At 34.5% G+C, this 71866-nt stretch overlaps 3 protein-coding genes and 1 long non-coding RNA gene across 12 annotated transcripts; 2 read left to right on the forward strand and 2 right to left on the reverse strand.

The window, feature by feature from the left end:
• Positions 1 to 5272: 5272 nt before the first annotated feature.
• Positions 5273 to 28815, reverse strand: LOC108193722 (uncharacterized). 9 transcript variants are annotated; one of them, XM_064081594.1, is made up of 10 exons: positions 28238 to 28815; positions 27273 to 27411; positions 26591 to 26724; positions 26338 to 26393; positions 26127 to 26188; positions 25822 to 25914; positions 23505 to 25707; positions 20586 to 22621; positions 16885 to 20496; positions 5273 to 5486 (listed from the first exon to the last, which is right to left on the reverse strand). In XM_064081594.1, exons 8-9 carry the CDS (start codon positions 22365 to 22367, stop codon positions 20029 to 20031), a joined length of 2250 nt encoding a protein of 749 aa, XP_063937664.1. In that variant the 5' UTR covers positions 22368 to 22621; positions 23505 to 25707; positions 25822 to 25914; positions 26127 to 26188; positions 26338 to 26393; positions 26591 to 26724; positions 27273 to 27411; positions 28238 to 28815; the 3' UTR covers positions 5273 to 5486; positions 16885 to 20028. The 9 variants fall into 9 exon arrangements, with proteins under 9 accessions (XP_063937664.1, XP_063937662.1, XP_063937665.1 ...); XM_064081592.1 differs by lacking the exon at positions 26591 to 26724; XM_064081595.1 differs by lacking the exon at positions 26127 to 26188.
• Positions 16857 to 17996, reverse strand: LOC108194571 (F-box/kelch-repeat protein At3g23880). Its single transcript, XM_017361530.1, has one exon. It carries the CDS (start codon positions 17994 to 17996, stop codon positions 16857 to 16859), a length of 1140 nt encoding a protein of 379 aa, XP_017217019.1.
• LOC135147834 (uncharacterized) lies at positions 23033 to 25987 on the forward strand. The gene is made up of 2 exons (XR_010285687.1): positions 23033 to 23605; positions 25806 to 25987. It is a non-coding gene; the product is annotated as an uncharacterized LOC135147834 (long non-coding RNA).
• Positions 28816 to 30895: 2080 nt separating the features above from the next.
• Positions 30896 to 32467, forward strand: LOC108194074 (uncharacterized). The gene is made up of 2 exons (XM_017360976.2): positions 30896 to 31891; positions 32042 to 32467. The coding sequence occupies exons 1-2, from the start codon at positions 31096 to 31098 to the stop codon at positions 32332 to 32334; spliced, it is 1089 nt and encodes a 362-aa protein (XP_017216465.1). The 5' UTR covers positions 30896 to 31095; the 3' UTR covers positions 32335 to 32467.
• Positions 32468 to 71866: the final 39399 nt, after the last annotated feature.

The raw sequence follows: 71866 nt of genomic DNA on the forward strand, positions 1-71866 counted from the left end.
ATCTTTACCAAGCTCTTGCATATCAACATCAAAATTTTCATCAAACCTATGGTGATCAAACACAATATTGCTACAAGCATCTGTAAACAATAAAAGAATGAAACATAATGGTCTAATCTCGTAGACAAGAATTCAGAAGAAAGTAATATATTATTAAGATACATAGTTCAAAACTTTCGCGAAAAAGAAATCAAACCAGAATTCGAATGCACTTCAGTGTTCCTGCTGGTGTTCTCCATCGCATAGAGCTCCCGTTCGAGGGCAAGCAAAAAGACAACTGTATCGACGAAAAAAGGAAACAGATTAATTAGAGATAAGAATCAATCAAGGAAAGTGTTATTTGGTAAGTTTGTAATGAATCTTAAATCGATGCAAACAAATATACGTATAAAGATTTTTTTGTTTTAAAATATTCCGTATACTGCCCTTAATCATTTTTTAATTGTATTTATACTGTACGTATAATATTTGCTTAGATTACAAGATCAAGACTGATCCAACGGTTAGCATCCACGTCTCTCACGTCTCTCGCTTATGCCCCGTCTCTTTTGAACCTCCCCCTATATATATATATATATATATATATATATATATATATATGTGTGTGTGTGTGTGTGTGTGTGTGTGTGTGTGTATAAGGATTATAGTACATTTAATCCGATTTTAGTACACGTAGATTTAAAAATAAAAAAAATAAAAAAAATAAAAAAATTCAAATCTTTTTCAAACATAGCTGATCGTGTAATACCTTGGAAGGATTCATTAATTTAATCAATCGAATTGTAATTACAGTTAAAAAGAGTTATATGAAGGTTCTTGTTAAAAGAAGATATTCAAAATTGTATATTTATAATTTTATATATAACACCATTATAATTTTTTTAATGAAATATTATATGATAATGGATTGTTAGGAGTGTCTTTAGTATTTGAAACTGTTTAACAATATAATACTACAATATAATACTAATAGACTCCACATTTGTAGACTTATACACCAAAAGGAGAGTACAAAATCAAAAAATATAATTAAAACATTGGATTACAAATTATACCCATCTTGATTTATTATTAAAGTATGGTATAGATATTAAGAGCACGTGGAGACATTGAGAATGAGAAAATAAGTTCATAAATTTATAGAGATTTTTTTCGAACAATACTTAAACCAATACTTTTCTATTTAAGAGCCCGTAGCGAGAGTGTGTCATAGATGAATTTTTTTTTTTTTTGATAATTCGAGATTATATTCCATACTAAAAGATTAGCCTTCTCACTTATGAGAGGACTAAAAGTACAACCCAGAACTGACATACCAACTAGTACTAGACAAAACTAAGAGCTACTAAAACTAAACCAGATACTAACAACATAGCATAGAACCATAGATAATATAAAGACATGACAAAGTAGTGAACTACTATAGTCTCTATTTCAGCTTCCAACCAGCAGACTTAGGGGCCGTTTGGCTAAATTTAAAAAAAAATGACTTCTTGCTTAAAATAAAAAAGTGGAGTAGAAGTGAAAAGTAGAAGTAAAATTTTTAAGTTTTTAAGTGTTTGGTTACTTTTGAAATAGAACTTCTAGCTTCTCAACTTCCACTTATCAAGTCCAAAATAAGCCATATGCTTTTTTCCCCAAACATAGGTGTAACTTCTTAATCTCACTTCTGCTAAAAAGAAGCTCCTGCTTCTTGCTCCCAAACACCCCCTTAATCCATGTCGCCGAGTGGAGGCTCAAAAGCCCAGAGGGGGTCTTTAGGGTCATAACTCGCGACAAGATGAAATATCTTTGATTCATCATTAATGAGGCCAATCTCAAACTAATGTATCGTCAAATTAATCTATTAATATTTAAATTAATTAATATATTAATAATTAATTTAATAATTTTGTTAATGCAGCAACACAAACACAGGCCATACATATAAACATGCATGTATATACATATACAATCCTTACGTGACTTGAAATTTTAGTCAATTACTGGGGATAGAAACCAAAGAACCCTAATTTTCCCTCACTCCAATTGCTTACTATTATAAAAACTATTTTTTTGATTTTATTTTTTATTTTTAAATCTATTTATATTTACTAAAACTACACCCCCAATTTTTTTAAAGAAAATTATTTCAACAATTGAGGGGCCCAAAAATATTTCTCTAATTAAAAAAATAATTCTAAAGTTCTGGAAATCCACTTTTTCTCTCCGGCAGCTGCTCCTTTTTCTTTCTTTTGGTTAATAGCCGCCAGGGGCTTCCACCGGATCTTAGTTGACAACTTCCTCTGTCCCTCTTGATTCTTTACAATTTCCTCTTTTGAACGTCCCACTCATTTCATTACATTACAAAACTTTCCTAAAATAGCTAATGGGTCCCACCACTTTCCTACTTTTTCTTCTTTTTCACACTACTATCTTCCTTTTATATATTAAAAATCAATGTGTCCCACCACTTCACCGATTTTTCTTTCTCTTTTCCACTACTTTATACTCCCTCCGTTTTTTAATATATGACGTTTGACTTTTTGGCACACACTTTTAAGTGCTTTGATCGGGTAGTTAAAACTATTATTTTTGAATTTTTCTTTTTGTGAATAAAAATATGTAATCAAAATTTTAATTCACAAGAATTATCAATTAAAAATAATAATTTTTACTATCCGGTCAACTCACCTAAAACTACGTGCCCAAGTCAAAAGTGACATATAAAAAAAACAGAGGGAGTACATATTTCTTAACCTCCGTGCCCAAACTCAATGTAAAGAATTGAGGGGGACGGAGGGAGTAGCATTTATTGGCACACATCTCAATGCTCAAAGCTAGTGGATAATTGGCACGCATATCGAGAAAACGGTTAAATTCCGTGACAGTAAATAATATGATTTTCAGAACGTGCTTAATAAATTCACGAAAAAATATGATAAATCTTAGAAGATTGGAAAATGACATCCTGACAAATTTGGTAATTTTTGGTCAACTCTAACTAGGTCAAACGTTCAATCGAATATCGGGATGACAAATAGAAAAACGCCCTGAAACGAAAATCCTCGAAAATTATGAAACTTTAACCATGAATTAATAAAAATATTTTAATGAATAATCTAAAGTTTCAAGTCATTTGGGAAAGTAAAAGTATTTTATTTGGAGTTAAAACGATTAAAACAGTTTTCGGGTCCAAATGACGAATGAAAATCTTTTTGATATTTTGTAGAGAGTTTTTTTGATCAAAGTTAAGACTTGATTAAATACTTAAAAATATAATAGGGAAATACTTTAGAGTATTTAAATCAATTTTATTAAGTATTTACGAATACCAATATTCGAAAACCGAAACAGTTCGTCTTTTAGTCAAATCGAGGAAACTCTTTGACGAAATTTTTTATCCCAAAATACTTTAAAAAAAATATTTTTAATGATGAATAATGATTTTTTTTAAGTATCGAGGAGACTTTTTGACGAAAGTTGAAAGTGCTTTTAAGTATCGAAGATATTTTTCTTTGAAAAATAATGAATTTGAGAGACTGAGAAAAATATCTAAGAATGAGATAAAATTTGATATTAATATTTTTGAGATAAATATTAATATGAAGATTATAAATCATTCCTTACAAAAATAGGATATTTGGAAAATGAAGGATCAATGATTTTTGAAAGATTTAAAATAATTTATTTCGAAAGATAATAAATTGTTTGAATATGAAATAAATTACTTTAAATATATTTAAAAATAATATTAAATGACGTATTTAAAGATTATCATATGTAGATGATACTTCATCCAAACTCATGTAATTTGATGTTGTAATAGGAAGAAAGATACAATCGAAAGAAATAACAAAACTCCTCAGCAGAACTATTACGTAATGAAAATTCTTTTTGAAAACAAATGTATTTTTGTAAAAAGATATTTTAAAATACTTGCAAAAAATAACTTTCCACCTTTTATTAATCAATTAAATCAATGACCTATTACGGAGGATTACTAAGTGAATTTAAATTTAATGTTTGTCACAAATACCAAAACAAATATATAAATATATATATCGAAGTTATCCTTATAATATCGAAGATAACCTTTCATCTTTAACTTTTAAAACTCTGGTGATACCATAAATGGAAGAATACAACACTCATACTACAGTTTATCATCTTTAATTTTTGAAACGAAAAATGATGACTATTGAAGCTTTAAGACATATCTAATAAGAAGACCAAAGTAATAAATTGTATAATAGCAAAAAAATCATATTTGCGTTTGATTAGTTGCCAAGATTTCAGTAGCTTCTATAACATAAAATGAAAAAGATTTGTAATTGAAATCAAAGCTAGTTATGTCTACTTTTTAAGTGTTCAAATGATGCTTGTATGCAACCTTTTATCTCTTTCAAAAATTTAACCTCCCAATCTGCAAATGCAAATATAGAAATAAAAGCAATAGGATATTAATCATTAAAATACCAACTAGAGGTAGACGGTCGTGGTGAAATCTAACATAATCTATCAAGAATTCAACCACTTTCTTGATTGTCCCAATCACCATTGTTATGTTTCTTTGTCTCTATTTTGAGAGGAGAGCATGCTATTCAATATCTAAGATGTTAGCATATACAATCATGGCCACCACTATGGGACTTGTTGTAGTTATAACACGTTAAAATTTACTACGTTTTAATAATGTATACACTTAGCATGCAAGCGATAAGCAACCTAGAAAATGAAAACTTACTGATACTTCTATTTGGATTTAGTGACCTGGATATCTATGGGAGCTAGTTCAAAAGAGATCTAATTTAAAAAACTAAAATAAAAAGGCATCTAAAGTTTTACCTTGTCTACTTAATGTGCATAACAACTTGTAAAGAATTCAGACATAGTTTTTGATCAAAAAATAACAAAATATTTAGCATAATTAGCAAAAGCGATACTAAACCAATAATTACTTTTTATTTATAAGCTTCTCACAATGCTTACCAGTGGCGGAGCCATGGTTGAAAATAAGGGAGGGCCAAAATAAGGGATAAAAAAAATTAAGCACCAAGATATAAATAGAATTTGAAACCCGGGCAAATGTATATAATGTTGGAAAAATTAGAAAAAGACGACTATGTAAGTATCGAATATGACCTGTGGAGGAGTTGTACTATAATCTATACCACATCTGTTACATATGATTGTAAAATATATAACAAGTCCTTATTAAAATTCCCGGGGGGGGGGGGGGGCACATGCAGGTCCTCGCCTGGCTTTAGCTCCGCCCCTGATGCTTACTAGATCAATTCAACACACAAAATATTATTAATTTCCGATGAAGCTTGAGAGACTAAACACATCCAAAATTATGCTGAAGAGCCTTTAAATTAATGATAGCTCCAAACTGAAATTTGGAAATTGCTGATAAGACCTACATCAACTTAATTCATACACCAAGTACCATGTACCTTCAATCCCACAAGATCCTTCGCTTATTTCCATATTAGATGAGTCTCCTGCACAAAGGACTTGAATTATAAGGATATGATTAAGTAACTAAAATGCACGAGTTTCAAATTTTGAAGGCTAGGATGAATTTTATTATAGGATTTTTGAAGTTTAGTGAACCAATGTAGCATTAAAAATGAATATAGTACTTAAACAAAAGAGGATATAATTTAACAAGGAAAGCCAGGAGGTCATTAGTTTGAATCCTTACCCTACATATATTCATTTAAAATATTATTGTATAAGATATTGGAATATATGTAACATACCAAAAAAGAATTTAAGGTAATTCTTAATGATCCTGCAATATATCCCTTGATAATAATTCCTATGCTAGTTATTAAACTCACCATATTTATTAATCTGGAAATCCGACTTAACTACTTTGATTAGTTTCAGCTGAACAAATCAAATTAATCTGGAAATCCGAGTTTGCTGAAGACAGAAGATATCTGAGTTTCCTCAAGGAAGATATTCTTCACAGTTTGAGGCGGCTGATTTTTAGGATCGGATCTGGACTGAAAGATATACATCATGGAGATACGACAGCTAAGGACTTTAGAGAAGATTAGTATAGAACTCTGATTGATATCTTTTAGGAAGAAGATAAGTATTATATCAATCAGTTGATATCACATAACCGTGTGTCTATATAAACATAGATAGGTTTACTCCATATGAATTACTTTTTACATATTAAACATATCCTACTTGGAAACTGAAAAAGGTTGTGTTTCTGGAAGCTATATGTTACATAGGAAGATTCACATCAGGAGATGATCACAATGAAGCGACAAGGAACAATGCAGTTGACAGAAACTGATGACCGCATCATCAACTGGTGGAATCGCATCAGTAAGAGGATACTTGATCTGTATCGAGTATAATCGGTATCTGAAGATTGAGTTTGAGAAGGAAAGAAAGAAGATTAATACGATATAGCTTATTTATAGGTATATACTTCTGGGAGAATAAATCAAGTTAGTAATTGTAGAAGCTGTGTACTATATAAACACAGATTATTAGGTTTTACAAAGATATGAGTAAGAAGCACAAACACGAGGAATATTTGTGTAACCTAGCAGCTCTTAAGAACACTTTTCTTGAGAGTGTATTGTAATAGTTTTTATTGTGATTAATAAAATCTGAGTTGAGTTAAATCTTGTTTGTTGTTTAAATCAAGCTATTCGACATTCGATTGATTAATAGATAGAATTCCGCTTAAGTCTATTGAGTCAAATCAAGGCCTAACAAGTGGTATTAGAGCAGGCTGGTTACATACTACCAGTAAAGATCGAATCATGTCAACAAGCAAACAAGAATCACTCAAAATTCCAGTCCTCAAGAAAGCTGATTATCCGACATGGAAAGTGAAGATGATACTCTATCTCGAAGCCGCAGATCCTGACTTCATCGACAGGATTACTGATGGTCCCCATATCCCAAAGAAACTGGTTGCTAAAGATGGAACGACGCCTGTACACTATGTGGATTAAACTAGAGCTGAGATGACACGAGAAGAAAGACTTGAAGTACTCAAAGACTCAAAGGTAAAATCAATCCTTCACAATATTCTGGATTCTCTCATGTCAAATAGGGTAATTGCTTGCAAAATTTACAAACAGATATGGGATACATTAGAAGTTCAATGTTAGGGAACAAAAGCGATCAAAAAGAATTGGAGAGCATTGCTTGTTCAAGGATACGAGAGATATGAGACAAATCCTGATGAAGATCTCACTGACTAATATGATCGGTTACTCACCCTGTTAAACAACTTGTCTCTTACTGGAAAAGAATATGAAACTGAGGATTCCAACACAAAGTTTCTCAGATTATTACCTGAAGAATGTGATACTCAGAGCTCTATCATAAGGAATCAGTATGACCTAAGTACTGTTTCTCTGGATGAAGTATATGGATTATTAAGAACTCATGAATTGGAAATTCAACAGAGCAAAGCCTGAAAGGTTAATAGAGACAGGTCATTAGCACTAAAAGCTAAAGCAAGGGAGGAAGAGATTAACTATGCTAAAAAGCCTAGAAAGCAGATCAGGAATTAAATCTCAGTTACTGACCCTATATCAGTTACTGATGATTCATTGAAGATGATGAGGATGACAGCCCTAATGAAGCAAAAATTATTCTTCTGAACCACTAAATGACAAAGACGGAATCAAAGTTGATTGGTTAATGATAAAGTGTTTCAACTGTGAGAAGACAGGACACTTTGGTAAAGAGTGCACAAAGACCAAGTCAGATGGAGGCAAAGGCAAGGCATTTTTTACTTCAACCAAAGATTGGATGGAATCATCTTCTGAAACTGAAGAAGAAGAAGTAAACTATGCACTGGTGGCAAGCTTTGAGCAAGTTAAATCCACAGACAACTCTCCTGTTGGTGAGGTACAAGAACCAATTTACAACTTTGATATTGATGATACATATAGATTAAAGTCTTTCCTGAAATCATTGCATCTTACGTTCAAAGATCAGACATTTGAAAACACTAGACTAAGAATTGAGATTAAAGAATGCAACAAGTGTAATGACTTCTTAGAAGATGAACTAGTAATGATGAATAGAGTGAAGGAAGAATGCAAGAATGCTAAAGAATCAGAATTGATATTTACACTTAAGTATGATCAAATGGAAAAAGAACTAGCCATTGAAAAACAAAGGATTAAAAATTGGGTTAGCACATGAAAAAGACTATATGAAACTGTGTCCACTAGATCAGGATTAGAAGGTCTAGGATACAAGTTTGAGGATGACAAAAATGAAAGTAAAAAGAAAGATCTTAAGGATATTTTTGTTAAAGCCAGTACTGATAAACCTGTTGAGATATCAAAAACTGTTTCTACTAACTTTGCTTCTAATGAAAAAGTTGTGTCTCATGAAGAAAAAAAAACTGAGAAGGTTTTCATAAAGAAACAGAATAAAAGCAATATCAATGTCAAAAGGAAAATTGCTGATACTCAAAAGAAGGTAATAGGTAAAAACATTGGACTTATGACTAAAGGTCAATTCAAGAAGAAGCTAGGTGAAGTTACAGGTAAGCCTGAACCTAGAACAACTCCTAAAAGAAATAGGAATGGAAAACAAGGAATTTGCAGAGCAAATAACAATGAATATATTCCTTTTGCACGTGACAGTTGTAATCATCTTGCTATTTATTGCAGAAATAACAAGAAGAAGCCAAAAGCCATACATAAATCTGATGTAGTTGGTAAAACAATGAAAATTAAACATGAAAATCCATGTATTCATTGTGGAAGTTATTGGCATTCTCTTGATACTTGTTTTGATTATCATGATGTTTATGAAAATTATTATGATCCACTTCCTAAATTTTACAAACGTGCAGGAGCTGATAAAACTTTCGATAAGAATAACATTTCATGTTCGTCTAACGAATAAGTTACTGATGAGACTGATACTTTTAAAACGTGTGGTAAAAAGGAAGTCTATGTGGTTAAGAACAGTAAACATGTTAAGAGGATCCAACAAGCGTGGATTCTTAAATCTTCTAATTAATCACTGTTTGTGACTACAGGGAAATAGAAGCAGAATTTTCATTCTGAATAACGGAAGCTCATGGTTCAATGAAATTGTTAAATCCCTGTTGTCAAAGCTAGAAAAATTCAAGCCAAGGACGCACTAAAATATAAAAGTGAGCTAAATATTTCGGCTAATCCTGAGCTTGAAAAGGCTAAAGAAGAGAAGGTTATGAAAGAGAAAAACGAAGTGATGACTCAGTTACTGATAATTCACTATCTACTGACGAAGCATCAGGATACTGATGAAAAGCCTACTACTGACGAGACTATCAAGGGTGATGCTGACAAAGCTGTTATAGTAACCATCAATTCAAAAGCTGAGGGGGAGGGAATTACTTTAAATTTTTTTATATAAACAAATTTGATTTGTTTTATAAAACTAATAGTTTTATTTGAGATATCTTTTATTATTGGAAATAGCAGATTTTATTTAAGAGTCAATGTTTATCTTCTAAAGAGTCGTGAGTATTTATGTATATTAAAGTTATTAAAACACGATTCACGATAGATACTCTTAAGCTACCCTAGCGTTGCTCGATTATGAAAAGGGCCTCAAGTCACAAGGTTTAGGCATTCACTTCCACACATCTCCAAAACCCTAAACACTATGGGTTATAGATATCTTTATCATAGGAGATATGGAGGCTATCTCCCAGCCAAGATAATATATAAGGGCACTCCTTATTATGATCCATTCTCTCTCACTGTCCACATGAATGATCAGGTCTTCGATCCTGATTCGTTTCCTGAGGAATATGTCGCGAACATGTCTTGGAGAGACTTCTTGCATGAAATTCCAGTTTTTTAAATTGGAGGTTCGTCTTAAGAAAAAGAGAAGAGTGGAGGAGATGGAAAAGAGGCGGATCGATGCCATAATTTTGAAAGAAAACATCATATCTCTTGCCGGATCCATGTCTAGGATTTATAATAGGAGGAAGTTGATGGAAAAAAATCTCCGAAAGGAGAATAGGTAGAAACCTCTAAGTTTGGAGAAAAAGAAAAGGGGAGAGAAAGCCTCTGGTTCTTAGAACATTAGGTTTTTCTCACTCTGTAGTAACGTCCAAGACCCCATCTTCATCGATGGTAAATGTTACTAAAACTTCTTTATCTCTAAGATCTCTTGGTAGGACAAATCCTCTTCGAAGCCATCACCATTAGATGGAATATCTAGAAGCTAAGTACTAGAATAGGACTTAGATTATCATATAATCTGGAATAGTTTATCTAGTAAGACAGTCGAGTTATGCTTGTAATCATCTCAGTTTATTAATGGAATAAATTATATTTTTGGGTGATTGTTGTGTAAACTGCTTAGATAATTTCCTAAATTATGTTATGGAAATTATGTTATGGAAATTGTTCGTATTCTTTAATGAAAATTTTATTGAACAGATGAACATATTTATTGATTTCGCTTTAATTTGAAACTACTATGATGAGTTTTAAGTTATGATGAATAGCGAAGTACAACTCAAGAATCACTCTTTTCAAGACAAATCTATGTGATTTCCAAGAAAAGAAAACAGTAAATACAGAGACAAAACTGATTATAAGTAAACGAAAGGTCAAATTTTCAATCAAATCTTATATTATGACTCGTTACTAAAATTTAACTTATCCGTTTTTGAGATTATTCGGTTTTAATCGAACGTCATAGTTCGTTTGTGATTCAAACACAAGTTCAAATTTTGTTTGACGAAGAAATTACGAAAATATTTTTAATCAGAAATTGATGATTAAATTATATAAATTCACTTTTGATACTATGAATGTATTTCTAACCTCAGTATCATAAAAAGAAAAATTCCAAACACGTATCGATATTTGTCTTATCTCAAAATAATTCAGTTGAAAAATTTTACTATGTGAGAAAAGAGTTATGAGTGATTTGTGAGACAATCTGGACAAATGAGCGTGAAAAGATGCATACAACTGGAATACTGATGTCTTAATGATAAGAAGACCGGTTACTGAAGCAATACTGATGACAAGAAGATCGGTTATTGATTTACTAATGAGAGATATCAGATATTGATGAACATTATCAGATCCTGACGGAAATCCTGATGAATTAACTAATACTGATAATTTTCCAGTTCTGAATTACTCAATCGACCGATGTTCAGTGAAGCTTTAAAGAACAAATGATGATCAACCTTCGAAGAAATTGAAGTATGGCAGCTAAATTACAAAGTGCTGTGAACACTTTGAAGACAATTCATACATATTGGAGCTGAGGAAATCCAACAAGAACCTTTACTTCAAAGTAGTAAAGCAGATCGACAAGTACCTCAAATCCCACAAGAACCTGTTTCTCAAAGTGAAACATAAGCTGCTTATCAAACTCCAGAGGCACACAAGAACCTGATTCTCAAAGTGAGTCAGAAGCCAGAACATCTATGAACAAGACAACTTCATTTGATGAATGAGATTCAGAGACTGATGATATTATAATCTTCTGGAATTATTACATCAAAGGTACATTATTAAACTCTCAGTATGATTATAAATAGATCTTTGTTATCATAGAAACCCCTAATTATATGACTGAACACACACATTCTTATCCACCTCTTATTTCTTTGATTTTGCTGAGAGACTGAGCCTTTTCATGTGTGTTGTATGAAAATTATTTAGTGAAAAGATTCAAGAATGAAGCAGTCTCCTGAACTAGCAAAAGGCGAGGTAGTTGTCTGATTGTGAGAATTGCTTATGAGAGTTAGATATTACACTTTACAGTAATACTAGGTATGACTGTGAGAAGTGATGAGATCACTTGAAAAGAATAGAGAGATTTAGGATTTTAACAAATTTTGCATATACAGATTCTTATTCTTACTAATAGGTTGAACACTCTCTGGTTATTGATTACTAAAAAGGGTGAGAAGTTTGATCAAAATCATCTAAAGCTAAATAACGAAAGAATCTTGAAGATGCAATGTTATCTTATTATTATCTAATCTCAGAGCAGCCAAATAGCCAAAATATTTCAATCGGTGTTGCTGCTATCTCAGAAGAAAAGTCAATGTGAATTTGAAAACAGATTCAACTCAAAAGCAGATGATCTGATAAGCATAAGAAGCTACTGGTATATACAACTGGTTATTCAAATCAGAACTAAATAAAATTTTCAGAAGGACAGAAGAAAGAAACTGAAGACAAAGTTATCAGAGAAGTACAAAAGAAGAAATTACTAACAGAAGCAGAAGAATTCAGAAACTATAAACAAGCTATCAGAGAACAAATGCAGAAGTCAATCTTGGAATATCAAGGTACAAAGAATTCAAACTCATGATGATGATATGACTTACTTCATAAACTTTTGAAGAAAGTTTTGGCATCAATGAATCAGGGAATTTATGCTTTATTCCAAAAAGCATAAATTGGGGGAGATTGTTACGTAGGAAGATTCATTTATTCATCAGGAGATCATCACAATGAAGTGACAAGGAACAATGCAGTTGACAGAAACTGATGACCGCATCATCAACTGATGGAATCGCATCAGTAAGCGGATACTTTATCAGTATCGAGTATAATCAGTATCTGAAGATTGAGTTTGAGAAGGAAAGAAAGAAGATTGATACGATGTAGATTATTTATAGGTATATACTTCTGGCAGAGTAAATCAAGTTAGTAATTGTTGAAGTTGTGTACTATATAAACACATATTATTAGGTCTTACAGAGATATGAGTAAGAAGCACAAACACGAGGAATATTTGTGTAACCTAGCAGCTCTTAAGAATGCTTTTCTTGAGAGAGTATCGTAACAGTTCTTATTGTGATTAATAAGATCTGAGTTAAGTTAAATCTTGTTTGTTGTTTAAATTAACCTATCCGACATTCGATTGATCAATAGATAGAATTCCTCTTAAGTCTATTGAGTCAAATCAAGGCCTAACACTACAGATCCAGAATATTTGGGTATAATCAATTATGGTCCTCATAAGCCAACAAAGCTCTATGTTGGAGTGAGTGAAAAACAACAGGAAATGATAGCCAAGGAGAAGCAGGATTATACCCCAGAAGACATCTCCTCCACTAACAAGGATGGCAAGGTAAGGCATTTATTATATAGTGCTCTTGAAAAAATTATGTGTAACAGGGTCATTGGATGCAAAACTGCCAAGGAAAGCTGGGATGCCTTGGAAGTCAGATGCCATGGAACCAATGCCAATCAAGAAAAACAAGAAAACATACTCACACAAGAGTATGAACATTTTGACTCAAAATATGATGGGCCTTTGACAAATCTATATGAGAGATTCCTGAAGTTTCTAAATAATTTGTCATTAGTAAATAAGGAGTATGATCTTGAAGACTCTAATCTTAAATTCATGCTGGCACTTCCTAAGAAGTGGTACTTGAAGGCAACCATAAGAGACAATTATGATTTGGAAGAAATGTCTCTTGATGAAATCTATAAAATGCTCAAGACTCATGAGCTTGAGATAAAACAAAGAAGTAAGAGACATGGGGTCAAGTCAAAGTCAATTGCTTCAAAGGATGAGGAGAAGACTCCTGAAGAAGCTTCTATAAAGAAAATCCATTTTAAGGGAAACACTCTAATTTCAAAATATGATAATGAGTCTTCAAACTATGATGATGACTCAAACTCTGAAAATCCTTTAGACAGTGATGATGATGATGATGATGATGATGATAGTGGCTCGGAAATGATGTAGCTAGTAGCCCTGATGGTGAAAAGCTTCAAGAAGATGGAAACTCTGAATACACTACTTATTATAACTCCTTAGCTCAAGCACAACTCCACCTCCAAAATACATTCATCTGGCCAAGGAGTATCACATATTCAAAATCAGAGATAACAAAAGAAATGATAGTGCTGATAATGCTAGGGAACACGAAGAAAATTCTAAATAGAAAAGTGCAGGTTTTGAACTTAGTCCAGCTATTGCTTTTGAGCACTTGACAAATGCTGAGAACTCCATTCAAAATCCAGAGTTGCTGTCTCATCTTAAAGCCTTTGTGATCCACATGAAGTCTTCACCGCGAACTTTGACTTAGACTAGTGTGGATAAACTAATAGATGCTCTAAGAAAAAAAAGATTTGTAGTGGAGCAAGAAAAGAAGATTGTCACTCAGCCTTATTGCAAAAGGGTGAAACATATTGAAAATCAGCAAGAGGAAATGAAATCTCAATTGACTTCTCTACAATCTTCAATGGCCCTGATAGTCTCTCTCCTCATAGGTGACTTTGATTCTGATGATGCCAAAAATGGGGAGAAGATTGCTCAGTACAAATGCTCTCAGCAAAAGATATTGCAGAAGAAGGATGATACTAGTAATGGTGAAAGCAAAGGTAAACAACCTTTGAGGAGCGATAAGGGAGAAAAATTGATATCATCTGACAACAAAGGAGTGATAAGGAAAGAAACCAGGAAAAGGAAAATGGAAACTATGAAGAATAAAATCTGATTCTACCAACAGCTGAAGAATAAAAGCTGACATCACTCCTTGAGCAAGCTGAGAAAATTGTAGAAACTGGAGATAATTCAAGAAAGTATATGCAAACCCCAAGGTTGAAAGGAAAAGAGATTACTGTCTTCTATCAAGATCCTAAGATTCAGACTTTGGATGCATTAATAGGAAGAAGATTATTTTTGAAGGATAATTTTGGAATGGGTCTTGAGAAGCTGAATGAGGAAGATATAAAGCTTGCCAAGAAGACTAAATCCAAGTCTGATAAATCAGTGAAGCCTCCTAGACCCAAGGCAAAAGGGTATAGTTATTAAAGAAGCAGACAACTCAGATGTAAATAGACCAAGAACAAGATCACAATAAATATCTGAGGTTGATCTGAAGAATAAGGGTAAAGGAAAGATTGATGAGCCCCCATATCTGAAAATCAATGTGGAACCAAAAGTTTCCAAGGTAACACTTGATCTTTCTACTCAAATTTTGTATAATCATGATGATATATCTATACAGAAGGAAGATATGGTTGAAATTACAAAGAAAGGGAAATGACTTGAAGGTTCTGAAGATGAGAGTACAAAAGATGACGAATTAACCTTTGATAGTGCTTATGTTAACAAAGATCAAAATACTCAGTTCTCTGAAAAGTCAAACTCTAAAGTTCTAACTTTTTATAGCACAAAGAAATCAGCCTATGATACCGCTCAAATTTTCAAGTCCTCTAACACCTCTAACAAGGCTGAAGTTGATTTGAAAAATCTGCCAGTTAAAGAAAATAGAAAACTTTTGCAGAAAAATGCAACTCCAGCACTAGCAAGAGAAAGTCAGATGTTAAAAGATTTTTTGACAGTTGGAACAAAGACAAGGGGAAGAAACGATAAAGCTAGTCTTGGATCAGGACATTCCAAGATGAAAACGGGACAACAAGTTGTGATAAGATATTCTTTTCCCATTACTGATAAACTTGGATAACAAATAACTCAGAAACATCTTGATAGAATAGAATCTGCTCAAATTCTGATGGACACTAGGGATGGAAAGAAGGAAAATAGAATATGGCCTTATTTCTAAAGAATGGAAGAGTTTATAAGTTGGTTGATACAGAAATTTTGAATAAGACATGGAAAGAGATGGAATGTATATTGTATCTCTTAGAAGCTAAGAGTGAAGTTACACACCAATGGTCAGAATTCATGAAGAAGACTTTAGAAGACAATAAGTAATTCTATGGTATAAAGTCTAATGAAGAATTTTTTCTAAAATATATATCAGAAGATGGAAAGGAAGTTAGTATGAAGAAGAATAGTGCTAAGCTAGAAACTATTCTCAGAGAACAGTGTCTAGTGTATAATATAGAATCTGAAAGACCAAAGGTGAATAGACTGGGTGATAGGAAGGGCAGAAGTAAGATAAGTGCTTTGAGAGCAACTATCTATCAAACTAGTTAAAGTGATCAAGAGCTTAAGACTACCAGGGATCAGATGATTCAAACAATAAGAACTGCTAAAGAAAGACTGATATCAGACTATGTCAAAAATAATTTTGGCTAATTGGTAGCCAAAATTTTGTAAGTTATAAATAATTGTCATGTTTTAAATTCCATAAATGCATTTGTACTTAACTGTTTTTGACATCATCAAATATATATGTATGAACTTGTAAATTTTAATTATGCATAAGTTCGGGGAGATTGTTACATATTTGATGATATCAGACTTAAGTACTTCGATCAGTTTCAAGTCAACAGATCAAAGTTTAATATGGAAATTAGAGTTTGCTGCATACAATCAGAGTTTGCTCAAAGAAGATATTCTTCAGAGTTTGAGGTGGCTGATTTTCAGGATCGTATCTTGAGTAAATAAAGTAGATATACATCATGGAGATACGACAGCTAAGGACTTTAGAGAAGATTAGTATAGAATCTTTGATTGATATCTTTTAGGAAGAAGATCAGTATTATATCAATCAGTAGATATCATGTATATGTGTGTCTATATAAATATCAATCAGTAGATATCATGTAACTGTGTGTCTATATAAATATCAATCAGTAGATATCATGTAACTGTGTGTCTATATAAAAACAAACACGTTTACTCCATATGAGTCACTTTTTTATATTAAACATACATCACTAAGAGAGTATTTGTTCTTTTTATACTTTGAACAAAAGCTGAGTTTTATATTTTTTTTAAATTATGTTCTTATTTTGAATTGATTGTATCTACTATATTCAACCCCCCCCCCCCCTTCTATAATGGTTTCTCGGCCTAACATTTACATATATATAACTTCCATACACGATTTGTAAAGCGGAAACATATATTATAACTGTAAATTATATATGTAAAATTGATGCAGGGAATAATTAAACACATAATTAGCTAGGATAAAGAACATTTGCATACCTTACTGGAGCAAGGGATTCTTCAAAGCTACAAAATCTTCCTATGCTGCAAGAACTCATATTTATGATTCTCTCAGGTTCTCCATTATTAAGATCTAATAAACAATAATCACTTTCCAAAAGTACTATCATCAAATCATATTCCCAGTATCCCAATGGATATAGACTAGAGCAGGGCCCAAAACTAAACTTTAAACCCCAAGAACTTTCAACCCCATAATCAGTCATAACCCATAATTCAAATTCACCCGTAAATTTCCAATAAATCATGGCTAAATCTTCATTTACCACTGCAAGTGTCCAGCAATTGAAATATGAATCTCTATTATGATCCACAGCCTTGATCATCTCTAGCTCCTCATTTTTAAGGTTAAAGGACAAAATATAGGCTCCCCTACTGTAGATGGTACCCCAATGGAGACACCCATTGGAATATACAGAAGTTTTCCCATGATTTATAGCAAATCCTCGGCCAAAAAAGGGAATCAATCGTCCAACAGTTGTATTGTGATTAATCGACCATGAATTTGTACTCATCTTGTACAATTCAATGTCAATATCTTGAGCATCACGATCTTTTGAAACATTGACAACCATATATTCATTAGTTTCCCTTATAAAACCAAATTCAGTAATAGGAAAATCACATTTACGACGATTCTCAAATCTTGGGAGATATCTAGTTTGTCTAGTAACAGGATTCCACAACAAAAAGTTACTTTCTGAAGTAAAATCACCGTTGCGAACATCAAAACATATCAAACCATTACAAGAACCAACAAGAGACAATGCACCAACATATGGAATTGTAGGATTCAAGGGGGATGAACTAAGAATCTCTCTGTCATCATCAATTGATAAGAGACTATTATGACCTTGAACGAATGGGATTCTACTGATGTCAATGAACCCTAATAATAGTGATTGCGAAGTTTCAGTGGTGATGGGCCTAGGGAAACTAAGATGAGCATTTATGAAATCAGGGCTTCCGATGATGGTACAAAATGATTTACACACACATTTACAGATTAATACACACTTTACCGACAACCTCAAGAAGATTTTACTTTGTAGATCTTCTGGTAATTCAACAAATCGATTCTGATGACTCATCTTTTAGTAGATATAATCTAAGAGATGTAACCCTGCTGGATTAATACTACGACAAATTCCATGATAGACCTTTCTGAAGATCACCTTGTGGCACCGAATTTGAGAGCGATAAATTGAGCAAGTATGGTCGTCTGTGTTTGGGAGTTGGGATGTTAAGTTTTATGCCTAAATTGGGGATAATATGATAACTATGATATATTGGTTTATGAATATCTAGACGGATCTATTATATTTACTAAAAACAATTAAATAACATTAAACTTTATCTCAAAATTTATATCTCCTCTCATAAACAACCTACATGGGCCGGGCCCAAAACAAAAAAATAAATAAATAAAAGAATGAAATCATTGTTTGTTTTGTTCACATGTTTTTACCATATATAATATTAAAATATGAAGGCATTTTCATATGCGTAACTGTTTATCAAATTCAAGGACTTTTTATTAATCACTTTTCTAAATCATATGTCATCCTCAAATGAAGTCAATTCTTTTGATAACTGCCACACTAACACGTTGTGTTTATTTTTCATAGATAACCATAATATATAGGCTCATAAGGCCTTCATATTGTGTATATATATTTCCATCTTTCTCCCACTCTAGATACATATCCTTTCTCTTACATTTGTAAGTTGCACAAATATCCCTGTGTTTCAAGACATTTAAAGTCTTTTTCTTTCTCTTATATAGAGCCTCATCATCTAAGCATTAAAGTAATAGATATCATAATATAATGGCTTCAACCTTATCTTTACACTTTTGTATTCTAGAATTCTAGATGGAAAAGATATCGACATATAAATCCTAGCAGCATTCTCAGTGCATCTAACTTAACAGCGTAAAAGATTATTTAAGTAAAGTTTCTATGTTTTTTTGATTAAAACCTAGACGCTTATTGAAAAGTATGTGCCTCAAGACGGCCTTTGAGTCTGATAAATTTTTGAAAACAAGTTTTTAAACCTCTGAAACTTGGTCTTGACCACAAATTGTATAACAATTGAAGTTTGATAGGAAAATGGTGGATAATATGTTCATGAAAGATCTTGAACTAAATTAATTATTTCCATGCACTCTTGTAATATTTTTATAGATAAAAGCCTGCACCACCAATTTAACTATTCAAAAAATGCAACCTATATATATGATACGATTATTGTAGTTAAGAAACTAAATAAATTATAATAAGATATAAAACAATATTGATATTGTTGCAAAGTAAATGAGATACAATTATATAAAGAATCATAATAAAATTTACATATCGTACCTTCTTGGAGCAAATACTTCCTTTAACTATAAAAGAATTGTTGAACACTTAAACTTTAAGTTCGAAAATCTGGAATATATAATTCCTTTGGTTTTCTTCATTTGTTATCATCATATGATATTTCAAACAACTCACGCAGAATTGATAACTAAAAATGTGGTTGATACAAAATTTGAGAAACCCAATAATCTTGTACACTAATTATCAATAAATCAAATCATGCACAATCTGGAACTGATCACTAAATCAAGAACAGAGGTTCCTCCTGAAAGTCTCCAATGATTAACTTATGAATATCCCTAACGCACCCAATTCCTCATGTTCAATATTTGAAGATACAACATTTTCATGAAGACTATAACCAGTATCCTTTCTTCAAAAAAAACATATGGAATATCATCGCAAAATGTGAACAAATCGAACAATATTAAAAATCATGGACTTTAAATATAGTTACAATCATGCTTATTAAGTCGACAAGTCGAGCCTCGGCGCCCGGACACCTTGGAATCGACTAGTCGACAAGTCGCCCGACTAGTCGAAATAAGTCGACAAGTCGTGATATACATTAATAAATATATATATATATATATATATATATATATATATATATATATATATATATATATATAGTAAATATTATATAATATAGATAAAAACACATCATTCAATATTTCAAATAGGAAAGAGACAATAAGTTCAAATATCAAAAGTTAAGCATCCCTAAGCAAATAAAAACATAATAGATGAGTGAAATAAACTAATCAAGCATAAAATCTTCATCTCCCTCTTGAGTATTCTTCAAGGATGGATCGGGAGGAACACCATAGTCATCTTCCACCTCCATATCATCAATAGGAGTATGGTCTTCATCTTCCCCCCATCCATCATCATCATCATCATCATCATCATGTAGTGTCGAACTAGTGCCACGTCGAGTGTAGGTACGCATATCACTAGTTGAACCACCTTTAGCTTTTCTTGGTAAAGTGCGTCCCTCAAGTCCTTGTGAGGCACCCGAAGCTATATCCACCGCACTCCAAAACCTATCCTCAATATCATTCATCCAATCATTAGTCCACTCCAAGTCTTCAAATATTAGTGGATTATATTTTTCTCCAAGCTCACGCATCTTTTTGAATCGGGAATCAATCTTCCGGTTGTATTGAACATACACCAAATCATTTAAACGTAGATGTTCCAACCTATTCCTCTTCTTTGTATGTATCTAAATTAATCAAATATAAAAATTAATTAGATGACAATAACAATAATAATAATAATAATAATAATAATAATAAAAGTGTAGGCACGTACGAATTCAAATGTACTCCAATTCCGTTCACAACCGGAAGATGAACAACATAAACCAACAATACGCTTTGCAAATGATTGAAGCTCAATTGCACGACCTCCATAAGCATCCCACCAATCAACTAATATAAAAATAAAAATAATACTAATAAGTAATAAGAATATATAAATAGCTAATACGGAAGTAAGACTAACACAAGTGAGCTTACGAGGACTTTTTTCCTTTCGGTGCTCAATTGCCATCTCTCTAGCGAATCCTCCTCTTGTATTTTTGTAGTCATCCGCGGAGTTACTTATAAGGTTCCTTGTAGTCCGATCCTTAACCATCTTCTCAAGTACATCATTAAAGTCTTCTCTTATCCGGGAGGCACATGAAGGATTCCTTTCAACTATGTCAAAGTACTTCCCGGGATTAAGAAACAAGGCCGCCCCATACAAAGGTTTCCCCATTTGTGTATTCCAACGGTCATCAATAATTTTCAATACTTTGTTTCGAAGTTGCGTTTTTTGACCAACAAATGCCTTTGTAAATTGGACTCTTGCATAATCCATAGCAGCTGCAACCTCTGCGAGAGCAGGCCTTTCATCACCATCTGCAATTCGCAAAACTTGAAGAAGTGGTTGTGATGCATTCAAGCAATCCTCTAAACCTTCCCAAAAGGCTATTGAGAATACAATCTCATAAACTCTCCTCCCATTTTCTGTTTTTGATAGCTTTGACACAATCCAATATTCTGACCCAAACAATTTGCGCAAGGCCGGCCTAAGCTTGTGCAAGCGTTGTAATGTAAGAAAAGCAGTGGCAAACCTTGTAGCTCCAGTTCTCACTAAATCCATCCCATTAGTGTGCTCCCTCATTGCTTGAAGAACACGCCCATGTCTATAGATAAAGGTAGTACATCTTCTTGCTTGATTGATTACTTTTTTAATGTTCGGAAGCTTGCCAACATCTTCTAACATCAAATCAAGACAATGAGCCGCACATGGAGTCCAAAACAAAGTAGGATACAATTCTTCTAAGTGTGCACCGGCTAGCTTATAATTTGCCCCGTTATCCGTCACCACTTGAACAACATTTGGAATTCCAACATCAATGATCATTGCATTAATCAAGCTAGACAACATTTCCGCATCATGTGATTCACTCGAAGCATCAAAAGATTGCAAGAAAAATGTACCTTCGGGACTATTAGCAAGGAAGTTGATAAGATGCCTTCCTCGTCTATCCGTCCATCCATCGGTCATAAGGGTGCAACCATATTTTTTCCAAGCTTTCTCGTGTTTTTCCCTCAATTTTGATGTTTCTTCTTTCGCTTTTTTAAGTAGAGGTAGCCTTAAATCATGAAATGTTGGAGGTTTTAAGCCCGGTCCATATTGCCCAATGGACTCCACCATTATCTCGTAACTCCTAGAATTTGCGGCATTAAAAGGAATACCATTCTCATAAAAAAAATCTGCAATGTGCTTAGAAACCCTATCTTTCTCTTCTTTTGTTCTTAGCTTGCTTTCCAAAGTTGTTTGACTAGGACCATTCATGTGCCTCTCTTCAATGACTTGTTCCGGTGATCTCATAAGCATTGAAGCAACCGACTTGCTACTAGCCATTGGTTTTTTGAAGTGAAATGGAGAGGCAACACCCTTGCCTTTACTTTTTGCACTTGATTTTGAACTACCAAGTGTATTAGATGCGGCTGTAGATGGTACTTCTTCAACATCTTCATCATAGTCCTCTTCTTCTTGTTGCACAAATTTAGGTTTCTTCTTGCTTTGCACAAAATCATACATTTCCTTCGCAATCTCTTTTGTTGTTTTTGGACATTTAACAATATCCCCAAATCCACCAATCAAGTGTTGCTTGAATCTATTAATTCCACCATGATTAGTATTCCCGCAAAGCACACACTTAACCACATCTCTATTAGTATCCGGATACGGGAAATATGCAAACTTTCAACCGGGATCATTCGACTTTGCTTTTCTTTTTAGATCTTTAGCCAATTGTCTCCTCGTTTGTTCATCTTCATTTTCCATTTACTTTTCTGCATAAAACATGTATGAAAAAAGTTACAATCATTGATGACTTATGAAGTTATGTTAGATTCATTGCAGGTGTATAGAAAAACAATAAAAAAACAGCAGAAAAACAGGCAGGTGCGGCAGAGCCAAAACAGAGCAAAACAGGGGAGGAGGCCAAAAACAGAGCATATAGCTACTGTCCAGGCCAACTTGTAAAAAATTTTGTTCATTCTGGCCGCAAGTTTGGTTTAACTAACAATTGGACATCAATGGGGCAAGGCTGCTGATCAAGTGTAAAAGCTCAGAACTTTAAAAAAAGCCATATTTTTTTAAATTAAATATTAATTAAAAATAATTTAAAAATAATTTAAAAATAATTTAAAAATAATTAAACATTTTTAATAAATCAGGACTTATCAAATAAATAAAATTTAAGTAAGCTAAAACTAGAATGTAATTTTTAAAAATAAAAATTGAAACAAAATATTAAGCAAAATTAATTAATATTAAATAAAAATAATTATTAAAACATTTTTGATATAATAAAACTTGATAAAAATTAAAATAGTTTTTCAGAAAAAAAGGATAGAAGAATAAAATATTAAAACGGTTTAAATAAATGTTTTTACATAAAATTAGAATTTAAAATTAATTTTGAAAAGTAAAATATAAAATAAAATCAAAAAAAATTAAAAGTACGCGTACACAATCCAGTCCACAGACCAGATGTGTACACGCGTCCCAGAATATATACACACAACACTGTGTGTATACATATGAGCGGGATAGATAGAAAAGTAAAAAAAAAACCGAGAGAAAAAAGAGAGACAGAGAGAGGAGAGGAGTAGAGAGGAGAGAAAGAGGAGAAGGGAGAGAGAGAGAGGAGAGATGAAGGAGAAAGCTTACCGGAGAGAAGCTGATGAGCTGATGGAGATGAAAAGGAGTCGCTGCCGTATGTTTCGAGATGTTTGCAGCAGATGTATGCAGCAGCAGATGTTAGATTCACGGTAAGTGTAGGTTAATATTGTAATCGGGTCGGGTTTAACCTAATTTGGACCGGGTCGGGTCGGATCTGACCCACGGGTCGACTTTTCTTTCAAGTCGCTCAACGACTTAATACATCCATCGACTGGGCGACTAGTCGTCGACTCAATAACAATGGTTACAATGTTAATATTATTAGTGAGATGGGTGTACATAGTAGACGTAGACAAGTCTAATGAGAATTAGTTATAATATCACATAAACATATCATCAAACACCTTGCCTGTTGCTTTGTACCTTCAGTCCACACTCTTACAAATAAGAAATAAAAGAAAGTATATACAAATGCAGTTAGTATACTGCTATAAGATGCGGACGACGTAGTGAAATTAATATTATATTAAGAACTATAGGGAAGGTAAGAAAGTGAATTGCTCACAAGTTATCTATGTAATGACAAGGATATGGGACTATCTGGTCAAACTTGGACTGCGCACCAATCAAGCAGAAGTAATGCAGGACAATTTTTGGAAGGGATTTAAATGGAATGAGTGTAGGGGATGATATAAACCTTTCACTCATTCAAAAAATGTTATTGTATTACAAGTGAATAAGTCTACTTTAATAGTGCAAGTCATAATCAATAAGATAGGAGTAACAAGAATCTTTTATTTCACATTTGATCCCATTAAGAATAAACTATAAACTCATTTTAGGATAATTAAAGAATGAAACTTAAAATATGTAACAGGAGGACCTCAGAAACAATATATAAGAATTACAGCAGGTAAAAAAGAAATAAAAAACATAATAAGTTATATAGAATACTTCAAACAAACTATATGTTAGTAGTCTCCATTTTATGATTTCTCGTAGTATATGGGGGATCAGGTTCATCACCATAAAAAGATAAATTTGATTACAGCATTTACGCAGCTGCATTGCTATATTGAGAAGGCCCTTACGCTCACCACCAACATTTACAACCTTAAGATCTTTCTGTAATAAAGCCTTATAGTACTACTTCTGGCCAAAGTTCTTTCTTTCAGTTTCCCTTAAAAGATACTCCCTCTGTCCCTCTCATTTCTTTACAGTTACTATTTTGGGATGTCCCTCTCATTTCTTTACGTTACTATAAATAGTAAGTTTTTACCATCATTACACCCACTATCTTCCCCCACTATCTCATATTTAACAATAAAAACTACTATTACACCCACTACTTTCCTCCACTATCTCATATCTATTATTAAATATTGATAGGTCCCACCACTTTACCCACTTTTCATCTAACTTTACTCATTTTCTATACATTGTCTTGGTCTCCGTGTCCCCCTCCAATGTAAACAATTGAGGGGGACGGAGGGAGTACTACTTTGTGACAAAAACCTCTGAAGATCATTAAAATAATTTGTAGCATCATTTAATAAAAAATGAAGAAATTACCTTAGCTGCAATATCATTGTCATGCACTGAATAAACTTGATAATTTTATACAAAGGAAACTATGTCAAATCAGTGCAACCTGAATCACTTACTAATATCCAATTTGATTCACATAAATGTGGCAGCCATGAAAAGTATGGATGTTACAACTTTTTCACATACATGACGACTATTTTTCAGATGAAATAGGTTATAATTATGTCGACCTCCATGTAAATTATTTTGCTTAACAAACCTTGTTAAGCAATAATGTTCATTCATATAATTTGACTTAAAGAAGTATAAATCTCCAAAAGCCTATCAACGAAGGAGTTTAATGGCTTGACTTTATCTGAATCCAGAAGATCCCGTCGGGTATCTAAAACTAGTCTGGAGTTTGCACTACGATAGCTAGAAGATTAAAAAAAATTAAAAATGTCTTTGCTAATAAATATTTACTCTGCATATATAATCATGTCTAGAAGCATTAAGATTATTCATAGTTTCCATGCCAAATGTTGTCTGCGAATTTTGTAATGCAACATATCATTTCTTACAAAACATGTAGTCGCAGAAGGTATATTTACTCTGCATATATAATCATCATGTAAGGGTTTTGGAAAAATAAAGCTATGGTAGGAGTTTACCTTAATTCTGATGAGTGACTTCTAGTCATGGGCTGAGAAATATAGAACCATGCCTGCAACGTCAGATATAAGATATAAGAATGAATTTCTTATTAATGTGATGCATATGCATGGTTGTTCCAGCTGGTGGCTAATATCGTAAAAGATGCAGGTCTCGGACAAGCTACCTGATATGATGCTGATTGAAATCGTCCAAGATTCTTTATCAATGCAAGCGTGTTCCGGTGGTGGTTTCTCATTACTTCTTTTCTGTGGTATTGCTGCATTGCACTGATTCGGTAAATGGACAATTCAGAGGTAGTTCTACATTATCAAAATCGAAGTCTTCATTCAGTAGTTACTAGTTATTGAAGAATATTAGACCCCCTCTCCGGTAATGGAAAACATTTCGATAGAGCAAAACACATTGCATTTAAAAAAAGGAGTAATAAGAAAACAAAAACAAAATTGTTGTAGTATCAGAACTACATACCACATAATCTTATGTTAGGACCAAAAGATTTGAAAGGAATGTCAATGTGGCCATGAAACAACCTAAATCAGGAATAAGATCGAAAACAAAATAAAACCAAAAGTGTATATGTGAAGGTGTGGGGATTTATAACTATGAAGGACAAATACTCTACACTAAGTGCTGCTGCAAAGTTCAATAAACAAAATTCCAGACTCTCAAAGTGACAAACCTTCGTGATGCTTGCCGAGTTCGATGAGCTATGCCTGCTGAATTATTGACTTGATTCTGAAAAGAAACAGATACAAATCAAGGTCAGTTAGGTAATCAAGATAGTCAAAGAGACTAAAATATATTATTGATTATCCAAGTTATATGGACTGTGATAGTGTAGTCGATCGATACAACTGTGCTGGTGTGTTCAACCATCATAATGTCGAAATTCAAGAAGCATACTCAAGGTAATTATATGATCAATTTCTTGCCTCTCAGTTTGTAAGACATCTATTAAAGAGTTCCTCGCTATATGCTTTGAAGTTTTGAGAAAGATTCTTGAAACCTAGCATATCCATCATGGCACTAGCATACTGAATGATCCCTCCATAAGGGTCATCATGAACTTTTATCACCAGTAATTTTAAATCATGTCAGATATATAGTCAAAATGCACAGGGTCCTAGACATAGGTTAGTTTATTTAATAATTAAATGCTCAGAGCATTGCGTGAAACCATATCCTTCTATAAGAAAGCACAAATAGAATTCAATATTCTTCAACCTATAATAAAATGAAAACATATAAATCTAGACACATTTTAAAATTTTACATTACTAGGATATTTTTATCCATGCTGCAGGCATACACATGTGATACTTAATGTTAGGTCCATTCCCAAACATTCCAATTGGAAATATGCTTAAGTGATATACAAATGATCATACAGAGCAACACAAAAAAGTTATTAAATACATGAACCTCGTCTAGATTTTGGCAAAACAAGTCAAAGCCTAAATACTAATTACAAAGCTCATATGGACACAACTTGTAAGTTTCTTTAAACAGCCATGAACCATGTATATAAAGAAAAAAACATAAAGAGGAAGACACATATCTAAAACAAGAAGACACTTATTACACAAAATTATACAGAAACATCCATTGACTCACGCGGGGCTGGCCAAATATATGAAAGGTTGCAACATCAAACAAGTTACTAACTCCCGGAAAATGCATCGAATGAAAGGGCATTATGCTTCCCGTGGTCTAAGTGCTACTGCTAAGGCGCGCCTGTAAGCCATTGAAGAACCTACATAAACTACAAGTCTCAGATGATACGACACACATAGAGCTCTGCAATAAAATTAATGTTGCATAGCTAAACTCTAAATCACACCATGTACTCACAGTCTAACCAAACAAAAAAAAAGTAAATAAAATCAAATACAATATAGAAAATATGATTGGAATTATCGGAAATGTAGCACCCCATAGAGGGCACCACAACAGAATATGCTTTTTTGAGATTGTACATAGCAGCTGAAATAAATAGTATTTGAAAAAAACAAAAAAAAAAAATTAAATAAGAGAATCATTTAATTATAATAAAAAAATAATTATCAATTACACTTGCTTCGTACGGATATATTAAGTGGGTCACTAACAAATTTTTGGTCTCGTTTGCATCACTAATTTAAAATAAATTTATAGTCTAATAATTTTAAAAAAATTATAAATGTAAAAAGTTGACTATTGAAGTTTTTCAGAATAAGTATATCACATCTTTCTTACCACTTCGCTTTTTCTAACCAAATATGTACTCGTCTTCTTTTTTTATTGAATTCAACCTCTATTTGTGTAAATTTCTCTTATATGATCTTTAGTTTTTATTAGTATTTATCATCACATTGCCATGTATAGAAGTTACCGTTAAATGCCAATCAAATTCATGTCATATAATTTAACAAAAAACGTTTATTTTGACATAACTTCATAAAAATGTATTAATATGATATTTAATTTGAAATGAGTGATGCAAATGAGACCAAAAATTTGTCGGCGATCCACTTGATACATTGAAATAAAGCAAGTGACCTACTTGATAATTATCCAAAAAAAAAATAGGGGTTAATTACCAATGATGATTGTGAAACAGAAGAGGCGATGATAGTCTTTCCCAATTCATCCCTCAGTCACACCACCATCAGATAAACACACCCGAACCACCCCCACCTCCCAACATCACCGTAAACTCCACAATCGCCAAACTTCTTCTTCCTCTCCTGCTCTCACATCCGTTCCCCTTTCTTTTCTTGTCATCCCTGTAACTGCCCACCAACACCGCCACTATCGACCCTTTGTACACCCCACCCCACCCCACCCCGAACCATCGCCACACTAGCCAATCGAATGCAACACATAAATAAACGCCTAAATATACAAACTAAATCACAAGAAAATGGAAAAACCCAGTTGATTTCCTTCAATCTTCTCGTTCTCTCAAAATCATTCGCGCTCCCAAACCTTATTTTCTATTTTATGTTTCCCCATTCTTCTTCTTCCCCTTGTTTTAATGATGTAGTACAATTGTAGTGGTACTGCTGCTCCCATTTTAAGCTTTTCCTGCTCGCATGTATCATCCAATTCTTTATATTTCAAAAGAAAAATAGATTTTTTTTCATCATTCAACTTATTGTTTCTCAACGAATCTACCACTTAACTATAATTTATTATTTTAGTAACTAATGTTAGGTTCGTAATTTTTCTAATCGCTAACGTTAGAGGTTCAGTTCTGATTATCAACATTATGTTAATTTTGATAATGTGATGCATGTTTATATCTTTATATAGAGCAATAATAACATAAAATGAGCCAGTAAAAAAATAAAATCGAGAAAAACTGTAAGTAAAATTCTATAAATTCATGAAATCATCAATCTAGAATCAATGACTTCAAACAAGTCATCCTTCCTAATAAGATAAAGTCTAATTTAATGATGCAATGCATCATTTTCCAGTATTATAATTTCAACCGACTTGTTCAGCCCAAGGTCCCTCTCAAATTTTATCTTCCTGAATCTTAATAATTTCAACTTATTACAATTTTTAAGATAAAGAAATCATATGAGATGGAAACTTTATCTTCGATGATTGTCCTTTGGGATGCATTATTGTTCAAGTATTAAAGTTTCAATTGACTTGTTCACTCCAACATCCCTCTCAAATTAAATTTATCTCTCTACTTTTTTTATAGTATTCGTCCTTATTTTTGTACAATAGACAATCATATAATTTCTTAACCTTGACTTTGAGGTTTATATGATATCTAAATTGGTGGTTGAACTCCACAAAGATATAATATCACTTGTGATGGATTTTGCTTGAGAATTTATTGTAGATGATAAAATGTTTGAAGTCATTGATTATAGATGATAAATTTTTTGATGTCATTGATTTCAGATTGAAGATTTAATGAATTTTTAGAATTCTATTTATAATTCTTCCCGATTTTACCGGCTCCTTTATGTTATTATTACTCCCCCCGTCCTTCTCAAATTTTTGTAGTTTTTTTTCCACTCCTTAACACATATATTAAGGTTCTTACTTTTTATGAAACATAGTTCCATAACTTAATTTTGAGATTTTCTTTTTGTGTAGAATAATCCAAACGTTAAATTTTTATTTAGAGAAAAAATAAAAATAATTTATGAAATTAAATCTTTTAGGTTGTGGACGTTGTGAAAGTGGTTTAAGAGTAATATATGCACCGAAAATGAATTGGTGGTAAACATGGGTGTTTGGTCAAGTTTAAAAGCTGGGCTTCTGGGTTTATAAGTTTGAAGCACTTATTCGTACAGTTTGTGTAATTGGTCAGGAAGTACTTATAAAAAGTTGAGCATACTAATTTTTGTTTCATGACTTCTATTTCTTTTCTAAACACTTTAATTACTTACAAGTCTTAACTTTTTTCTAACTTCTACTTCACTTCTTTACTTTAAGCAAGAAGCACTTGATCTCACCTAAACGGTCCCGGGACCGTTTGGGTTAGTTTAAAAGAAGTAATTTCTTTGCTAAACTAAGGAAGTGGAGTAGAAGTGAGAAGTAAATTAATAATTTTAAATTATTAAAGTGTTTGAAAAATAAGTGGATGTTATAAAGAAAAGTTAGCATTTTTTACTTCTAAACTTCTTTGTCACAATTTTATAAATGTACTTTTTATTATTATCTTCACAGTTCACGGATGAGGAAAAGAAGAATCAAGAAGTCGTGCTTGACCCAAACAAGGGGCATCTCTCTCGCCCATAATTTTACATAATTTTCTTAGATAGCGTCCTTGGAAAATAAAATACTACTCCCTCTGTCCCAAAATATATATCGTTTTTATTTTTTGCACGTAATTTGATATGCAAATAAAACATACTTCTATACATTATTTTTTAATTATTTTTTGAATAAAAATATAACATCCATATTTTTTTTTCAGAAAAAAAAAATTTGAAAAATAATATATAGAAGTATGTTTTATTTGCATCTCAAATTAGATGAAAAAAGTCAAAATGACATGTATTGTGGGACCGAGGAAATACTAATATAAGTGTTGTGTGAGGTCAATTGATTGCATGTTGATCTGAGATTCAAAACATAGAAGCTGGTTCGCACAAACAAAAATTGACGGTAAGACTTTGTTTTTACTCGTTTAGTCCAATAAGTACACCTAAGTGTGCGTGGGTCAACACCCTTTGTGTGAATCCGATGACCAATCTCATTAGTAGTATTTGTTTCCTCTCAATTTCAACCCCATCAGGTTCACACCATTCATTGCCTCACAAAATTCAACCCATCAATTTCACACCATTCAATTCCCAATTCCTGTTTATTTAACACTAAACAATTCACTACTTGTGTTGTGCCAGCCTATTTGTAGTTTTGTACAAAGACTTCCCCTAAGCTTTACATTTCTTAGTTTCGCAAGATTTAGAAACAAAAACATAAAATGACTAGAGATTCAGAGGATACAGCTTCCAACAAATCATGTTTCTCCGGTATCCTTCGACGGATTTTATGCACCGGAAGCCTTCCGACCCATCCATCCGACTCCGATATCGTCCCGGGGTCTGACGATTTAATTCTGGAAAAGAAAAATATTCAAGTTAAAGGTCAGGGTACCCCAGGAGTTGTGGCAAGACTAATGGGACTTGAGTCACTGCCAGATATAAAATGGGTTCCAAAGGATGCAGTTAATCTTCGAAGCAGATCAGTGAGGTCTGCAGATTACTTCCCACAGTTTCATCATTTATCGGAAGAATCACAGCACCGAAGAGTGAAAACATCGGTTTCTTTTCGTGAGATTCCAACCTTTTTGCATCAGCAAAATGAAGATCTTTTTGTGGTTTGTTTCGACAAAAGAGATGGTAACAATGCATCTGAAGATATCAAGAACTTAAAGAGTGGTAGTAGAAGTGCTCGCGGAAATATGAAGGAACGAGTAGCGGTGAAGAAGAAAGAAAAACAACAGATCAAGAAAAGGAATGTCGAACCAAAGAAAAGCTATGTGAAAGGGAGTCATGTATTGCCGTACTACACCAAATCAAATGAAGTTTATATAAGATCAAGTCCAAGAATACAGAAAAAGAGGCGGACAAAGGCACCAAATAGTTATTGTGAAGAGCAGGTCTCTAGCGGAATTAAGCATGCAAGGATGAGGGAAAATAGAAGGACCAGTTCTCATGCACGGATTGGATCTAGCTCCAGTACTGGTTCATGCTCTGAATCAACGACGACAACATCAGGTTAGCCTTTTCAACATAGAACACGTTTAACGCAACTTAAAACCAATCTTTGTTGCATAATCTTAATGAAATGTTTGTTAAATTATCACGCGAGCTCTAATATTGTATGAATATCATAGTTACGTCTGCAATTCATATGCTTTTTTACAGAGGATTCAAGGAAGGCGGGTCAAAATTTCTTTAAACAATCAAAAGCAGCAGTTACAATAGGAAATCAAATAACAGAGAGTGAAGGTCTAGTGAAGAGTAAAGTGATGAATTTTTACATAAAGAATTTAGCGGAAGTTTGCAGGTTAAATGAAGAAGATGCAGAAAGTTGTCATGATTGGAAATGGATGAAGCCTGAGAGCTTAAAGTTTGATGACAGTGGAGACATATGCTTAGAATTTGAACAATGTATTCTTGATACATTGCTTCAACAGCTGGTAGATGAACTTTGTTGACAAGACCTTTTAAGCTAATTCTTGTTGATATAACTTAGTTTCTACAGCTTGTGTATTGTGTAATTCTTCTTTGTCTCTGCAGTGGGACTGCTTTTTATAGTGAATGTAAAGTCTGCTAGCAAGTTTGAAATGATGGGCGGCCATCTGACTGAGCTTAAAAAAAGTGACTTATTGCTTATAGTAAAGAATTGGATTATAAGTGAAAAATGGTTTGAACTTATAAGTTATTAAAAGTGTTTGGATACTCGTGACTTATTTTGTTATAATAAGCTCCAAACCCAAGAAAAGCTAGGTTTCCTAGTTTTTTTTTCCGGGGCTTTTAAGCTTCATTTTAAGTATTTCTCTTAAGTTGTCAAACGTTAGGTTGAAGCAACTTCTCTTCCAAATAAGCAATAAGTTAAGTTTGCCAAACACCCACGATATTTGCCAACTTCCTCATCTGGGGTTTCGGATTTAATAATCACAACTCATCGAGTGTTTAGAAATGTAAGAAAAACTCCTTTAAAAGAAAATGTAAGAAAAACTCAATTCATTACAATTTACAACATGAGTTGAGGAATCGTGAGAAAAATTAACAAAAAGTATGAGTAAGAGTCATGCTTACCTTGTTCGTAGTCCTTATGTTCCATCAGAATCTTTACGCTAGGAGATTTCGTTAAGCATAGTTTCATAATTTATTTTTAAAATTTTATTTTTCAAAATATAAAGTTTAATTTAGAAGACGAATATTTTAAAAATAAATTATATAATTATACTTAACGAGAGTCTTATAATGCATGTCAAAATTATGTTCTACGATGTAAATAATGTAGTGGGATGGGAGGAGTACTATCAATATACAATTGAAAAATTATAGATGACGAGAAAAGAAGCAACTAATTCAACTCAGCCGCACAATAAGGCACCGCCACACCTGCTCGGCCAAATCCGGTTTTTGGCCAACTTAACCTTATCTTGTGGCTCAACTTCAGGTATTTTACTAGATATAAAAGGTCAGTTGAGGGTCATTGAATAGTGCCTGTGCTCACAATCCTTGACTTGGGAAAGTTGTTGCTTTTATTAATTCAGAAATATTGTAATTACCTTCTATTTTAGCTTAAGTACACTTTTGAAGAATTAATCTAGAAATCAACCTCTTTAACATGTTCAAAATCTTGATGGAGCTGAGCGGTTCCGAAAAAGGCAACTTAAAATTCCTCTAACAATTACCCCCTCGGTCCCAACCAATTGTATATATTTGTTTGGCACACGGAGACCAAGAAAAAATTATAAAAAAAAAGTAAATTTGGATGAAAAGTGGGTATAATGGTGTGACGTCTTTATATTTAATACTTGCTCCGTCCTTTTTAGTTGTCACATTTCCATTTTTGTTGGTCAAATTCAGTGTTTTGAAAAGCGCATTAAGCGGCCGATTAAGCGGCCGCCTAAACGGAATCGGCCATAAAACGCCTCGATTTTGTATTAAGCGGGTTCTTAAGCGTTTTTGAAAATTAAGCGGACTATTAAGCGGATTAAGCGGTCGTTAAGCGGATTAAGCGGTACTTAAGCGGTCAAAATGATTTTGACTTGCTAATTTTTCAGTTTTAAAATATTTTTTTATATAATATAACTATAATTATATTAAAAAATTAAAAAATATATATTATTAAAAATTTAAATTCTTACCACAATATAACATTAATATTAAAATTAAATATTTAATTATATTTTATTAATCCGCTTATTGCCCCGCTTAAGATTCCGCTTAAGCGTCCGCTTTATCGCTTAAGCGCTAGAAGGTGCTTTCACCGCCTAGAGCCGATTTGCGCTTTTCATAACACTGGTCAAATTTACTAATTTTTGACCAAAGATTATAAGTTAACCCTTCATTATTTGTAAAAACTGAAAATTACATTTTAAAGTAGATTAAGAGTTATTTCCGGTAACATATTTTTTCTATTTTATCAATTGATTAAATATCAACAAATTTCAGTCAAATTTTGGTCAATTTAACCGGCACAAAATCAAATGTGACAACTAAAAAAGGACGGAGGGAGTAATAGATTTGAGATGGTGAAGGAAAGTAGTGGGTGTAATAGTGTTTATATTATTATAAAATTGAGATAGTGAAAGAAAATAGTTGGTATAATTTTGTTTTATATTATAAAAGTTTACTATTTTTGGAATGTATACAATTGATGGGACGCCCAAAAAAAAACTGTATACAAATGAATGGGACGGAGGGACTAATGAAATAAGGAGCAGGTCCGATCATAACTTTCTGGGATCCGAAATCAAAAAATAACATAAATCAATATTTTACAGTTAATATTAGAGTATGAACTAAAAATATATATAATATGAATGTTGGCTTGATTCGGATACATACACAAATATGTAGACACGTTTGAGAATTAGATAACAGTTTTCAATTTCAGTCTAAAATTTCAAAATCCTTTCTCCTTTATAAGCTAGTTACAAAAAACCAGCTCTAAAAGAAAACCTTAACTATGTTATAAAATAATATATTGGGTGATTGTCAAAAACTTAATTAGGAAGACTCGCAAAACTTATCAAGTAAATCTGGAGAAACTTACTAAGGAAGACTCGCAAGGCAAACTTATTAAAGAAGACTCGCATAGCTTATCAAGGAAGACTTACGATACTTACTCCAGAAGGATTGTAATACTTAACCTATAAGTATTGTAAATCTTAGTTAGGAAGATTCACCAACCAACCTCTATAAATAGTTGGTATAAATAGCTGGTACAGTTGAAATGAATTCTATTCTGAAACATAACTACTTTCTTTCCACATCTTCTATTCTCTTTATACTTTATAAGATAGTTTGTGTTCTATATATCGTTGTGTAGTTTAAAAGTATGTTACAAGATTTACAACACATTATCAGCACGAGACTCTGTCGAGCTGAGATAAGTCAAAGAAGGACTCTGCCAAACTGAGATAAGCCAAAAAAGGTACATCATAAACAGGTACAATCTAACCAACTCTGAAAATTGCGACTTTCACAAAAATAAGGCACAATCTATCTCTACTCATTTTACAATTATTACTATCGTTATTGCTTATGAATTTACTATTGCTTGATTTGTTAATGGCGGCAATGCCGTTAAATTTTTTTAGTTATATCATACTGTATAGATATTAAATTGTTTGTGTATTAACTTGAAATATTGATATGTCATGTTTTATATATTTATTTTACATTCAGATTGACGAACCTTGTAAAATTAGATTTTGTTTCCTTGGATACATATGTTTCCGGGAATAATTATCTGTCTTGGTCCCTTGATGTGATATTACACCTTAGTCCTAGCAGCCTAAAAGACACTATTGACTTAGAAAATAATCTCTCACCCTTTGGAATATTCTCAAGGATAGATTTGATCACCAGAAACCTATTCACTTACCATCTGCCCGTTCTGACTAGTTGATTTGAGGTTAATGGTGATTTTGGGAGCCATTATTCCATATTCACTTCTCAGAACCATAGCTTCACATATTGGCAAATAATTCAAAACCCCAAAAGAAGCTATGAACATTTGCACAAGCAAACCACCCATATTTCCACTTCTGTAACAAAATCACTTCCTTCGACGATTGCTATGAGATTGAGTAAAGGTGCTGATAATCGAATCCTTGTTTTGAAATGCCCAAGTGTTTAAAAATCTACTCAATCATTCAAAATAAATTTGAAGAAATTCCCGTAGCTAACAACATCCTCTCGCTCTGTTCATTCCACCATATTTGGAATGTACCATCATGTATAATGAAATCGATACAATCTTGTACATAGGCCCCGAGAAATAGGAAAATATATATGTAAACCCAAACATCATTCATCAGCATTAAATTATCTGAAGTATTTCTTTAGATACAAAATATATAATTCTAAATTTGTTTTTCTTATTCTCCCACTACGCCATAGATGCACCTACGCAACATCAAAAACATGTGTTGCATTGAAAAATGTTGTAGTAGGTCAAAAATTTAGGCTTACAGTAACATTGTGTTTCTAATGTTGCTGTAGTAGGTCAAAAATGTTGCACATCGCAACACCTATGAAGTATTGCCATTAACATTATATTATTGATGCTAATAATAATAAAATAAATAGTTATATATTTTAAAAAGCATTAATTTTCAAAAAAAATATAATTTGAATTTTCAAAGATAACAAATCAGTTACTAGAGTCATGTCATTTTAAAAACTTATAATAATTTTAATAATTTGAAATAAACCAAGCTTTTAAGAAAGTAACTAATTGAGTAAAAAAATTATTTTACAAAATGAATCAAATTTAAAAAATATTCTGATCCCCTCTACAAGCGTAAGAGTACTTCTTTCTACGATATCAATGTCACAGTCAAATTGCATGAATCTCAGGAAGTTAATTTCCTACGATATTAGTCTTTCTCGGGTTTGTGGAGATATAAATAATGCTACTGTTAAACAAGTTGATTCCATAATACTATGACTACTCTTATAGCCTAACATGATTTATTTTGTGAGGCTCTGTGCAAGTAGTCTAATTTATGTATATTAAGTTTTATACTTGAATATTTACTATACATAGATGTCTAAATTCAAGTACTGTGTGCTTACATCATGAAAGAAATCACATCCTATTGTTCAGGAATGTTGTATGTTGTCTACAGCGCGATGCTTAGTTTACTTCACATATTCAAGGACTATTGCATCTATTATTCTGCAAAAATGTGGTGGCTGATGATTTTTTCAAAAACTTCATTAATTATAAAAATAATCCTGACTTCCTTCCATCTGCAATGGAGTGCTGATAATGGGATGCACTACTATCAATCACTATTATAAATCTCAATAATATCTATGAATTCCCAGAATAGGTTTGTAAAGTAGAATCAAATTATTTCATTTATCATATTAGGTTACATAAATTGTTTATAGAAGAATATCACTATCAATCTTCAATAATGAGAATGTAAAGAGTATAAATCTCTTGCCCCTTTAAATATCTATGAATTCCCAGGATAAGTCTGTAAAGTAGAACCAAATTATTTCCTTTTTGATATTAGGTTACATAAACTGTTTATACAAGAATATTTTCCATGCATAACAATTATTAATTTTTAATATTCTATATTTTCTGGATTTATTTGCATCAAGGAAATTAAGCATTTGTTAGGATTTGCAAATAACTCTAGGTGACAATGACATGCTATCTGTATGGGACAGTGACACATGTCTAATCTGCCTATATATCGGTTTAATCCATTCCTCACAAACTACCTACCTTCCAATATGGCTTTTGCTTGCTTTCTTTTCCTCTTGCTCGTTATCATGATCGCTATTGTGTGTTTTCTTTTTCTATATTACCAAAAAAAGATTCTCTGTATTGCAGAAATGTTTTGTGCATTTCTTGTGTTTTCTTCTTGTGGATTACCGGGGAAGAATTCTATGTTTTGTACTCTGATTTGTGCGAGTACATATTTGTATAAGAGACCCTTATGGATACATACCTTAATTGATTCGGCCTTATATATGTTTTGTTTCGATTCAGTGCACTTATCGTGCAATTCTTTTCGGCATTGTTATTTCCAGTTTCGATTTAAAACTCTGTGTTGGTAAAACTCTGTGTTTATCCAAGAATATCACTATCAATCTTCAATAATGAGAATGTAAAGAGTATAAATCTCTTGCCCCTTTAAATATCTATGAATTCCCAGGATAAGTCTATAAAGTATAACCAAATTATTTCCTTTCTCATATTAGGTCACATAAACTGTTTATACAAGAATATATTCCATGTATAACAATTATTAATTGTTACTCCCTCCGTCCCATTTTATGTGACCCTTATTCTTTTTTAGGACGTCCCAAAAAAAATGAACCTATCATACTTACTATTTTTGAACACTACTTTTCACTATTACACCCACTACCTCTCTATTTTATACTCTCTTTTTATTAAATAAACACTAATACACCCACTACTTTCCTCCACTATCTCAAATCTATTATTAAATATTGATAGTTCCCACCACTTTACCCACTTTTCAACTAAACTTACTATTTTTTTCTTAATCTCTGTGAAAGTCAAACCAGCTCACTCTTTTTGGGACGGAGGGAGTAATATTCTATATTTTTTGGATTTATTTGCATCAAGAAAATTAAGCATTTGTTAGGATTTGCAAATAATTCTAAGTGACAATGACATGCTATCTGTATGGGACAGTGACACATGCCTAATCTGCCTATATATCGATTTAATCCATCCCTCACAAACTACCTACCTTCCAATATGACTTTTGCTTGCTTTCTTTTCGTCTTGCTCGTTATCATGAACGCTATTGTGTGTTTTCTTTTTCGGGATTTCTGAAAAAGGATTCTCTGTATTGTAGAAATGCTTTGTGCATTTCTTGTGTTTTCTTCTTGGGGATTACCGGGAAAGAATTCTATGTTTTGTACTCTGCTTTGTGCGAGTACGTATTGGTATAAGAGACCCTTATGGATACATACCTTACTTGATTCGGCCCTATATATGTTCTGTTTCGATTCAATGCACTTATCGTGCAATTCTTTTCGGCATTGTTATTTTCAGTCTCGATTTAAAACTTTGTGTTTATACAAGAATATCACTATCAATCTTCAATAATGAGAATGTAAAGAGTATAAATCTCTTGCCCCTTTAAATATCTATGAATTCCCAGGATAAGTCTGTAAGTAGAACCAAATTATTTCTTTTTTCATATTAGGTTACATAAACTGTTTATACAAGAATATTTTCCATGCACAACAATTATTAATTGTTAATATTCTATATTTTCTGGATTTATTTGCATCAAGAAAATTAAGCATTTGTTAGGATTTGCAAATAATTCAAAGTGACAATGACATGCTATCTGTATGGGACAGTGACACATGCCTAATCTGCCTATATATCGGTTTAATCCATTCCTCACAAACTACCGACCTTCCAATATGGCTTTTGCTTGCTTTCTTTTCCTCCTGCTCGTTATCATGATCGCTATTGTTTGTTTTCTTTTTCTGGATTACCGAAAAAGGATTCTCTGTATTGTAGAAATGCTTTGTGCATTTCTTGTGTTTTCTTCTTGTGGATTACCGGGGAAGAATTCTCTGTTTTTTACTCTGCTTTGTGCGAGTACATATTTGTATAAGAGACCCTTATGGATACATACCTTACTTGATTCGGCCTTATATATGTTCTGTTTCGATTCAGTGCACTTATCGTGCAATTCTTTTCGGCATTGTTATTTTCAATCTCGATTTAAAAATCTGTGTTGGTAAAACTCTGTTTTTATACAAGAATATCACTATCAACCTTCAATAATGAGAATGTAAAGAGTATAAATCTCTTTCCCCTTTAAATATCTATGAATTCCCAGGATAATTCTGTAAAGTAGAACCAAATTATTTCTTTTTTCATATTAGGTTACACAAACTGTTTATACAAGAATATTTTCCATGCATAACAATTATTAATTGTTAATATTCTATATTTTTTGGATTTATTTGCATCAAGGAAATTAAGCATTTGTTAGAATTTGCAAATAATTCTAAGTGACAATGACATGCTATCTGTATGGGACAGTGACACATTCCTAATCTGCCTATATATCGGTTTAATCCATTCCTCACAAACTACCCACCTTCCAATATGGCTTTTGCTTGCTTTCTTTTCCTCTTGCTCGTTATCATGATCGTTATTGTGTGTTTTCTTTTTCGTGATTACCGAAAAAGGATTCTCTGTATTGTAGAAATGCTTTGTGCATTTCTTGTGTTTTCTTCTTGTTGATTACCGGGGAAGAATTCTCTGTTTTGTACTCTGCTTTGTGCGAGTACATATTTGTATAAGAGGCCCTTATGGATACATACCTTACTTGATTCGGCCTTATATATGTTCTGTTTCGATTCAGTGCACTTATCGTGCAATTCTTTTCGGCATTGTTCTTTTCAGTCTCGATTTAAAACTCTGTGTTGGTAAACTCTGTGTTTATACAAGAATATCACTATCAATCTTCAATAATGAGAATGTAAAGAGTATATATCTCTTGCCCCTTTAAATATCTATGAATTCCCAGGATAAGTCTGTAAAGTAAAACGAAATTATTTCTTTTTTCATATTAGGTTACATAAACTGTTTATACAAGAATATTTTCCATGCATAACAATTATTAATTGTTAATATTCAATATTTTCTGGATTTATTTGTACCAAGGAAATTAAGCATTTGTTAGGATTTGCAAATAATTCTAAGTGACAATGACATGCTATCTGTATGGGACAGTGACACATGCCTAATCTTTTCGGCATTGTTATTTTCAGTCTCGATTTAAAACTCTGTGTTGGTAAGATTCAATTCTTTCAATTATTTTAAACTTAGTTTTGTTTTAAAGTTATTTTCGTAGTGGGCATCTGGCTCACTCTGTTTATTTCCTTTCCGTAGGAATTCAAGGGTTAGCGAGACCTGAGATGAGTGCTACCCAAATTAGTTTGTTGGATTATTTAATAAATTATAGATCATGGTTTAGTTGATTTTAAAATTTTATTAGTATCACTTGGAGATTTCCGAACTACTTTTAGACATTGAGATTATTATTTTTCCTTCTCAGTTTTAGTTTGATTTCGATAGTTCATTGTTAAATAATAGCCTAGCATCATATTCTTTAATACAAGTGTGCTCACCGGTGATAGTCTTGATCTGAAAACTTTTTTCAGTTGTCAATGTAGTGCCATATAACCTCCAACTACATATTTCACTGTAGAAACACTTTACCACAATTTTCTTTGATTCACTTTTCTCGAATTTTATAATTAAACCATTGGCCACTACATGACATTTTAATGCATGTCTCAGTTCCTGATGATCCACAAACTTCATGCCAACGACAAACTGAATATTTTCTTTTGATATATTTGGATCAAAGTAAGGATCGTTTCTTGTGACATCTAAACCTTCTTCAATTTCATCCCAACATATTCTATCTTCATCTTAAGAGTTATATAAATCTTCTCCAAACAAAAAAATTTCATGACCAACCTCTTTCTCAATATCTGTATCTCGTCGAACATTCTCTGCCCATCTTCCACCAATGTACTGATCCACCTTAGTCTTATTTGTCTCAACAAGTACCTTGTTTCTGTTTGTTCTAAATTTTACAATTTCATCATCACTATCACTGAGATTATCAAGAGAGGCTTCTATACTTTCAACTTCACTTAAATCATCTTCTGTTATATCTTCTTCGACAATCCCGCCACCCTCTATCACATGATTGATACTTGGATTTTTTTCATTGTCATAATGTTCGACATAAATATCATATGTTCTATATTTGGAGCCATATCGCAGCATCTGCATCAAATCATTATCATCTTCTAATTTTAATCTACCATCAGACAATGTCTTCTCATATAATTTGTAATATAGTGCAGTAACCTTCTTTGTAGAATCATCTTTGACGAATCCAATAATCTCAAAGTAAGAGAGTAAATCTACATCTATATTTTCAAGTTTCTTCTCACGACCTCCAGCATAATGAAGAGTGGGTCGATCTAAAAACTTTCCATCATAGTGTATAACTAAATTTATCACATCCATCCTGCAGTAATATATTGAAAACATAAGTAACACTAATGAACAGAGAGAAATCAAGAGTTTGAATGAATTTATCAATTTGATATAAATCGCATGAAGAATTATCAATATACAGTACCTGATAGATTGCAGTGGTTTAAAAAAATCACACTAATATTGTCCTGTGGCTTCAAACATAGCTTTGGTACACTCTGTGTTGTGTAAACTGGGAATTAGGGTTTTGACCCTTAATTAGATAGTAAAAGTATTAATAAAACACATGTACCTAATAATTTAATAACTTGATAATATATGTGGCACCCACCTTAGTTTTAACTTAACCATGGTTATGAATTAGTGAGATTGGGTTTTCTAAATAAAGTTCTTTAAAGTTACTTGCATTATCCTGCAACAAATATATTATTATGGTTAAATTGAAAAAAACACAATAGTTTTATAATTTTTTTGGTAATTAAGTCTAAATTTTATAAACAAATAAAAATATAAAGCACGTAATGGAATGTTAATTAACATATATTTTTCCAATCTAATTTAAGGAGTATTAACAGCATTTATACCTAATACTACTGTCTAGTGTACTGGCTTAATTATAGTTAACTAGTTAAGAATCTGCGCGTTGCGGCGGTCTATAAAAATTATATTAATGATTCAATATTAATATTTGTAGAATAAAATAATTTTGTGGCTGTTTATAAAAAGTATATTAATGTTGCAAACTTAATATTTGTGGGATAAAATAAATTTATATTATAAAAATCTTGATGTAATACCAATACTAATATATAAACTTGCAAAATTGGACTATAATTCATGGTGAAAAAATAAAAATAAATTTATCCACGTAATTAACAATTTAAAGCCTGACGAATCCTTCTTTTTTTTTTGAAAAGTAATCATGTTCTTACATTGTCACCTTCCTCCAGTTTTTTTTGGATTGATTGTGCACAAAAACATCTAACTTAAATCTGTGAGATAGCGGTCTATAACTACCCGTGCTTGTAACAACCTTTATTTTTTAATACTGTATAAACAACTTTTACTTAAAATTGCTTGTACTGATCAAACAGATAATGCATGTATAATTTTTTCCTGTATACAAAGTGAATCATATAACAATTAACAACAACAAACATGTCCGATGAACAAAACAAATATTAAAAAAAATAACCAACAAACATACATCACTGATAGTTAATTTATTATTATCAACCATCAATATCATGTCAAGACCATATTCTTTTCCCGTGTTTGGATTTGTCAACTCCAATATAGCGGTCTATAACTACCTTTGCTTGCAACAACCTTTATTTTCTTAATACTGTATTGTTAGGTCCAATCAGACGTAGAAGGGGGGGTTGAATACGACTGATCCAATTTCTTCGATTTAATTTAATTGCGGATAATTCTGTTTCAGTCCATGTTAAATCAATCGTAAATAAACAACTCTAGCAAGTCGGGGAATATTCTTTGTATTAGAAATAATCCTTGGGTGCTACAAATTCCAACACAAGTGTCGCAGAGACTACAATCACTCTAATACAAACTCTCGATAAAATCGATATTCTAATTTAACTCTCGAGAATGTGTATAGTGTGTGCACTTACAAAGTGTGTAGTTAGTTTCAAATGAAACTACAAAGCTCTATTTATAGGCTTTCAAAATCTAACCATGGTTAACGAGTTCGTCCTGGACGACTTGAGTTCGTTCGGGACGGATTTGATTTATCAAAATAATTCTAACTCCAATGAATACTTGAAGTGGCGCCAGTTGTATATATACACATATATATCACAACCTTGCGCTTGAGAATGTATATATGTATATATATGTATGAGGTCAACGTTTGCGCCTCCAGGGGGAGTCAAACATGGCGCCAGATAATTCAGTGTCTTACTTAGACAAATCCTTGAACTTGCGCTAGTGATGTGAATTGGAGTCGCAACCTTTGACTTGGTCAAAGGTTGCGCTCCAATGTTGTGCTTGCACTGACTCCACTATATAGCACTTGGAATTTAATCCAGACATGAGAGTTGTTGTGTTGGCGCCACTGTTGACAAGTCAAAGGTTGCGCCTTTGACTTTGGTCAAAGGTTGCGCCTTTGATACTCCACTGTACTGTAGCTTCACTTAGAAAATTATTCTTGACAAAAAACCTTCAATCTTTGACTTAGTCAAAGATGGCGCCCATGTTCACCTGTGTTGCCTTGTCCATTACTTAGAACAAATTCAGTTGTTCTATACTTGCACTAAGACTTATATATATACATACATATATATAATTAATTGTGTTTAATTAATTACTTGAATTATTAAAGTTCAAGTAATTCACAATTAATTAATATATATATATATATACATATTAATTAAATTCTTTGGCAGTATATTCTGGAACAGCTCGATTGACTTGATCAATTAATTCGTTGATCGAATCCACTGAATACTTTCGTACGTCCTGACGTCCTGTGCACTGGTCTGGTTCACGAACGACTCGAACTGAAATAATCCCTTGAATTCTTTTGCTTGATAATATACTTGATCAGTCATTCCGGGTTAGATGTTGCTTCGTTAAATTTGATTATGAATAATCAAAATAAATATACTGGAATCTTCTGGTCTTTGATACTTGATCTTCAAGCAATATTGATAGCAGAAACACATTGTGCTTTATTCTTCACTGAGGCTGGAACATGTTAATGAACTTCTTCCAGTGGATGGATGCTCGTCTAAGATATCTTGATTGTCTTTGTCTGTTCGTATCGAATCTCCAACCTGTAGATTCCTGTATAATACTTAAGTATTGTTTCCTGTCTTTTGCTGTGTTGAGTTATCGTAATTACATTTACGTTACATTATGCTTTACAATCTCCCCCTATTTGATTGTTAGAGTGTTACATATTTGATGATGTCACAGGTATCTAACTTGTTTAGTGTGCAGAAGCAAATATCAGAGTTTAGCTGGAAATCAGAGTTTAACGTCTGACAGCTGGATCAGAGTTTAAGCGATGATCAGAGTTTACAGGCGGCTGATTTTCAGGAGCATATCTGACTAAGTAAGGAAGATAAAGATCAAGAGAGATTGTGTAGATCAGGACAGCAGAAGGATAGCTACTGATTAGATTATTTTAGGAAGCAGATAATTATAAATCAATCAGTAGATATCATGTAACTGTGTATATAAACACAGCTTAGGGTTTACTCTAGATGAGTTATCAATTGAATATCATTCGTGTAACCTAGCAGCTCTTAGTGATAAGATATAAATCACTAAGAGATTATTTGTAAACTACTGAGATTTGTGAATAAGAGGTTATTGAATTATTCTCTTATACTTGTGTTTGTTTTGGATTGTGTTCACTATATTATCATATATATAGTGAGTTTAGTCGGCCTAACAAGTGGTATCAGAGCCAGCTCTGTTGATATACCTACAGTGAGATCTTAATCACACACAATCATGTCTGAGAAATCACAAAACAGTAGATATGAGTCTCTTAGGGTTCCGGTCCTCAGGGCATCTGAATATTCTGTCTGGAAAGTAAGAATGATCATGTTTCTGGAATCTACAGATCCAGAATATCTGGATAGAATTTATGATGGTCCACACATGCCAACAAAGCTCTCTGTTGCAGTGGGAGATGAACCCCAGAAGATGATTCCTAAAGAGAAGAAGGACTATACTCCAGAGGACATCTCATCTATCAGTAAAGATGCAAAGGTGAAGCAATCTGTTGCATAGTGCTCTGGACAATGCTATGTCCAATAGAGTAATTGGATGCAAAACTGCAAAGGAGATATGGGATGCTTTGGAAGTCAGATGTCAAGGAACCAAAGCCATCAAAAAGAACAGAAGGACCATACTTACTCAAGAGTATGAACACTTTGATTCAAAATCTGGTGAATCACTAACTGATCTTTATGATAGGTTTGTCAAGCTGCTGAATGACTTGTCTCTTGTGGACAAAGAATATGATTTGGAAGACTCAAATCTCAAATTTCTGCTTGCTCTTCCTGAAAAGTGGGATTTGAAAGTAACCACTATAAGAGACAATCATGATCTTGAAGAGATGTCTCTGGATGAAATCTTTGGAAGGTTGAAAACTCATGAACTTGAGATGGAGCAAAGGAGCAAACGACATGGTGGGAAACCCAAACCAGTTGCTCTAAAAGTTCAAGAAGATTCAACTGTGAAAAGCAAAGGAAAAGCTCATGTCAAAAAGTCTGATACTGAGTCATCAAACTCTGATGTTGACTCAGACTCTGATATCCCTTCAGACTCTGATGACAGTGATACTGAGATGATGCAGCTGGCAGCACTAATGGTAAAAAGCTTCAAGAAGATGGCTTACAAGAACTTCAACAAAGGGAAGAAGTTCTCAACCAAAGACAGAAACTCTGACAAAAAGGTCTTCAAAAAGAATGAAGGCAAAGAAGAAAAATCTGGCAAATCTGATAAGTCTAAGTACACCTGCTTCAATTGTGGAGAAAAAGGCCACTTTGCAACTGAGTGCAAGAAAGCTAAAAAAGAAAAGGAACAGGCCTTTATCACAAAGAAAGGAAGCTGGGCAGACACATCAGAATCAGAAGATGAAGTCAACTATGCCTTGATGGCAAACATGGACAACAGCACTGAGACTGTTGAAACAAAGGTACCTCATTCCACTCTTGCTTTTGATACTGAAGATATAACTGAGTTAAGATTGTTTCTTAAAACTCTGCATGTTAGTTATAGAGATCAGACCTTAGAAAATGAAAGACTAAAATCTGAGAACTTAAATGTCAAGAAAAGGAATGATTATCTTGAAAAGGAACTAGTTCTGATGCTAGAAGTTCAGAAGGAAAGGGATGATGCTATCTTTGTTAAAAATGAACTCTTAAAGAAAAATGCTTCTCTTGAATCAGAACTTGTTAAGGAAAGAGAGATAATCAGAACTTGGACTAACTCAGGAAAGACTACTCAGAATATCTTAGAAAGTGGAAACTGGAAGAAAGGGTTAGGTTACTCTGATAAAAATGAAGCTGAGTCATATAAACAAGAAACCATTAAAATTGAAAAACCCAAGGTAGTTCCAGTAAGATTTGTTGCAGAATCAAAAACTGATACTCCTAAACAGGTTAATATTGGTTTAATGACTCAGAAACAGCTTAAGCATAAACTCAAGGAGGTTAAGAAAGAAAACAGGATTAAGGAACCTAGGAAAAATAGGAATGGAAAGGTTGGAATAAACAAAAGCAACAATTACATGCCTGTTCCAAATGCTCCTAGGAAAACTTGTCATAATTGTGGTAATCCTAATCATCTTGCTTCTTTTTGCAGGAAAAATAAGGACATAAATGCTATGTCTCCAAAATCAGAAGTTAAGACTAGGAATACTAGATTTAGACCAGAGAATCCTTGTTTTCATTGTGGTAGTTTATGGCATTCCATTTACACTTGTAAGGAATACCATAGTTTATATTATGATTATTATGAATTAAAACCTTCTTTGAAGAAAAAGATTGATTCTCCTAGTTCAGCATCTGTTAAAAAGTCTGTTAGCACAAACTCTGATATAAACTCTGATAAATCTTCCGCTGCTAGTGTTAACAAACTTAACAAGAACAAAGGATCCAAGCAAGTCTGGGTCCTTAAAACTAATCATTAGTTATGTATGTGATTGCAGGGCAACAGGAAAAACATCCTAGTTCTGGACAGTGGATGCTCAGGACATATGACAGGAAATAAAGCCCTGCTATCAGACTTTGTGGAGAAGGCTGACCCAAATGTTTCTTATGGAGATGGCAACATAGGGAAAACTTTGGGATATGGCAATATCAATCTTGGAAATGTCATCATTCAATCTGTAGCTCTGGTCTCAGGACTTAAGCACAATCTGCTGAGCATAAGTCAAATCTGTGACAGAGGATATCATGTCAATTTCTTGGAAGAACACTGTGAGGTCATTAGTAAAAGAACTGGAAAAGTTGTTCTGAAAGGATACAGACATGGCAACATCTATGAAGCTAAGCTATCTTTAAACTCTGAAAGCTCTGCAATCTGTCTACTTGGCAGAGCCAGTATTGAAGAAAGCTGGAACTGGCACAAGAAATTATCTCACCTGAACTTCAATAATATAAATGAACTTGTGAAGAAAGATCTTGTGAAAGGACTTCCAAAATCAGTTTTTACTCCAGATGGACTCTGTGATTCCTGTCAGAAAGCAAAACAGAGGAAGTCTTCCTTCAAAAGTAAAACTGAGTCCTCAATTCTTGAGCCATATCATCTGCTGCATGTTGATCTTTTTGGACCAGTAAATATAATGTCCATTGCAAAGAAGAGATATACTCTGGTCATTGTTGATGAATTTACCAGATATACATGGGTATATTTTCTTCACAGCAAGGATGAAACACCATCTTTATTGATTGAGCATGTCAGGCAGTTGAATAAAATCTCTAAAGATGCAGTAAAGATCATAAGAAGTGATAATGGCACTGAGTTCAAGAATTTTAAAATGGAGGAGTTCTGTAAAGCAAATGGCATTAAACAGGAATTTTCAGCACCTGGAACACCTCAACAAAATGGTGTTGTAGAAAGGAAGAACAGAACTCTAATTGAAGCTGCTAGAACCACGTTGGAGGAAGCAAAATTGCCAACCTACTTCTGGGCTGAGGCTGTGCAGTCTGCCTGTTTCACACAGAATGCAACTCTGATTAATAAACATGGGAAAACTCCATTTGAAATGGTTAAAGGCAGAAAACCAAATCTCAAATACTTCCATATCTTTGGATGTAAATGTTTTGTTCTGAAAAATCATCCTGAACAGCTAACCAAATTTGATTTAAAAGCTGATGAAGGAATTTTTGTTGGTTATCCTTTATCAACAAAAGCCTTCAGAGTTTACAATCTGAGAACAAGGGTAATCATGGAATCCATTCATGTATCTTTTGATGATAAGAAAATTACTGGAATGGAAGATTTTGAAGATCATGAGCAACTGATATTTGAAGATGAAGATACATTCTCTGACTCCATAAACTCTGACTCTGAGACAATATCAGAGCATGTCACTTCTACTCACCAACCTCAAGCACATGTTGAGGGGGAGCACTTTCAAGATGAAAATCTGGATGAAAATGTTGCAGACTCGGCAGAAAACACAAACTCTGATTCTGACTCCTCAAACTCTGATCACTCTGCATCAGAGAATCAGGAGAACATATCTTCAGGGGGAGCATCAGAAACTCAGAATGCTCATGGAGATAGCATGAATAATGGGGGAGAGGCATCAGAGAATCAAAATGATACTGGCATGGATCATGGGGGAGGATCTAGTTCCAGAAATCAACTGCCACATGAAAGAAAATGGACAAAGTCTCATACACCAGATCTGATTATTGGGGATCCAGATGCTGGAGTACAAACCAGAACTGCAACAGCAAATGAGTGTTTATTTCATTCATTTTTATCTCAGACAGAACCAAAGAAAGTGGAAGAAGCCTTAAAGGATGCAGACTGGGTAACAGCAATGCAGGAGGAGTTAAATGAATTTGAGAGAAATAAAGTCTGGACACTTGTACCAAGACCAAAGAACAGGTCAATTGTCGGTACTAAGTGGGTTTTTAGGAACAAAACAGACAGTGATGGTATAATCACAAGAAATAAAGCCAGACTGGTAGCTAAGGGATATTCTCAACAAGAAGGAATTGACTATGATGAGACCTTTGCCCCAGTTGCCAGATTGGAAGCAATCAGAATTTTCTTGGCTTATGCAGCACATAAGAAATTCAAAGTGTTTCAGATGGATGTAAAGAGTGCTTTTCTCAATGGGGAGCTGGAGGAAGAGGTATATGTTGAACAACCTCCAGGGTTTGTGGACACAAAATTTCCAGATCATGTCTACAGATTGGATAAAGCACTGTATGGACTAAAGCAAGCACCAAGAGCATGGTATGAAACTCTGGCTCAATTTCTTTTGGACAGTGTTTTCAACAGAGGTACAATTGATAAAACTCTATTTTATCTCAACCATGGTAATGATCTGCTATTAGTTCAAGTCTATGTAGATGATATTATTTTTGGGTCTACCAATCCTAAACTCTGTGAGAGATTCTCAAAGCTTATGCAGTCCAGATATCAGATGAGCATGATGGGAGAAATGAGCTACTTTTTGGGACTTCAAGTCAAACAGACTGATGAGGGTATTTTCATTAATCAGTCTAAATATACCAGGAACTTGCTAAAGAAATTTGGCATGCAGGATAGCTCAGCTGCCACCACTCCAATGGCAACTGCCACTAAGTTAGATAAAGATACTGGATCACCAGTAGAAATTACTAACTATAGAGGTATGATAGGCTCACTTCTATATCTGACTGCTAGTAGACCTGATATCATGTTTGCAACATGTCTTTGTGCAAGATTTCAAGCAGATCCAAGAGAACCACACCTTGTAGCAGTCAAAAGGATTTTCAAATATCTCAAAGGAACAGTTGAGATGGGACTCTGGTATCCCAGAGAATCAGACTTTACACTGATTGGTTACTCTGATGCAGATTTTGCAGGATGCAAAATAGACAGAAAAAGTACAAGTGGGAGCTGTCAATTTCTAGGAGGAAGATTAGTTTCTTGGTTCAGTAAGAAACAAAAATCTATCTCCACATCCACTGCAGAAGCAGAGTATATTGCTGCAGGAAGCTGCTGTGCTCAGATCTTATGGATGAAGAATCAACTACTGGATTATGGGTTAACTCTGACTCAAATTCCTATTTATTGTGATAACCAAAGTGCTATTGCTATGACAGGAAATCCAGTACAGCACTCCATGACCAAGCATATCAGCATAAGGTATCATTTTATCAAAGAACATGTGATGGAAGGAACAGTTGAGCTTCACTTTGTTCCAACAGATCAGCAGTTGGCAGATATCTTCACCAAACCTCTGGCTGAAGCAACATTTACAAGGCTTGTAAACGAATTAGGGATGATTTCTGGTCCTCTCTAAACTCTGATACATTGCATGATACTATATCTATTAGTATTTGTTGTTATAAATCTGATCTACAAATGCATCTGTTATTCTCTGATCTAAACTCTGATGATTATACTCTGATTTGATAAACTCTGATATTTAAACTCTGACCCGACAAACTCTGATGACTTGAATTTTTCATGATGAAAGATATTCCTGTGAAGAATATGTTGCACTTAAACTGAATCTAGTCATAAGCCTCTCTAAAGTCTGAATTTTGTGATATTACAGCTGTGGAAATCCTTAACACACAACACATGAGTTAATTTTGTTACCTAGACTGTCTTACTTCTTAAGTATTAGATATGTACTCAGAAAAGAATCTGCTTTTCTCCTCTTATGAGCTAAGAGTTAATATATTTCAGTTATGGATCCTCAAGATATTTCTTCTCAGAAAAGAAAATCAAAAGAAAAGAAAAACAAAAGAAATTATCTCAGGTACTCCTTTGAGATCTTAGAAAATTTGTGAAAGGAAAGATCCAAGTGCACTGCTGGTATTAAGCAAATGCATCAAAAAATTAAGTTAATTTTTGGGGACTTTTCACATTCTCTGATTACTGGAGAAATACTCTGAGCAAACAAAAGTCTGATAAAGGTTATGACTCACTTACCATGAGAAGTTCCCTTTCAAAAGACAAATGTTGTTCAAAAGAGAAGAAATGGTATACTCTGATCCATTTGTGAGAAACTCGGCTTATGAGATGTTTAAAACATTTTCTTATTATCTGATTCTTTCTAATATTATTTGAGAAATTTGACAATCTCTGTAACATTAGAATATTCATGTTAACACACACCTCACTCCACTTCTGTGATTAACAATCTTTTCTTGGCTTCGAGTAATTTTTGACTAAAGTTCAATAAATATTTGCAAACTCTGAGGAGCAAGTGTCGTTTAGACCTTGAATATTTATCTCTCATCATTACAAGATTCTATGATCACCCTTTGATTTGTCATTTTTTAAGTCATTTATTTAAACTCTGGTCAATGGTCAGCCTCTGATCGAAGTCCGAGTTAAAATAAACATTTTGGTCAGATAATATTAGTTTTTATTATCAAACGGTAGAAAAACCATTTGAATTCCTGAGTGGAGAAAAACTCGGTAAATTATTATGTTTTATTGGTAAATGGTGCACGTTTGTTCAGATTCACACGCCACTCATTATTACTTCTCCACTACCAAGTCTTTTTACCGTTCAGTTTTTGCCACGTGCCCCACTAACGGAAAAATCAAAGTTTCGTATATACACTCATATATATATCGATTTTGAATTTTTTCTCTTCACTTTTCACACACGAATTTTAATCTCTCTCTCTCAAACCCTCTTCTCGTTTTCTCTCAAACATTTTATCAAACACCATACCTGCATAACCTCAAACTCTCATTTTCTTTTCAGAAATCATGTCGACTACTGCCTTCGAGTTCAATGGAGCAAAGTTTGTCACCAACAACTACTCAGCCATTCTGGATAACGATGAAGCACCCAAGGAGTTTCATCTTATTCAAGATTTCCTGGCTCACAGTGAGCTGATGTATGCTCTGACTGAGCCAGAGCTAATCTCTCCTTCTCAAGTTCTCACCCTCTGGAGATCAGCAAATTACGATGATGGAGGTGAAAATGGTTGTCCATCTCTCACCTGCAATTATGAAGGTCAAGAATATGCTATCTCACCAGCAACTATCAGGAAGGCTCTTCATCTTCCTGTAGAGAAGAAGTTTGATTCCTCAGTCCCTACTCAAACTCTGAGGGACATGATGATTTTTCTTGGGTACACAGCAAGTACTGACAAGATGGGAGAACTTAAGCGTCCACATCTCTGCAAGGAGTGGAGCTTCTTTTATGATTGCATCACCAGGGCTTTCGGCAACAAATGTAGCAACTTTGATGCCATCCCCATCTTCAGTCAACAGATTGGGTACTCTCTGATTCATAATCTCAAATTTGATATTGCTACATCTATCTTGAGATTCATTGGTGATAGGAGAAAAGAGAATATGAATATAGTCTATTATGCTAGATTCTGTCAGCTTATATTCTCTTACTGTTTTCCTGATGTGCCCATTCCTGAAACTGGTAATGAATTACCTTTTAAGATCACCAAACGTGCTTTTACTGATCTTATTAAGAAGGATAGCAAGAAACCACATGTGCCTGTATTTGCCATTCCTGTGACTGTACAGGATAAATTAAGAGTAGCTTTACCTGATAAGTATTCAGCTCTATTCTCTGATGAGAATATTCCACAGCCTTCACCTTCTACTGTTGATCCAGAACCAGTCCCAACCTCTGGTCCTTCCCAAAAGGGGCCAGTTGTAAAATCTACTCACACACTACCCTCTGATTCTTCACAACAAGGACCAGTTGAAAAATCTTCACCCAAGAGGATACTCAGATCCACCACAACCAAATCCCCAACCAAGCCCTCCCCTCCTCCCAGAAAAAGAAGATTTCTACAGAAAATTTCAGATTCTGAATCAGAAGAAGACATTCCTCCTCCTCCACCAGCAAAGAGACTGAGAAAGAAAATAAAGCCAACCTCTATTACTGATCTGACTGTGGAACCACCACAGTCAGAAGATCCTGAACAACCTTTGATTCCATTCTCTGATCCATCTGCAGAGCCACTTTTGATTGACCCTATTTCTGCAATGCCACTTGACACTGCTGCAGCTGACCAACAAATGTCAGAGTCAACCTCTGATCACATTGATCAAACTGAAGGAACAAAGTCTGTTGAAGAGAAAATTGCAGCTGATACTGAAATATCAGAAAAACCAACTGATGCACCTGGTCAATCAGAGGATGCACAAATAGAAATGGTCCTCCAGCTAATTCAAGATTCTTTAGTTCAACCTGATGATATTGTTGCAGCTCCTGCTCAGGAGATCCAAATGGCAGAAAACTCTGAGGCAGCTACTGAAGCTCTAGAGTCACATACTCTGAGTATTTTTCTTGCAGACATTGATGATGATGAAGGCACAGAAGTCACATCAACCCCCATAATCTCTGAGCCAGTCAGAGAAACTACACCAGAAAGGGTTGATTCCCCAGTTAAGGCACTGTCACCAGTTAGGGAATCCACTCCCTTTATAGCTTCTGCAGTTCCAAGCTCTCCAATTCCATTTTCTGAGCCTGCTAGAAGGAAAATTTGCCACTTGTCCTATAATCACAGGATGTGCAGGACCACATCACCTTCTGTGGAAGATAGGCTTACCTCTATTGAAGCTACTCAGGCTTCAATGCATTATACTCTGGCAGATTTGAGTGTTTCTGTGGCACAGCTGGTACAGGTTCTCACCTCTGCTGATGTCAAAAAGGGGGAGAAAACATCCAAAGACAAATGCAAACCTGATCAGCAATTAAAAAGGAAAAAGCCAGATGATGATGAGGAAGAAAAAGGGGAAATAAACAAACAGCAAAAGCTGAAGCTGCTGCAGAGTAAAGAAACAAAGAAGAACAGTAGAGAAGCAGCAAGCTCTGAGAGACCACCCAGAGAATCTCAAAAACACAAATCAATGGAATTGACTGTTGTAACTCAAGCTCAGAACATAACCAAAGCAGTCAGAGATTCAGATGCTATATCCAAAGAGATAGATCTTGTAAACCCTGAAGTGGAAAAGAAGAAAGAAAAATTGGTTGCTGAAGCTGAAAAGCTGATTGAAGCTGGAGACCCTGAGTCTCAGAAATTTTGTCAAACTCTGAAGTTCAGAGGCAAAGAAACCACTCTCTTCTATAAATCTCCTTCCTTGCAAGCAATTGATGAAGCCATGGCAAGGAAAATCTTTGAAAAAGAAAATCCAGGAGTAGATATTGAGGCCATCAGACTTGAAGAAGAAAGATTGGCTGCTGAGAAGAAGAAGATCAGCAAAACAAAATCTGATGAGCAAAGACAGATTACTGATTCCTCTCAGAAACAGAAAATTCCAAAGCAAAAGGGAATAGTAATCAGTGAAGTGAATTACACTGACATCAATAGACCAAGAACCAGATCTCAAACTCAAACTCTGCCTGAGTCTGACCCAAAAGACAAAGGTAAGAAACCAATTGATATAGTTCCTTCAATTCCTACTATGCCAAAGAAATCAGTAATTACATTAGCACCAGAGAATCCTACAAAGAGGATGGTCAAACTGAGCAAGAGTGTGAATGTAATAGCAAATGTATCTGAGCAATCAGAAGAAAAGGAAGTTGGATTGGTCAGAAGAAGAAAAGGTGAATCCAAATCAATTCCTGAGATAACTTTAACCTCTGACAATGCTCAAGTTAAAGCTTCAATAACTGAAGAAAAGATTAAAGATACTAAAGCTTCTTGGTTGAAGTTAAACTCTGAGAAGACTCAAGATGATCAGAAGAAAAAGAGTTTATATGGGAGTCTTGGTACAAATTTATACAAGGAAAGCTCAATGATTACCAGAGTAAGAACCCATGGTACCAGAGGGAAAGAAGCTTATGACACAACTGGTCTTGGTCATAGAAAAGAAAAGATTCAAACAGGCTCAGCAACTACTTTCAGAGATCCTTATCCTCTAACTGAAAAAGTAGGAGAAGCTGTTACACAGAAAGATCTTGTCAAAGTTGAGTCAGTACAGATTCTGATGGACACTCATGATGGGCCAGAAGATAAAGAAAAGATTGCTATATTTCTAGAATCTGGCAGAGTGTACAGGATATCAGAAGCTGACTTATTGCTGAAATCTCTGAGAGAACTGGAGCATTTTCACTATATGTTGGAGATTAAAAATGAAGCAGCTCAGAGGTGGTCAGATCTGATGAAGAAAACAATTAGTGAAAAGAGAAGATTCTATGGAATAAAGTCTGATGATGAATATATTCCACAAATAGCTCAAGATGATGGTTCTGAAATCAGCATGGAAAAGAATAGTTCTGTGATGGAGACTATTGCAAACACCAGAATCTTGGGTTATAACAATGAAGCAGACAGGCCTAGAGTCATTCAGCTTGGAGAAGCAATGAAGAGAAGCAAAGCTAATGCTTTGAGATCAGCCATATACCAGACAGGAGATGAGGATGAAGAGTTGAAGACTGTCAAAGCTCAAATGATACAAACTCTGAAACAAATTGAAGAAGATCTGATTACCAAGTTTGTTAAGGAGAGCTATGGGTATAGACTGATTGGATAATTAGTTCTGCTATGATCTGTAAGTTGTAATTAGTTCTGCCTATTCTGTAAGTATTAACTTATTTATGCAGATTAGTTACTTCATGCATTTGTCCTTGATTGTTTTTGACATCATCAGTAAATATATAGAACTTGTTCATTCTGTCTAATGTACAAGTTGGGGGAGATTGTTACATATTTGATGATGTCACAGGTATCTAACTTGTTTAGTGTGCAGAAGCAAATATCAGAGTTTAGCTGGAAATCAGAGTTTAACGTCTGACAGCTGGATCAGAGTTTAAGCGATGATCAGAGTTTACAGGCGGCTGATTTTCAGGAGCATATCTGACTAAGTAAGGAAGATAAAGATCAAGAGAGATTGTGCAGATCAGGACAGCAGAAGGATAGCTACTGATTAGATTATTTTAGGAAGCAGATAATTATAAATCAATCAGTAGATATCATGTAACTGTGTATATAAACACAGCTTAGGGTTTACTCTAGATAAGTTATCAATTGAATATCATTCGTGTAACCTAGCAGCTCTTAGTGATAAGATATAAATCACTAAGAGATTATTTGTAAACTACTGAGATTTGTGAATAAGAGGTTATTGAATTATTCTCTTATACTTGTGTTTGTTTTGGATTGTGTTCACTATATTATCATATATATAGTGAGTTTAGTCGGCCTAACATAGAGTTCGACAAGCAAATCCTTTAAGAGGATAACTCAACTGACACAATGAAAAAGCACACTAATTTAAACAGGAAATAATACTAAGTACAGTCTGGATTATATCTTACATTTTCCAGAATTCAAAAGTAAATACAAGCAGCCATTGTTCCTCTAGCCTGAACTAATCTTTCCTTGGTTTCTTGGCTCTTGCATTAATTAGATTGAGCTCAGCTCTCCTCTTTGCAGTTTCCTCTTCTCTCTTCTGAGTGAGTTTATTCTCAATCTCTTCAATCCTTGCTGTTATGGTACTCAGTGCCACTTGCTCCAGTGTATTCTCAGGTGGTGGTTGCTCTAGATTTTTCTTCATCTTCTCTAAAGTTTGTAGATGGACCATCTTCTTCAGTTTCTTGAAAGTGATATTCAGCTCCATTCCTTCAATTTTCATGATGACTCTTGATGGATGAGCACGAACCCTTGAAGTGTTGTGAACAGTCTCTATCGCTTTCCTTATTTCCAGAAGATCAATCAAATCTTTGAGCACACCTTTGTCTTCTTTTACTACTGACCACTTAACAGCAGCAACTGCACGAACAATTCTTTTAGAGGAGAATTTTCCAATCTCTGTAAGTGGTATGGCAGTGTTCTCAGACTCTTTCTTCTTTTTGAATATGATGGATGTTGGATTGCAAGTGATAACAGGAGCATTGGGATTCTCAGGTACTTCAGGGTTGTGTGGAGGCAATGGATATGGTGGTTGACGATTGATTGTTGATAAGTCCAAGTCTCTAATAGCAGCAAAGTTCAGACGATAAGCATATAGCAATTCAGCAGTTAGTCTTCCCTTGCTTGTCCTTGAGCACTTTTCTCTGACTTGAGCTTCCAGATACTTCAGTATACGAGGAGGGTAAGTTGATAATGCTTCATCAGTGAGTCCAATACTCTGAATCATACCATCCTTGAAATACTTGATAACTGAAGGCTTGTCATGAATTTCTAGTCCAATATCAGTGATCCATTCTTCCACCATATCTCTGAATACTTCATTATGCTTCTTGCCTGTTGAGATGATCTTATTCCTTACTACAAACAACTCAGTTAGAGAGAGATCTTTGAGAAATTGACTTGACACATGTTTGAGTCCATGGCCTTCCTTCTTTAGCTCGAATGATATATTCACCATCCATCCTCTTCTTGGAAGAACAGCAACTGATACAGTAGAAATGATATCATTTAACACCTCGTGGTAGTCATGAAGATCCTTGTAGTTGTTCCTAAAGGAGTCAAAGATATCTTTCACTTCATCATCATTGTTTTCTTGAATGACCTCTGGGAAATCAAACACAGCCCTGGCAATATCCCATTCATCTCCATCTTTGTGCAAGTTAGCAAGTCTCCTTTCCCTACGAATCCGTCTTTGATTTTCTAACTTCTCCCTCGCTCTCCTTAGCTCAGCAAAATCTCTAGAGACATCAGCAATATCTTGAGGATTTGCAATTTCATACTCTTCAGGAGGGAAGATGTCATTGTGATATGCAAGTTCATCAGCAAAGACTTCATTGTATGGGATTTCTCCTTCTTCTAGATCATCATCATCAGCACCAACCATCCTTATCACCCTGTCATCAACAAACTCAGGGATATACTCGTCATGACTGTAACTGAATTGACCTCTAAGAGCAGAGTCAATTAAATCTTCCGACACCCCTAAAATCACCCTTTTTCCTCTTGCTTTTTCTGCTGCTCTCTCCCCCTCAGTTGAGTAATCCTCTCTGGAAGGTTGAGATGCCAGCAACTTAGCCTCGAGAGCAGCCAACCTTTGCTCCATTGTAGATTTGATCTCCACCAACTCCTCCCATAGAACAAGATTTTCAGCTTCGAGATGTTGAACTTTAAACTTCAGAGTTTCAAATTCTGTCACAGATACAGTTGGAATTGTAGATTCAATTGTAGGTTGGGCTGTTGGGTTCTCACTTGTTCGTTCTGTAGGTGTTTCTCTCGTTTCACTCAGAACTAGAACACTCAGTGGGTTAGAAGGTTTCTGTATATCAAGTTCTGTAGGTGTTTCCCTCTCACTCAAAGAAGTGCCATCATCCATAGATGTACCTGCAGAAGAAATCTTCTTAGCCTCTTCTAGAGAGGTCACAGAAGGTGCAATGAAGGTTCGTGAGCCTTCATCCTCAGTTTCCTCGTCAGATGAATCTGAGTCATAAGAAACAAGTTGCCAACTACTCGAAGGTACTGAGTCCTTAGGTGGATCCTGAGTTGGAATCTCAGGGTGGGTAGACACAGGGCTCGAAGGATGTGATCCTTGAATTGGCGAAGCACCCTGGTTTCCCACGACTGCCTTTGACGGCGAATGACTTTGTGACAAGTCCTCAGTAACTGGCACACTTCCTGATATGAAGGGCTCAGAAACAGATTGCCGTTCACCTTCGAGAGGTGAAGAGTCCCTTAAGGGATCTGGGAATGTTCCTCCCAGGGGGGTAGACAAAGATGGAGAAGGCACTGGATCCGGAATTGGATCAGAAACAACAGTGTCTATCCCTGACATAGACGACAAAGTGTTGGCGACCGTCAATTCTTCAAACGTGTGTGCAACCTCACTGTGCAATGATATATCATGTGGTTGAGGTGGTGAAGAAATAGACATGTCTGCAGTTGTCTCAGGTTCTATTCTCCTTTCCTGACTAGGAGACAGAGCTGCAGTTTCAGAAACATTCTCCTTATGTGGTGCACTTAAGGCACTTTCTCCCTCTCGCTCAGAAATTTCAATTGGTTGGCCAAGGGGTTGAGAAGTTTCTGCTTCAGAAAAGTGTGAAGTGATGCCTTGGTTATGAATTTGTGGGATTTCAAATTCACTGGCATGTGTGATAGGTGATGATAGTTGATTGGAATCCAGTAAATTCTGAACCCAATCAGGTGCACTAAAGGACAAGTTGTCAGAGTCAGAAGGTATACCTGACTGAAGCAGTGGATTGTAGGTGTTGGTGAAAAGATCATCAATAGCCACTATGACATCATCAGATGGTGCAGCTACAGCGGTTTGAACAGGACTATCCACTTCATCCTCAGAATCAGTGGAATTATCCTGTAGTGAATCCTCTCCTTCAGATTGATCATTGTTTTCAGAGGAGTTCTCTGCAGCATCTTCCACTATCACTTCTTCTTCTACAGGAGTAGTCTGAGCCTCAGGAATATTGTCTTGAATAAGTGGCTCAGTGACTGGCTCAGCTTGTTCTTCAAGGACCTCTTCAGCAACCTCAGGAGCAACAACATTCTGAACATGAGGTGGAGGCAAGTTCTGAAGATTAAGAAATTCTTGCATTGCCTCAGTAAGCACCACATGTTCATTGTTGGTGTAGTTCTGATGACTCTCCAGCATTGAGATTACCCTTGTGGTCATAAAAGAGCAGATGACATTGTCTATATTTGGATAGACAGCTCTTTCAGCAGGGGTTAACATCTGATTCAGCACTATCTGGAAGAATCGAGGGTAGAGAAGTACATGTCTGTTCTTCCTCAGAGAGTCCTGAAAAGCTCCCATAATCAGATGACCCAAATTGATCCTTGTGTTCTGTGCTATTGCAATTCCAATTTCCTGGTTGAAAGTAGTAATTCCATGGAACCCTCCAGTCTTTTGTGCAAATACATGAGAAATGGAATTAAAGAAGAAATTCCATTCCCGAGGTAAGTGCTTAACACACATCTTTGCTGGAAGATCACCAGTTGGCTCCCTTTGGCAGTGGATAGCAAAGAAGAAATTGATCCTTTCAGCTCTGTCAGGAACTGCTTCAAAGTTCTCTGTTGGTAGTTGGAGAGCAGTGTTCAGGGTGTTGTCAGTGATAGACAGTGTTCGTCCCTGAATTTGACAAGTAAGACCAAGTACCTGTCCTGCGTTCACAACAGAAACAGAAGACAAGAAATCTCGTAGAAGAGATTTGTTAAGATAAACTGACTCTATCATAGCAAATCTTGCATAAGAAAATTCAGACATATATCGAACCCAGCGTCGATCATATTTGCTTGCGTAATTAAATTATTATTCTCAACAATTGTGAAATTTGTTTTCGGAATATCAAAATTTGCAACCATTTTTAATTAGAATTAAAAATGATTATAAATTTCGTGTCATGAATAATTACGAACAAATTTTCACTTATGTTACGAAAATAATTAATTAATAACGCTCCGTAAAACCCTAATTCCAAGAATTTCAGATTTCGATAAAATTAAAGTATGTTATACTTCTTGAAATTCTAAGAATAATGGTATCGGTCTCGCAAATTATTGACACTAAAATCCCGTTCAAACCTAGCCTAGAAGTCCAAAAGTTTCGAAAAACCCTTTCGAAACACGACAACGGATCGTTGAAAGATTGGTATGTAAAGGAAGCTCTTGGCACGGTGATTCTAAAACAGGTCTCGTAACGAAAAATGGGCAAGATCTAGTGGTGTTTTGATCGATTTGAAAATGGCGAGTACGGTGGTTTTTGAAAACGGCAGAGGAGAGCTTTCGTGTGTGTATAGGCTGTGTGTATATGAACTAATATTAAAAGAAACAACACAAGTGAAGACATATAAGCACACAGGGGACTGGGGCGCAAGTTGGTAAATGACCAACTTGCCCCTTATACACAACATAGGGGAAAAGCTAAGGCGCAAGATATGAAGTTACAAAACTGCCCTCTATACATGACTGTATAGAGGCGCAAGTTTGAATAACTTAAAAAGAAACTAAGTTGAGACACTGTATATACAGTGAAGAGTAATTGGCGCAACAAGAGAAAAGACCAAATTGCCCCCTATACACATGACTGTATAGGCGCAACTTTGGTCTATACTTAGAGTTTTTCAAAACAAAACTCTTGACACAATCGAACCATTAACCATTTCTATTAATAATCAGATGAATTTTGATTAAAACGAAATGATCTAATTAATTAACAAAAACCACAATTAATTCAAATAATATTTAACCAAATTAATTTCAGTCAAACAATATTTAATTAATTATGCTGCAATTATTTTAATTAAAATCTAATTAATGGAAAACTTATAAAAAATTGAATTGCTTCAAATCCATTAATCAAATTTAGATTAAAATATAAATCAAATAAATACTAGTATTCATTAATTGAATATAAGCACTTAAATGATTCAAGACAATTAAATTTTAAATATCTACCACATAGCAAATAGTCACATAATCATGTAATTCATATAAATTATGGCAAATAATTAAAACTAATTATCAGATAGATATGTAACATACTGGATGCTCTTTGTAAATTCACAAGTCCTGAAAATATGTACATTTTAAAACTTGTGAACTTACGAACAAATTGCAGTTATTTCTTGTCTAATTAATTAGACATATTTAACATCCCAAGTTCACCAACCAGTCTAGAGAAAGTGGATTCGTCTAGTGGTTTAGTGAAGATGTCTGCAATCTGTTGGTCAGTAGGTACAAAGTGTAACTCTACTGTTCCATTCATGACATGCTCACGAAGGAAATGATACCTGATATCAATGTGCTTTGTCCTGGTGTGTTGAACAGGATTGTTGGCAATGGCAATGGCACTCGTGTTATCACACAGAATCGGAATTTTATCCAACATGAGTCCATAATCTTGTAGTTGATTCCTCATCCACAAGATTTGAGCGCAGCAACTTCCAACAGCTATGTATTCAGCTTCCGCTGTAGACGTAGATACGGAGTGTTGCTTCTTGCTATACCATGACACCAACCTTCGTCCAAGAAACTGACAGCTTCCTGAGGTACTTTTCCTATCAATCTTACATCCTGCAAAGTCAGAATCTGTATATCCAATCAGATTAAAACCTGTATCTTTAGGGTACCAAATCCCTAGATTGGGGGTTCCCTTAAGATACCTAAAAATACGCTTAACAGCTATAAGATGAGACTCTTTAGGATCAGCCTAGAATCTAGCACATAAACAAGTTGCGAACATGATATCTGGCCTACTAGCAGTTAAGTACAAGAGAGAGCCAATCATACCTCGATACTTCGTGATGTCAACTGACTTACCAGATTTGTCCTGATCAAGTTTGACAGCAGTTGGCATAGGGGTTTTGGCAGGAGATGCTTCTTCCATTCCATATTTCTTCAGAAGATCCTTGATGTATTTAGATTGGTAGATAAAAATACCGTCAGGCTTCTGAATAACTTGAAGTCCTAGGAAGAAGGACAATTCTCCCATCATGCTCATCTCATACTTGCTCTGCATCAGCTTAGCAAATCTCTCGCACAAAAGATCATTAGTAGAACCAAATATAATGTCGTCGACATATACTTGTACAAGAATTATATCATCCTTATGCTTTTTATGAAAAAGAGTTTTATCGATGATACCTCCGGTGAAACCATTTTCAAGTAAGAACTTGGAAAGAGTGTCATACCAGGTTCGAGGGGCTTGCTTCAGGCCATAAAGTGCTTTGAAGAGAAAGTATACGAAGTCTTCAAATTCCTTGTCTTCAAACCCAGGGGGTTGTTCAACATAGACTTCCTCTTCTAGATCACCATTCAGGAATGCACTTTTCACATCCATCTGATATACTTTGAAGTTGGTTACATATTTGATGATGTCACAGGTATCTAACTTGTTTAGTGTGCAGAAGCAAATATCAGAGTTTAGCTGGATCAGAGTTTAAGCGATGATCAGAGTTTGCAGGCGGCTGATTTTCAGGAGCATATCTGACTAAGTAAGGAAGATAAAGATCAAGAGAGATTGTGCAGATCAGGACAACAGAAGGATAGCTACTGATTAGATTATTTTAGGAAGAAGATATTTATAAATCAATCAGTAGATATCATGTAACTGTGTATATAAACACAGCTTAGGGTTTACTCTAGATGAGTTATCAATTGAGTATCATTCGTGTAACCTAGCAGCTCTTAGTGATAAATTATAAATCACTAAGAGATTATTTGTAAGCTACTGTGAATTGTGAATAAGAGTTTAGTTGAATTATTCTCTTATACTGGTGTTTTATTCTTGATTGTGTTCACTATATTATCTTATATAGTGAGTTTATTCGGCCTAACAAGTGGTATCAGAGCCAGCTCTGTTGATATACCTACAGTGAGATCTTAATCACACAATCATGTCTGAGAAATCACAAAACAGTAGATATGAGTCTCTTAGGGTTCCGGTCCTCAGGGCATCTGAATATTCTGTCTGGAAAGTAAGAATGATCATGTTTCTGGAATCTACAGATCCAGAATATCTGGATAGAATTTATGATGGTCCACACATGCCAACAAAGCTCTCTGTTGCAGTGGGAGATGAACCCCAGAAGATGATCCCTAAAGAGAAGAAGGACTATACTCCAGAGGACATCTCATCTATAAGTAAAGATGCAAAGGTGAAGCATCTGTTGCATAGTGCTCTGGACAATGCTATGTCAAATAGAGTAATTGGATGCAAAACTGCAAAGGAGATATGGGATGCTTTGGAAGTCAGATGTCAAGGAACCAAAGCCATCAAAAAGAACAGAAGGACCATACTTACTCAAGAGTATGAACACTTTGATTCAAAATCAGGTGAATCACTGACTGATCTTTATGATAGATTTGTCAAGCTGCTGAATGACTTGTCTCTTGTGGATAAAGAATATGATCTGGAAGACTCAAATCTCAAATTTCTGCTTGCTCTTCCTGAAAAGTGGGATTTGAAAGTAACCACTATAAGAGACAATCTTGATCTTGAAGAGATGTCTCTGGATGAAATCTTTGGAAGGTTGAAAACTCATGAACTTGAGATGGAGCAAAGGAGCAAACGACATGGTGGGAAACCCAAACCAGTTGCCCTAAAAGTTCAAGAAGATTCAACTGTGAAAAGCAAAGGAAAAGCAATTGTCAAAAAGTCTGATACTGAGTCATCAAACTCTGATGTTGACTCAGACTCTGATATTCCTTCAGACTCTGATGACAGTGATACTGAGATGATGCAGCTGGCAGCATTAATGGTAAAAAGCTTCAAGAAGATGGCTTACAAGAACTTCAACAAAGGGAAGAAGTTCTCAAGGAAAGACAGAAACTCTGATAAGAAGGTCTTCAAAAGGAATGAAGGCAAAGAAGAAAAATCTGGAAAATCTGATAAGTCTAAATACACCTGCTTCAATTGTGGAGAGAAAGGACATTTTGCAACTGAGTGCAAGAAGGCTAAGAAAGAAAAGGAACAGGCCTTTATCACAAAGAAGGGGAGTTGGGCAGACTCATCAGAATCAGAGGAAGAAGTCAACTATGCCTTGATGGCAAACATGGACAACAGCACTGAGACTGTTGAAACTAAGGTACCTCATTCCACTCTTGCTTTTGATACTGAGGATATAACTGAATTAAGATTGTTTCTTAAAACTCTGCATGTTAGTTATAGAGATCAGACATTAGAAAATGACAGATTAAAATCTGAGATCTTGGATGTTAAGAAAAGAAATGATTATCTTGAAAAGGAACTAGTTCAGATGCTTGAAGTTCAGAAGGAAAGAGATGATTCTATCTTTGTTAAAAATGAACTCTTAAAGAAAAATGCTTCTCTTGAATCAGAACTTGCTAAGGAAAGAGAGATAATCAGAACTTGGACTAACTCAGGGAAGACTACTCAGAATATCTTAGAGAGTGGGAACTGGAAGAAAGGGTTAGGTTACTCTGATAAAAATGAAGCTGAGTCATATAAACAAGAAACCATTAAAATTGAAAAACCTAAGGTAGTTCCAGTAAGATTTGTTTCAGAATCAAAGACTAAGGACAAATCAAAAACTGATACTCCTAAACAGGTTAATATTGGTTTAATGACTCAGAAACAGCTTAAGCATAAACTCAAGGAGGTTAAGAAAGAAAACAGGATTAAGGAACCTAGGAAAAATAGGAATGGAAAGGTTGGAATAAACAAAAGCAACAATTACATGCCTATTCCAAATGCTCCTAGGAAAACTTGTCATAATTGTGGTAATCCTAATCATCTTGCTTCTTTTTGCAGGAAAAATAAGGACATAAATGCTATGTCTCCAAAATCAGAAGTTAAGACTAGGAATACTAGATTTAGACCAGAGAATCCTTGTTTTCATTGTGGTAGTTTATGGCATTCCATTTACACTTGTAAGGAATATCATAGTTTGTACTACAATTATTATGAATTAAAACCTTCTTTGAAGAAAAAGATTGATTCTCCTAGTTCAGCATCTGTTAAAAAGTCTGTTAGCACAAACTCTGATATAAACTCTGATAAATCTTCCGCTGCTAGTGTTAACAAACTTAACAAGAACAAAGGATCCAAGCAAGTCTGGGTCCTTAAAACTAATCATTAGTTATGTATGTGATTGCAGGGCAACAGGAAAAACATCCTAGTTCTGGACAGTGGATGCTCAGGACATATGACAGGAAATAAAGCCCTGCTATCAGACTTTGTGGAGAAGGCTGGCCCAAATGTTTCTTATGGAGATGGCAACATAGGGATAACTTTGGGATATGGCAATATCAATCTTGGAAATGTCATCATTCAATCTGTAGCTCTGGTCTCAGGACTTAAGCACAATCTGCTGAGCATAAGTCAAATCTGTGACAGAGGATATCATGTCAATTTCTTGGAAGAACACTGTGAGGTCATTAGTAAAAGAACTGGAAAAGTTGTTCTGAAAGGATACAGACATGGCAACATCTATGAAACTAAGCTATCTTTAAACTCTGAAAGCTCTGCAATCTGTCTACTTGGCAGAGCCAGTATTGAAGAAAGCTGGAACTGGCACAAGAAATTATCTCACCTGAACTTCAATAATATAAATGAACTTGTGAAGAAAGATCTTGTGAAAGGACTTCCAAAATCAGTTTTTACTCCAGATGGACTCTGTGATTCCTGTCAGAAAGCAAAACAGAGGAAGTCTTCTTTCAAAAGTAAAACTGAGTCCTCAATTCTTGAGCCATATCATCTGCTGCATGTTGATCTTTTTGGACCAGTAAATATAATGTCCATTGCAAAGAAGAGATATACTCTGGTCATTGTTGATGAATTTACCAGATATACATGGGTATATTTTCTTCACAGCAAGGATGAAACACCATCTTTATTGATTGAGCATGTCAGACAGCTGAATAAAATCTCTAAAGATGCAGTAAAGATCATCAGAAGTGATAATGGCACTGAGTTCAAGAATTTCAAGATGGAGGAGTTCTGTAAAGAAAATGGCATTAAACAGGAATTTTCAGCACCTGGAACACCTCAACAAAATGGTGTTGTAGAAAGGAAAAACAGAACTCTGATTGAAGCTGCTAGAACCATGTTGGAGGAAGCAAAGCTACCAACCTACTTCTGGGCTGAAGCTGTGCAGTCTGCCTGTTTCACACAGAATGCAACTCTGATTAACAAACATGGGAAAACTCCATTTGAAATGGTTAAAGGCAGAAAACCAAATCTCAAATACTTCCATATTTTTGGATGTAAATGTTTTGTTCTGAAAAATCATCCTGAACAGCTGACTAAATTTGATTTAAAAGCTGATGAAGGAATTTTTGTTGGTTATCCCTTATCAACAAAAGCCTTCAGAGTTTACAATCTGAGAACAAGGGTAATCATGGAATCCATTCATGTGTCCTTTGATGATAAGAAAATTACTGGAATGGAAGATTTTGAAGATCATGAGCAACTGAGATTTGAAGATGAAGATGCATTCTCTGATTCCATAAACTCTGACTCTGAGACAATATCAGAACATGTCACTACTAATCATCAACCTCAAGCACATGTTGAGGGGGAGCACTTTCAAAATAAAAATCTGAATGAAAATGTTGCAGACTCGGCAGAAAACACAAACTCTGATTCTGACTCCTCAAACTCTGATCACTCTACATCAGAGAATCAGGAGAACACATCTTCAGGGGGAGCATCAGAAACTCAGAATGCTCATGGAGATAGCATGGATAATGGGGGAGAGGCATCAGAAACTCAGAATGATACTGGCATGGATCATGGGGGAGGATCTAGTTCCAGAAATCAACTGCCACATGAAAGAAAATGGACAAAGTCTCATACACCAGATCTGATTATTGGGGATCCAGATGCTGGAGTACAAACCAGAACTGCAACAGCAAATGAGTGTTTATTTCATTCATTTTTATCTCAAACAGAACCAAAGAAAGTGGAAGAAGCCTTGAAGGATGCAGACTGGGTAACAGCAATGCAGGAGGAATTAAATGAATTTGAGAGAAATAAAGTCTGGACACTTGTACCAAGACCAAAGAACAGATCAATAGTTGGTACTAAATGGGTTTTCAGGAACAAAACAGACAGTGATGGTGTAATTACAAGAAATAAAGCCAGACTGGTAGCTAAGGGATACTCTCAACAAGAAGGAATTGACTATGATGAGACCTTTGCTCCAGTTGCCAGATTGGAAGCAATCAGAATTTTCTTGGCTTATGCAGCACACAAGAAGTTCAAAGTGTTTCAGATGGATGTAAAGAGTGCTTTTCTCAATGGGGAGTTGGAGGAAGAAGTGTATGTTGAACAACCTCCAGGATTTGTGGACACAAAATTTCCAGATCATGTCTACAGATTGGATAAAGCACTGTATGGACTAAAGCAAGCACCTAGAGCATGGTATGAAACTCTGGCTCAATTTCTTTTGGACAGTGGTTTCAACAGAGGTACAATTGATAAAACTCTTTTTTATCTCAACCATGGTAATGACCTGCTATTAGTTCAAGTCTATGTAGATGATATTATTTTTGGGTCTACTAATCCTAAACTCTGTGAGAGATTCTCAAAGCTTATGCAGTCTAGATATCAGATGAGCATGATGGGAGAAATGAGCTATTTTTTGGGACTTCAAGTTAAACAGACTGATGAAGGAATTTTCATTAATCAGTCTAAATATACCAAGAACCTGCTAAAGAAATTTGGCATGCAGGATAGCTCAGCTGCTACCACTCCAATGGCAACTGCCACTAAGTTAGATAAAGATACTGGTTCACCAGTAGAAATTACTAACTACAGAGGTATGATAGGCTCACTCCTATATCTGACTGCTAGTAGACCTGATATCATGTATGCAACCTGTCTCTGTGCAAGATTTCAAGCAGATCCAAGAGAACCACACCTTGTAGCAGTCAAGAGGATTTTCAAATATCTCAAAGGAACAATTGAGATGGGACTCTGGTATCCCAGAGAATCAGACTTTACACTGATTGGTTACTCTGATGCAGATTTTGCAGGATGCAAAATAGACAGAAAAAGTACAAGTGGGAGCTGTCAATTTCTTGGAGGAAGATTAGTTTCTTGGTTTAGTAAGAAACAAAAATCTATTTCCACATCCACTGCAGAAGCAGAGTATATTGCTGCAGGAAGCTGCTGTGCTCAGATTTTATGGATGAAGAATCAACTACTGGATTATGGGTTAACTCTGACTCAAATTCCTATTTATTGTGATAACCAAAGTGCTATTGCTATGACAGGAAATCCAGTACAGCACTCCATGACCAAGCACATCAGCATAAGGTATCATTTTATCAGAGAACATGTGATGGAAGGAACAGTAGAGCTTCACTTTGTTCCAACAGATCAGCAGTTGGCAGATATCTTCACCAAACCTCTGGCTGAAGCAACATTTACAAGGCTTGTAAACGAATTAGGGATGATCTCTGGTCCTCTCTAAACTCTGATACATTGCATAATACTATATCTGTTAATGTTTGCTATTGTTAACATGATCTACAACTGCATCTGTTATTCTCTGATCAAGACTCTGATGATTATACTCTGACTTGATAAACTCTGATATTTAAACTCTGACCCGACAAACTCTGATGACTTGAATTTTTTTTCTTGATGAAAGATATTCCTGTGAAGAATATGTTGCACTTAATTGAATCTAGTCATAAGCCTCTCTAAAGTCTGAACTTTGTGATATTACAGCTGTGGAAATCCTTAACACACATCACATGAGTTAATTTTGTTACCTAGACTGTCTTACTTCTTAAATATTAGATATGTACTCAGAAAAGAATCTGCTTTTCTCCTCTCATGAGCTAAGAGTTAATATATTTCAGTTATGGATCCTCAAGAAATTTCTTCTCAGTAAAGAAAATCGAAAGAAAAGAAAAACAAAAGAAATAATCTCAGGTACTCCTTTGAGATCTTAGAAAATTTGTGAAAGGAAAGAACCAAGTGCACTGCTGGTATTAAGCAAATGCATCAAAAATTGAAACAATTTTTTTGGTGACTTTTCACATTCTCTGATTACTGGAGAAATACTCTGAGAAAACAAAAAGTCTAATAAAGGTTATAACTCACTTACCATGAGGAGTTTCCTTTCAAAAAGACATTTGTGATTCCAAAGAGAAGAAATAAGTATACTCTGATTCATTTGTGAGAAACTCGGCTTATGAGATGCTTAAAACATTTTCTTATTATCTGATTCTTTCTAATATTAATTAAGAAATTTGACAATCTCTGTAACATTAGAATATTCATGTTAACACACACCTCACTCCACTTCTGTGATTAACAATTTTTTTTTGGCTTCGAGTAATTTTTGACTAGAGTTCAACAAATATTTGCAAACTCTGAGGAGCAAGTGTCGTTTAGATCTTGAATATCTATCTCTCATCATTACAAGATTCTATGATCACTCTCTGATTTGTCAATTTATAAGTCATTTATTTAAACTCTGGTCAATGGTCAGTCTCTGATCGAAGTCCGAGTTAAAATAAATATTTTGGTCAGATAATATTAGTTTTTATTATCAAACGGTAGAAAAACCATTTGAATTCCTGAGTGGAGAAAAACACGGTAATTAATTGTGTTTTATTGGTAAATGGTGCATGTTTGTTCAGATTCACACGCCACTAATTATTACTTCTCCACTACCAAGTTTTTTTACCGTTCAGCTTTTGCCACGTGCCCCACTAACGGGAAAATCAAAGTTTCGTATATACAATCGTATATATATCGATTTTGAATTTTCTCTCTTCACTTTTCACACACGTATTTTACTCTCTCTCTCTCAAACCCTCTTCTCATTTTCTCTCAAACATTTTGTCAAACACCATACGTGCATAACTTCAAACTCTCATTTTCTTTTCAGAAATCATGTCGACTACTGCCTTCGAGTTCAATGGAGCAAAATTTGTCACCAATAACTACTCAGCCATTCTGGATAACGATGAAGCACCCAAGGAGTTTCATCTTATTCAAGATTTCCTGGCGCACAGTGAGCTGATGTATGCTCTGACTGAGCCAGAGTTAATCTCTCCTTCTCAAGTTCTCACCCTCTGGAGATCAGCAAACTACGATGATGGAGGTGAAAATGGTTGTCCATCTCTGACCTGCAATTATGAAGGTCAAGAATATGCTATCTCACCTGCAACTATCAGGAAGGCTCTTCATCTTCCTGAAGAGAAAAAGTTTGATTCATCAGTCCCTACTCAAACTCTGAGGGACATGATGATCTTTCTTGGGTACACAGCAAGCACAGACAAAATGGGGGAACTTAAGCGTCCACATCTTTGCAAGGAGTGGAGCTTCTTTTATGATTGCATCACCAGGGCTTTCGGCAACAAATGTAGCAACTTTGATGCCATTCCCATCTTCAGCCAGCAGATTGGGTATTTTCTAATCCACAATCTCAAATTTGATATTGCCACTTCTATTTTGAGATTCATTGGTGATAGGAGAAAAGAAAATATGAATATTGTCTACTACTCAAGATTTTGTCAGCTTATATTTTCTTACTGCTTCCCTGATGTGCCCCTTCCTGAAGATGGAAATGAACTCCCATTTAAAATTACCAAAAGAGCTTTTACTGATCTGATTAAGAAAGATAGTAAAAAGAATGTTGTGCCTGTATTTGCTATTCCTGTGACTGTACAGGATAAACTAAAGATAGCCTTACCAGACAAGTATGAAGCCTTATTCTCTGATGAGAATATCCCACAGCCTCCATCTCCAGATCGTAACCCAATAGTAACTGCAGATCCCAAACCAACCTCTGGTTCTTCTCAACAAGGACCAGTTGTAATATCTTCACCAAAAAGAGTACTGAGGTCTTCTAGATCCCCATCCAAACAGCCATCTCCTCCTCCCAGGAAAAGAAGATTCCTTCAGAAGATTTC

Source organism: Daucus carota, chromosome 7 (genome assembly GCF_001625215.2).
Source record: "Daucus carota subsp. sativus chromosome 7, DH1 v3.0, whole genome shotgun sequence".
NCBI lineage: Eukaryota > Viridiplantae > Streptophyta > Magnoliopsida > Apiales > Apiaceae > Daucus > Daucus carota.

Coding starts and splice junctions, on each gene's coding strand:
- LOC108194571 (XM_017361530.1), bottom strand. CDS start 17,996: ATGAGTCATCAGAATCGATTTGTTGAATTACCAGAAGATCTACAAAGT.
- LOC108193722 (XM_064081597.1), bottom strand. CDS start 22,367: ATGTATGATTTTGTGCAAAGCAAGAAGAAACCTAAATTTGTGCAACAA. Junction 20,497..20,585: donor ATTGGAGTACATTTGAATTC/GTACGTGCCTAC, acceptor TGATTAATTTAG/ATACATACAAAGAAGAGGAA.
- LOC108194074 (XM_017360976.2), top strand. CDS start 31,096: ATGACTAGAGATTCAGAGGATACAGCTTCCAACAAATCATGTTTCTCC. Junction 31,892..32,041: donor ATCAACGACGACAACATCAG/GTTAGCCTTTTC, acceptor GCTTTTTTACAG/AGGATTCAAGGAAGGCGGGT.